The sequence below is a fragment of a genome, unplaced genomic scaffold, assembly GCF_019419815.1.
Source record: "Pyrus x bretschneideri cultivar Hongxiangsu unplaced genomic scaffold, Pyrus_bretschneideri_v1 Contig2, whole genome shotgun sequence".
In the NCBI taxonomy this organism is placed as follows: domain Eukaryota; kingdom Viridiplantae; phylum Streptophyta; class Magnoliopsida; order Rosales; family Rosaceae; genus Pyrus; species Pyrus x bretschneideri.
Genome location: NW_025999501.1, coordinates 2,784,965 through 2,857,053, shown reverse-complemented (window position 1 = coordinate 2,857,053; position 72,089 = coordinate 2,784,965). Strand labels below are relative to the sequence as shown.

General features: G+C 38.4%; 2 protein-coding genes and 1 long non-coding RNA gene across 4 annotated transcripts in view; 2 read left to right on the top strand and 1 right to left on the bottom strand.

Moving 5' to 3' along the window:
- Positions 1 to 2,100, bottom strand: part of LOC125476657 — a 4,863-nt gene extending 2,763 nt beyond the window's left edge. The window contains exons 1-4 of one of the 2 annotated variants that reach the window (XR_007257977.1): positions 1,357 to 2,099; positions 490 to 1,229; positions 300 to 343; positions 101 to 182 (exon numbers count right to left, since the gene is read on the bottom strand). This is a non-coding gene — a long non-coding RNA (uncharacterized LOC125476657). Of the gene's footprint in view, positions 1 to 100; positions 183 to 299; positions 344 to 489; positions 1,230 to 1,356 lie in introns of both variants that reach the window. The other variant, XR_007257978.1, reaches the window with a different exon arrangement.
- Positions 2,101 to 24,484: 22,384 nt separating this feature from the next.
- LOC103928984 (MDIS1-interacting receptor like kinase 2-like) lies at positions 24,485 to 27,819 on the top strand. The gene is made up of 2 exons (XM_048582989.1): positions 24,485 to 27,214; positions 27,308 to 27,819. Exons 1-2 carry the CDS (start codon positions 24,514 to 24,516, stop codon positions 27,655 to 27,657), a joined length of 3,051 nt encoding a protein of 1,016 aa, XP_048438946.1. The 5' UTR covers positions 24,485 to 24,513; the 3' UTR covers positions 27,658 to 27,819.
- A 22,662-nt stretch (positions 27,820 to 50,481) lies between these two features.
- On the top strand, positions 50,482 to 53,535 carry LOC103940878 (inosine-5'-monophosphate dehydrogenase 1-like). The gene is given in 6 exon segments (XM_048582955.1): positions 50,482 to 50,646; positions 50,649 to 50,980; positions 51,438 to 51,617; positions 52,484 to 52,551; positions 52,553 to 52,739; positions 53,167 to 53,535. Coding segments are annotated over 6 exon segments (939 nt in total). The 5' UTR covers positions 50,482 to 50,546; the 3' UTR covers positions 53,239 to 53,535.
- The last annotated feature ends 18,554 nt before the right edge of the window (positions 53,536 to 72,089 follow it).

Here is a 72,089-nt window from a genome sequence, read left to right as displayed (position 1 = left end):
CTTTTTGCATACACTAACATTTTAGTCAACCAATTTACATGATAAGAACTGTAAATTGGCATCGCGACAAAAGGGGATCGACTAAAATCTCGATAATTACCTGAAAATACCATTCTACTTCTTTTCAATTGTGAAGCATTCTGCATGTATTCACTATCAAATACTTATACACATGATCAAACCTGTCAAAACAACATCGTTTGAGAACCATCGTAAAAAATACACCCAAAATTAAAATTAGTAATAAGAAACTAAAATAAAAGCTAGAAAAATAAAAATTGAAAATTGATAGGACTTACAAATGCCCATCTTTTCTTACTTCCAGAAAACTACTCAAGAAACACTGAGATAAAGAGTTCCAAAAATAAGAAATATAAGCATTTTTCCAACTTACTGAGTCTCTTACCGAAAAAATGAAATATTGATGTTGCATAATAGAAGAGAAAACAACAGTAGATTTCTTTTATGCACTGTATTTTTCCAACTTACCCCAATATAATAGCATTCCACAACATTATATTGTTATCCTGGGGCACCTCGCTAATCCCTGTAGGTGGGTCCTGTTGCAGCCTCTTCCTTGCAAGTCTCATCGTTGCTAATTTGCTACCACCCATATATTCATGAACCCAATTTAATAAACCGTATTTTAAGATTAACTATGCATTGAGCGAAAACCAATTTCAATTTTTTTTCCAATGCCTGCCAAAACATCAAAACCCACATTTCTACACCACATTGCACACAAAAGATATTGGGACAACTCATTTGCGCAACATAAACACATAATTACCAATACAAATACATTAAAGTACGACGTAGATAGCTTCAACCGAGCTACATATAGACAAATTCAAAGTTCAAGACTTGAAATCGGGCTCAAAAACTGGAAATTTCACTTCCATTAAGCAGCTTTTCAAAAACTGTAGTATTGAGTTTTCTCAGACAGTAGCAGATTTTCCATAGCTGATTTCAGTAACCCCAAATCAATTTAAAAATAAAATAAATAGATTTAAATTCCAAATTGGGCATGAAATTACTTGCCTTGAGTAGGGAGGGTTTTACAAAACGCCGCCTTTGGAGACCCTGCCTTTGAGCGGCTGCGGCGCCTGGTATGGCAGTGCGAGACAGAAAGAGAGTTTGAGAAGCAGCGATTAATTTTTTGGATGAGAGAAACGGAATGAAGCAGAAGACTCGAGAAGAGACATCTTCACGCTCTACAAACAAAATCCCTAAAATCACAAAAAGGAAATTTGACACAAAATCCATTTGTAAATCCAAAATCACAAAAATGAAATTCAAACAAAACAAAAAGGAAATTAAGAGAGAAAGGGAGAATAGAGAGAGAGATCGAAGTACCGTTAGTTAAAGAGTGGACGACGTCGGTTCTCGGAGCACAGTAATCCCTGAAGATCTCTTCCGCCGTTGGCGGACTCGAGCCCATCTCCCTGCTCCTCTCCTTCATCTCACCAAAGCTCTCGAGTTACAGAAATGGAGTTCAGTTTGTGTGGTTTGGTTTTAGGAAGCAGGAGTCGATGCTATTCCAGAGATGGTGTTATGGCTGCTAGGGTTTGAGTAGGGGAGAGAGAGGAAGAATGAGAGATGAGAGGAGAGCGCACGCTTGTAACCCAGCAATCCGTGCCAATCCATACGGACAAAATTACCCTCCCAACCCAGCCCCATTTGGCTGGTATTGTTGTAAATAGCATGAAATCGAGTGGCTCCGTGCCAAACCATACGGACAAATCACCCTCAAAACTTTTGAGAATTACCCTCCCAATCCAGCCTAATTTGGCTGGTATTTTTGCACATGGAATGAATTCGAGTGGCATTTTCTTGACTGTGGCCATGAATAGGCGAATTCCCCTCCAACTTTAGAATAGATAATTGCTACGTCTATTGCACTTCTTCCCGCCAAAATCATCTCCATTTGCAGATGCGACCAACTGATGATCATCTTCCTTGCTGCACCTTCTACAATATCAAGAAGAATTGAAAATCGAAAATCAAAGCATATATTAAAAATACAACCAAAATAAAAAATAAAAAATAAAAACTTTCAGTATTTTGTTCTTGGGAACTGTTATTAACACTCCAAAATTTCATTCTACACTCCTAATAAGTGTATTTTTTTTTAATTATAAAAAGTTTGGAGTGCTAATAACAATTTTTTTTTTCTTTTGAAATTTAAAATAAAATAAAGATCAAAGGGCCAAAACAATAATTTAATGTGTACGAGAGAGAGAAGAGAGGGAGGGTTATTGTATATTGGATCTTCTGAAATATTGGCAACGAGTTAATTTTGATGATAACAATAGCAATACTAGGAAGGGAACCATTTCATTAGTAGAGATATAAAGTTTGGCTCCTTCATTCCCCTAGCTAAGCTAGTAAGCTACCCATATATATATTTGTTGATTTGCCTCATGAATTTGTATGGAACTGCTAATTCCCTTTGAACTTTAATTTTAATCGTTTACCCCTTTGAACTTTTTTAATTAACTAATTTTTCCCTTGAACTTTAATTTTAACCGATTATTTCACAAATGCAACCGCATTATTTCACAATAATTCCTAATGAAAAGTTGTTTAGTTTCGTTGATCATAAAACTTGTAAAAACATAACTCAGACAAATTTTAATTAGTCATATGTCCCACTTAAAGTGCAGAGTCAAACAAATGCAGGCAGATATAGAAGCTCTCATGGCAGCCAACAAAAGACCAGAGAACCGTTTGAGACCAAAACTTTCGCTCCTCAGCAAGACTCTTCCAAACCTGGTAGCGGTTTGGCAGGCTTAATCCTTGTTACTCATGCTAAATTGGCGATATTGGGTTGCAGAAAGGAACACGGAAGAGTTCTCAATTCCGGAGGAGGATTCTCTTTCCTCCTAATCTCTCTCCCCTTTCCTCTCCTCCTATTTGAACAGTTACGGTTTAGCTACGTCAACATTTTATATTGATTTTTTTTATAGAGATAATAAGACAAAAAATAATATGTGAGAGGAGGAGAGGGAAGGAGATGAGAATAAAAAGGGAAAGAATACTAATGAGTTAGTTGGGGGTTTGGAAGATTCAAAGGATGACATTAACGGGCTTCTAAATTCTGGTCCAATCTGCAGAATTTTGTTTGGTTTTATTCCATGCTTAACTCCATACATGGACATGTCGACATTGGAGACCTCAGCCATTATAACAAAAAGAAATTTCCACAATTTCATTAACACGTGATTTTGACTGTTGCTGCTAAAAAATGAATAGCAGATTTTGTTGCTGTCTATCACAGATGGATATGTGTCTCAGTAATTAATTTTTTAATCACAGATTAAACACATGTTTATCTGTGATTGGCTAGCAGTATCACAACAAGTTGCAGCAGCAAATGAAGGGGGAGTGGCGGGCCCGCTGGTCAAAGGAAACATAATAGAAAGATTCAATGCGGGCGGGCTCATAGCAAACCCAGTTTCTATGGCTGAGATGCGCGGGCCGTTGTCATTCATTGGTTGTCACACCTCCTTGATTATGATCTACTAATGAGCACTTGGCTGCATCTTTTTTTTAATCCAACAACTCAATCCAATTTAATCTAACGGTAATAAAAAAAATCAAACGGCTCAAATTTAAATCTAACAGTCAAAATAAAATTACCAATTAATCCAAATTAGATCCAACACCAAAACTTTGTAAATACCCTTTCATTTTTCACCTATTCATAAAAAAACTCAAAAATATAAACAATTTTTTACATCAAAATGTTCGCAAAAAAAAAAAAAAAAAAAAAAAAAAGAAACAAAGATTATACAAAAACTAATTCCAAAATTGCTAGCAAAAAAAAAATTGAAAGAAATATAAAAATTAACATATTGTAAAGTTGAGCATGGAAAACTCATAAAATGACAAGGGATAAAACTCTTGACTTGCCCAATTCTAGATCAATAACTAGTACCCAAAAAAAATTTAAAAGCGTTTAGACATCGCATTATTTAAATCACGGCGTGCTGTGCATGACTTACACATTTTAAATGTATTTATATGCGTAAATCGATAAAAAGAAAGTCAAATATTTGAAGTAAATGAATAATCTTAGATCATGCTAGAAGAAACACCTCATAAACTAATTAAAGCAGTTGAATTCACATAATAAAATTGGTCACTATAGAATTTACATTAAGAATAGATAAAATAATATTTAATAAGCAATTGATTGAATCACATTATTGCTAGCCCATTGTGAGGCTAAGCTCATTCCCTCCTCCTTAGTGTAGTTAATATCGTTTGTTAAAAAAAAACAATAATTTGATAACTAATTTAATCACATTATTATCCGCGTCCAAAAAACCTTTTTTATAACCGGCATTACAAGCTAGGGTTGGGCAAACGGTTCATGGATCCGTGGGGCAGGCCGATTCCTTGCGGTTCGGGGTGGGTAAGGCGGGTCCAAAAATTAAAAATACAAAACAGGGCGGGCTGGGCCGGTTTCTTATAAATGTGTTATTCGCAATTTCAATTGGCCCCACACGAGCAAGGATTTTGTACGACCCATAAAAACGGGGTGCCAATTTGGGGCAGTAAGTCATCACGACCACGGAGGTAGTGTCCACAACAACCATGGCAGGCATACTGTGAAGGCAGAATATCTCACGGATGAAGATGTCAGCAACCTTAGCAGCTGAATACAGGTGCTTGATTGGTATGAAAGGGCCATACTTGGAGAGATGATCCACAATAACCAAGATGGCATAATGGCCATGGGCGGAAAGGAGGTTTTCTATAAAGTCCATTGTAATGTCTAGATTTGAGTTGGGATAGGGAGTGGCTGCAGCAAGCCTGAAGGTGTTTGTGCGCTAACAAGTATCACAGCCACCACAAAAGACTTAACCTCATTTTTCAAGCGGGGCCAATTGAAATTGCGAATAACACATTTATATGTTCGAGGGAACCCGGAGTAGGTAGAAAATAAAGGTTGAGTATGATTTTGCTCGATAACATTCCTTCTGTATATTCATCCTTATATAGAGATTACAAAAGAGAGTTTGATGTAGAACAAACTCTTGTATAATAAACAGATAATACAAGTGATAATTACAAGTGATAAATGGATTAATCCAAAATACAAAAATCAGATAAGTTCACAACTAGGACTCATCAGCATCTTTTAAATATTCTTGCGTTTGTTGCGACTTCTGTTGGCCAAAGGAAATATTTGAATTTCCTCTTGGCGGGCTGGATGGTTTATCACGGCCCCGCAAGTTGAGCGGTCGACGACGAATGGGAAACTTGGACAGAAGAAAATTGAAACGTGCAGTTGACAAACCTTTGGTAAGGAAATCGGCAAGTTGGTCTTGTGTGGCAACAAACCCCAAAATAAGTTCGCGATGAGTTACCTTTTCACGGATGTAGTGATAGTCCACCTCCACATGACGAGTGCGAGTATGGAAAACAGGATTAGATGCCAAAGAGATCGCTGAAATATTGTCACACCAAATTTGAGGAGGTGATAATGGAATACGAAGATCATTAAACAACTTGCGAAACCAGGAAATGGTGGCGGCAGTATAAGCAAGTTGCCGATACTTAGATTCAGTGCTCGAACGAGAAACCCCGCGTTGCTTCTTTGAACTCCATGAGATAAGATTGTTGCCCAAAAAAATACAGTAACCCCTAGTAGACTTACGGTCATCAGGATCACCAGCATAGTCAGCATCAGCATAAGCCACAAGATTCAAAGAACTTGGCTTGTACACTAAACCATGGTCAGGAGTAGTCTTCAGATATCGTAAGATACGTTTAACCGCGATCCAATGAGTAGTAGTAGGATGATGCATGTACTGACATACCTGATTGACGGCAAAGGCGATATCTAATCGGGTGAAGGTGAGATACTGAAGAGCACTAACCACACTACGAAATTCAGTTACATTGGAAAATGGTTCACCATCATACAAGCTGAGACGATGACCACTAATGGCAGGAGTGGAGACAGGTTTGCAATCCAACATGTTGGTACGTTTAAGTAAGTTCATGACATATTTAGCTTGAGACATATGCATACCATTCGCAGAAGACACATGAGCATACTTAGGATCGGTTTATGAATACCAAGTTTTGCTTGAGTAACCATTGGATGCATTGAATTACTCATATTGGAAGAGGAAGATGTCAGTGGTTGAGACAAGGGAATGGACTGAGGTATATTGACTAAAGGGTGAAGCAGTGACTGAAGGTGTGCAGGACTAGTGGGGTGGTAAGGAATGAGCTGGATGGCAGTCTGTAAAGAAGAGTTGACGTGTTGTAGAGGGCAACAGTGACAGGTTGAATAGGTGTGGGTAGTGAGGCGGTGAGTGGTGGGGTAGGTATAGGATTGGGATGGGTGTAGTCACGGGTTTAACTAGGGATGGGGGGGTGGGATGGTCCTATTTCATGGATAGGGGAAGGAAGCATAGTCTTTCCAGAAACATTAGGAGAACATAAGGATGCATATGGAAATGAGGATTCATAAAAAATTACATGTTTTGAAAGAAAAACACGCCCAGTTTAAGGATCAAGACAACGATAGCCTAATTGATTTAATGAGTAGCCTAGAAAAATGCATTTGCAAGATCAAAATTGAAGTTTATTATTATTGTAAGGACGAAGACACGGAAAACACGCACAACCAAAAACTTTCAAAAATTCACATGTGGGATCTCGTTGAAACAATTTATTATATGGGGAAACAAGGTTGAGAACTTTAGTTGGAAGACGATTTATTAAATAATTTGTTGTATGAAAAGCCTCAGCCCAATATGTGGGAGGCATTTTAGCATGAGCTAGTAACGTTAAACCAGTTTCAACCAAATGACGATGCTTACGTTCAGCCATACCATTTTGCTCAGGATGATGGAATGTCAATGTGAAGTGCACGACAAGGATTTTCAGGATGGGTCTTTGTGTTGTGTAGTGTGTTGTTGTGGTTTTGTTGTTGGTTAAAGCTTGTGAAAGCATGATTAAAGATGCATGTGAATGAATTATACAATGGGAAAGTATGTGATTGACAATTAGGGTGAAGTGGCTGCAATGATGAAGTGTGATGGTTGAAAATGGCAAGGGAAGGCACGGCACAAGGATGTTTTGTGAATGATGGCAGGTTGTGTGATGGTGTTTTTGTTGATTAAAGCTTGTGAAAGCATGTGCAATGTGTGGTGGATGAATGAGATTGCATGTGGCTTTATGGTTGAATGATTAAAAGGTGCATATGGATGGATATGTGGCTGAAATGATGAATTGGACAACCTGGAAATGCAAAGGAAATGCACGGCATTAGACTTGTTGTTTGTGTGAAGTGTGTGTGAATGCATGTGAGTGGCTGATTTGTGTGTTGGGAAATCATGTGAATTAAAGGGATGAAAGTGGGTTATGCATGGCATGGGTAGGAGTGGAATGATAGCTAGGTTATGATGATGAATGCATGTGGAATTGCAAGGAGGAAAGGTGCAGAAAATGGAAGGGGATGCACGGCATGGGTAGTGTTGTTGGTGTGTGAATGCATGTGTTGAATTGGTGGTGCAATGATGAAAGAATAAGTGCATGTGTGTGTGAGTGGTGGTAGTGGGGTGAATTATAATGAATGCATGTGGAATAAAGATGGAGAAGGTGGTGTAATGATGCATGGTTGTAGTTTAGGGTGTTGAATATGGATTTGCATGGCTTTTGAAGTGATTGTGGGCTTTGGAATTGGAAGGAAATGCATGGCCTTGGGGTTGGTTTAAGAGAGAATGGGCTAGGCCCTTTGTTTTATGTCCAAAGTGAATACAAGGCCTTCAAATTCGTCCAACACTTTGGCTCCAATCATATGCTATCCATTCCAAGCCCAATTTTGCTCCAAAATGCTCCAAAATGCATCTTTTTGCTTCCTTAGCCATATGAACCTAAAAACACACGAAAATGGCTTAAACTACTAAAACAACTATGAATTAACAACATAGATGCACGAAAACAAGCTAAATAAGTCGCCTAAATATGCTCCTATCACTTAATTACATGATATAGCAGACATTGACAAAGTGATCACTTTGGACATTTTGTCATTGAAAACCTCATACATAATAACGAGAAGAAATTTCGTTTCGCATAATTTCATCAACACTTGATTTTGATTTATTATCTTGAAATTATGTGCAAGTCGTTTGGACATGAATTTGAGTGGGGCGTTTATGGAGGACTTAATGGGCATGCAAAAACCTCGACCTAGCACACAATACTCAGTTCTAAGAAATTACTTGAACAAAAAAAAAAGAAAAAAAAAACTTAAAATGTGTATGGAAATTAATGGTTTGTTGTTAGTCGCATTATACCTTATTGGGAAGAGAGGATACCCTCTCTAAATGAGACTCTTTACAGATTATTTACTATTTCATAATTTTAATGTTGATTCTTATGTCATCGTTATAAAACATGTGCCAAAAATATGAGATGATAGAGAGTTTTACTTTTGGTCTCCTTAGCATTTCTTGTAAGTTTATTCTTTCTTTTGGTCTCCATAGTATGTTTAATATATACTAAACTATTCTGTATAGTATTATAGTTCAACCAAATTGATATTGGATGGTGCGGAATTAGTGATCCCAAGTACTCTAATTAGGACCAGAGCCGAAAGTGATACATTTAGTAATGACTCGCGCTTGTGAAATAGGAATTGATCGAGATGGTAGACTCTTTTGATAGGGAGTTAATGCTTTGGAATGTAGGTGGGGCCTTTTTGAGAAACTTATTATCATTGAGGTATTTGTCTTATTTAAACTTTGTGAAATATGTGTTATACTTGATATGTTTATAACTGTTATAATTGCATGTTTGGAACTTGGTATATTATTGTTGTTGCGAATAATGTGAATATTATGGTAATGGTGATTATATGCATATATCATTGCATATTGGAGTGGATAGACTTTATTGGTATATTGGAGGCTGGATTGGAAATATTATTTTGTGGTTGAGTTCGACTCTTGTAGGTACCAGCAAGGGTGGAAAAAGTGAAATTATAGGAATTGTATGAAGTAGTGGAGACCCTGGCTACCGAGAGGAGAACAAGATAACTAATAAAAGAAGAATTGTGATGATTGAATTACGAGGGTTAGTTTGTAGAATAGAGCATTCAGACCACAGCTGTAATGGTAAAATGCATGGTGTGAGACATGCAGGCTGGTTTGTTCTATTTTGTGAGTTAACAAGAATAGACAAAGAGGTTTGTTCTATTTTATGAGTTAATAGGAATAGACAATGAACATTTCATTCTATTCACGCATTGTTATCAATAATGATTTGTTATTTGATTCTATGATTATATGACACTTAACTTAGTATTGTCAATTTACTATGGTAATGTTATGCCCTTACTAAGTTGTTGAAGCTCACCCCTCTATTGTTATCCAGGTTTATGAACTAGACAATCAAGAGGGTAGGCAGGATGAGATTGAATTAGATGTGAGGCTACAAGATTATTTATCTAATTTGGCATTGTAAACAATTCTTGAGTTTTATTTATAAAAGAAATTTTTTTCACCCCTTTTGTTTCAGTCATATTTGGAATAGCAATGTGATTGTGTAAATCCTAGTGTATCTTGAAGTATCTTTATATTCCCTTTAGTAGTCTAATTCCTATTAGAGTTGTAATCCTAAAAGGGTAAGGATTTAACCTATCCTACAACTATAAATAAAGGCACAATAGGGTGATACAACACACATGTCACGATTAAATCTCTCTATATTATCTCTTATTGTCGTCGACCTCCCCCTCTCTATTCCCCTAGAATAGTTCAGTTAAATAGGCCTACAACACTTTATCATCAGGCTCTTGTCAGAAGCTAAGGAACTGAAGGATCGTAGGAGAAGGCTTTCTTCTACAAAATTCAAAGGCTCTTATTTGTTTTCATGCTTAAAATAAAGGAAGATATTTGAAACGTCCATGAAGTATGAAAACATTCTTCATAATGCATGAACCCCTCTATGTTTATATTTTCCTTCCGATATATATATATATATATATATATATTGTATATGTTTCATATCATCCATTATGCAATTATATTGCTATGTGGAATTATGAGTCAAGGCATATAAATAAATTAGAAGTATATTAGGGTTTTTCAAATCCTAGAAAAGTTAGAAACAAAAAAAATCTAGGAAACTATGCAGCATGGTTGCAACACCATCATCGTCGCACAGCCGCTATCCTCCATGCTAGCCTGCAGCCCAGCTGTGTTGAGCACGCCACCAGGACGACGTCGTTCCGTCGTCAGGACTATGGCAGCAGCCTTTTGGGTTTTGCTGCACCTACACGGACACACCGGGCCTTCGGCCTAGCTGGCTTACCCGGGCCTGAAGCCCAGCCCATCTCCTCAAAAATCCTATAGCCTTTCTTGGACTTATCCATATGTTCACAGCCCAACCTGCCAGCAGCTTTTGCTACTGCGCTTTGTCCTGCATCATTGGCCTGCTTACTAGGCTTTGACCTCACCTAGGCCTGCTTGCTAGCAGCATTTACTGCTGGGCTTGGCTTGCCCCTACCTGAAACCAGCTTAGGCTTGGTTTCCAGGATCAACCTAAGGCCAGCTTTCACTGGGCTTGCACCTGTGTCCAATTTTCGGCCCAATGCTAATAACCTTGGTTGCTGGGCCTCCCAGACTACACGGCTTGAAGCCTGCAGCCTTCACCAAGGCCTAATCAACCTACATCCATACCTATAAGGCTCACTCTCGTGTTTTTTTTTTTCGATGCGATGTCAATTTTTGGCATCCTCGCGTTATAAATCCTGCCCAAAATATTTTTTGGGGCGTTTTGATTTACACTAATTAATTCTAATTTAGTTATCACTTGGTTTATCACCAACTAGAGCTAATATGTCTCGTTTGTCATTATTTTGCTTCCACGATCGATCCCGTTTGGTTCAATCTAATGAATTAATTAAAAGTGACTTGCAGTCCATTAATCTGATAACTAATCCAAAATTATTTACCTGAAGATCACTTTTGGACATTAACGATTCAATAATTTATTTTTATACTTTGAAACGTTGACATCCTTTCGTAGTCCCGAAGCTCACCTGAAGCAACTCAAATCCACTACACTTATATTAGCATATTGCATTCCCTGTTCTTGCAGGAACGTCTCCTTTATGAACTAATCATTCATAAAACTAAATTAAGCCTGTAGTTTCTTATTTAGTGCCTTTGAGAAACCTGAAGTTTTTCATTCAAAACTTACCAAATGAAACATGTAACTTTCATGCATAAATTAAACCAATACATGTCTGTAGAACTCGAATGTTCTACGATGTATGTCTATGAATTACCATATGACTAACCACGTTTTGTTGTACCCTCCGTTTTAGGGACATGATGAACTTGAACAAGCTTAATTTCACCACTTTGGAAGTATCTGGAAGAAACTACCTGAAGTGGGTTTAAGACGTGAAGCTCCATCTTACTGCAAATAGTCTTAAAGCCACCATTGAGGAACCAATCACCAATGAACCCATTGATGAAGTTTAGAAAGGTACTACAATGATCTTCATTCGATGGTTATAAGAAATTTCTTATGGTATAATCTGATGTATAGACGATTGGAAAACTTATAGAATCATAATGGACAAAACCCTTGACTTGGTCAGTTCTAGGTTTAATAACGACATGTACAAAAAAAAAAAAAAAGAATAATGTTAAGAAGATGAAATTTTTTAAACCAAATGATGTGTCACCAATAAAAAAAAAAGCACGTTAATTGACACTTAATTAATCATCCAATCATCTACAACCACATCATTTGATTTAAAAAATTTGGTCTCCCTAGCATTATCCAAAAATAAAAATAAAAGTAAAAGCGTTTAGACGTCGTATTATATATAAAGGAGTTATGGGAACAAAGCAGCCAAACTTGTATCTCGAACTGATACAATATGGTTCACAAGGCCAACGTTGTTTACATGATTTCCATCACTCAACTATTATTGTTCTCATCCAAATTAGTCTTTGTCAATGGTTCTAAAAATCCAAAGCACAGTTACTCTCTCTCTCAATAAATCGTTGTTTGATTAGCATCTGTATATGATTGGTAAGTTGGTAAGTAGTTAATAATGAAAGTTCATCATTTTCGTTACAGATATGTAGCAGAGAAGATCATCAGTAGGTGAGAAGTGTTGGTGAACACATTAAGGTTTTCGGTTTTTGCCTAGGGCCATGTAATCTAACTATGTTGGTCCGTCTTGAGGCTCATTGCTACCCAACCATTTTCGATTTTACAATTGATTATTGGGTACAAACCTGACGTTTTGCACTTAAGCATTTTGGATGTGCTTTCCATATGATAAGTTGTGCCGCCATAACGTACCAATATGGGTCGTTTTACACTAACTCTCTTAGAGCCCTTGCAAGCGATCTCTTTACCGGTCATTTTACAGATTGTCACTTCAATGAGATAGTCTTCCTGCCGTTAGGGCGAGATAAGAACATCAACATTCCTGTAGAACGGCGTGAATTTGCATGGACGTTGCCCACTATGTCTCATCTCGATCCTCATACCGCACAAGTGTGTTATAAAAATGCAATGTTTTCTACCTTTTAGAATGTTACTCTAGATGCATTCCTTTGATCTAGCTAAAGTGATGAGATCATATACCAGCTGCAAACATGCCTGAACTTAACGGATATCGAGTCAATATCCCTGAAGGGTGTACTGCCCATGTTGGATTATCTGGTACATTGGTGGATATCCAATCAATCCGTCTCGGGCTGAAGCACAACAGATCACTCGATTCATAAGGTTCACTTCCCTAAAAGAGGAAGATCATAACACAACATGAATCTATATTCGACTATTATCTCAATCATTTCCATCTTATGAGATTAAGTGGAAGATGCCTTTAACACTAATCCAGCGTCTGCGTGTTAGTGCATTACTGTGTCTTGCCAAAAGATTAACAGGGAATAAGATATCGGGTCTAGGGCAATTAACCAAGTACAATAAAGCACCTATCGCACTTAGATAAGGAACTTCAGGCTCCAAAATCTCTTCTTCATCCTCATTCGAACGGAAGAGATCTCGTTTTGCATCTAACGATCTAATAAACATATGAGTACTTGAAGTCTTCGTTTTATCCTCATTAAAATGGTGCAACATATTCTGGGTGTAGTTCGATTGATGTACTAGGATTTCATTCGAACAATGCTCTATCTCAAAACCAAGACAATATCAGGTTTTGCAACAGAGTTCTCAAGCTCTTCAGGAGTTCTGATGAGATTTATGTGGTCGATATAAACTGCAATAATCGTAAAAGACGCAGCTTGGACCTGGAGTTCTCAGAGCCGAAGATCATTCAATTCAAACTCCAATTATCTATGAAAGTGATTTCTTAATGAACATGCATGGGCATAGTTCGTTGTTCACATATTCCTGACTTGTCAAATACTCACTCAGATGGTTATACTACATCTGCCACGATTGCTTCAATCCGTAAAGTGAACCCTTCAGCCAAATGAAGAGCGTGTTCTATGGTCTAAAACTATTTGAACCAGTTAATGTAAGTCCTTTAAGAATTTTCATATAGATTTTCGTATCAAGATCCCCATAGAAATACACTGTTACTTAATTTTTCAAAAACTACCAAACTGATAAGGTAGCGAAAAGTAATCACATCCATAGCAGGTGAATAAGTTTCGTCATAGTCAATCCCGTGACAGTATGAGAAGCCTTGTGCAACAAGACAAGTTTTGTAACTCACTATTTTGTTCTTCGCACTACATTTCCTAACAAAAATCCACTTGTAGCCAGCGGGCTTTACATGTGGAGGAGTATAGGATACATGCCCAAACATCTTATGCTTTGCAAGCGAATCGAGTTCCACTTGGATAGCTTGTTTGTAGTTTCACCAATTAGTTCTACGTCGACATTCATCAACAGAACGAGGTTCAATGTCATTACTCAACATGATCTCAATAGCTATTGCATATGCTAATGCATCATCGATTATCATCTTATTTCTACACTAAACATCATCCAAGCTAGCATAACGGACTGAAATCTCTTGTTTTTTTAGAGGTGGATTCGTTTTTTCCGTGACGCTTCCATAATCTAGTATTTCCTCACGCATTGGATGGAATAAGTAGGTGATGGTCAAATTCACGGTAGGCTCAACAGTCTGTGCCATGACTTTCTTCTTTCAAGGTTGTGAATCCTTCGAACCAAGAAGTCTACCACGTTTTTGGGTAGGGAAAGAAGATTGGTTAGCAGCCAAAGTACGTGGATCAGCCAAATTGGCATCCTGGACCCCTAGGAGGAAAATTTGTCGTACATTGGTACATCCATCATTACAGACACATTCATAGCTGGTATATGTGATCTCATCACTGTCGCTAGATTAATGAAAGTATCAGGCATGCTCTAAGCTACACTCTGAAGATTTAATACATGTCCCACTTCAATTTAAGACTGAGCGGTCCGAGGATCTAAATGAGGCAAAATAAGAGTCTTCCACGATAATTTGAGTCATTCTTCAGGAATGGGGACTTTCTGATCTCCCCCTAACGATGGGAAAACTGTCTCATAGAAGTGACAATCTGCTAAACGGGCGGTAAAGACATTGTCTGTCAAAGGTTCTAAGTAACGAATAATAAAAAGAGAATCATAATCAACACATATTCTCATCTTTCTTTGAAGACCTACTTTTGTACATAAGGGTAGCACAATCAACACATAGACAACACAATAAAAAATGCACATATGCGAAATGTCGGGTTCGTATATGGTAATCAACTGAAAGGCGATATATAGTTGGGTTACAACAGGCCTCAGGCGGACCAACATGGCTACATGCAACATTGCACGACCCAAAGCAGTGATCAAAAGCTTGGTATGTATGACCAACGATCGAGCAATCATTTGTAAGCGCTTAATGAATTCCTTTGCCAGGTTGTTTTGGGTATGCACATAAGGTACAAGATGTTCATCTTCAATCTCAACCATCATGCAATAGTCATCAAAAATTTTCGATGTGAATTCTCTAGCATTATCCAATCGAATAGATTTGATCAATGGTGAGTCCTAAGCTTGATAACCAAAGCTAACAGTTTGGAGAAGGCAGCGTTCCTCGTGGATAACAAGCACACATGTAACCAACGTGTGAAGCGTCAACTAATACCACAAAGTATCTAAATGGTCCACAGGGAGGTTGAATCGGTCCACATATATCCCCCTGAATCCTTTGTAGAAAAGAAATATAAGGATTCGAATGAATCTTGTCATAAGAAGAATGCCTGTGTGAAGATTTGAGGATACGACACATCACTATTCATCCAAGTTATCCCAAACGATCATGCCAAAGTGTAATTTCGTGCGCAGTCCCTGAGGTAGGGTGATAGGAGCATATTTATGCGACTTAATTGGCTTGTTCTCGTGCATTTACGTTGTGTTTCTTTAGTTATTTTAGTCCTTTATGCCATTTTCGTGTGTTTCTAGGTTAATATGGCTAATGAGGCAAAAAGGTGCATGTCGGAGCATTTTGGAGCAAGATTGGACTTAGAATGGAAAGCTTATGCTTGGAGCTAAAGTGTTGGACGAATTTGAAGGCCTTGTATGCACTTTGGACATAAAACAAAGGGCCTAGCCCAATCAAACAATCCATCAAAGCCATGCAAAACCACCATTCACACACACATGCATCCTGAAATCCTTCTTTGCCGTGCCTTCCCCTTAGATTTTCAGCAACTTCTCTTCATCATTGCACCACAAATCAACCACATGCACTTTGCCTTTCATCATTGCACCACAAATCAGCCACATGCAATCCTATTCTCACTCAATGCCGTGGCTACCTATCCCATTTCCAATCTTCACATGCATTTCCAGCTCATCCACACTCAATGCCGTGCCTTTCACTCCCATTTCCAGCATTCACATGCTTTTCCCAACAATATAATTGAGCCAACACATGCACCCATCACCCAACAATCCCCTTAGCCGTGCATCACACTTCCATTTTCCATATTTTCCCCCATCTTGGCAGCTTTCACATGCACACACATGCAATTCCAACATCAAAAACTGCCAATGCCGTGGGTTCCTTATGCTTTCCAGCTTTCCACCAACTTTCCTAGCTGTTTTTCCACCACATTCCAGCCACATGCATGCTTAAACAAACAGCCATATACACCTCCATTCCTCCTATAAAAACCCTTGCATTCCCATTACCTAAACACACCTCATTTCATTCACAATTCCATCATTCCATTGTACATACCACAGCACAAACAACAACCTTGTTGCCGTGCCTTCCCTTATAATCCAAACACCACTCCTCTTCCATTTCCATCACTCCCCAACCCTCCAAAACACTATCCAACCATCCCTCCATACAAACACCAATCCAAAATCTATCCTTAGACCTTATGCTACAACAAAGAGGAGAAGTGTGCCTAAACGTTCATACAATTCAAGTTTGAGTTGTTGGAATGTTTAGGTGTTTCTTTTCCTCGATTACAATGTTTAATTTCAATTCTCTTTGTCTTGTACGTATGAGGAACTAAACCCCCCTTGGCTAGGGGGGGATTCGAAATATATGTTTATGCTTGCAATATGATTTGATTACTTCCAATTGCGTTTCATAAGTTGTGGATTCAATTTGTTTAACTATTTGATTGATAACCTATTTATGTATGTTTATTGAGAGTGCACGCTTAATTTTCATGCATGAATATGACGCTAGAATATAAGTGAGTTTCACCTAATAGTTATGAACTTATATTCACAAGTAGTAGAGGTTACTTATAAACAATCGCGTTAAATAAATTCTTGGCATAAGTTTCATGCAATCATAGTAACGAATGCCTCGTCAACACTTATAGTTTTCAAAGAACTTAATGATTCTTGCTTGTATCTCTATTATGCAATTCATGTAGGGAACTTGTGGGGAATGCTTTGGGTTGTCGTATGCAATCATCCAATTCATTAACTTAAGGAAAACTTGACAGTTAATTTAAGCGGACCTAATTAACCCGGGGTGTTGAGAATTCATGGTTTATTGAAAAGTAATTAGAAATCATTTTGTGTGCAAGTATAACATGTGTGGAGATGAACCCCTTAGCTAGCCATCCCATCCATTCAATTCCATCACATTCATCTTTACAATCTGTTTTGTTTCCAAGTTTCTTTTTTAATTTCAAATTCATCCAAAACCAATCCCCCTTTACTTTATTGTCCAAATTAGTTAGAAAGTGTCTTAGTTTGTGTTTATAAGTGTTTTGATTCAATTTGTTGCACAAATTCATCCAAATTCACCAAGGTGCTCAAAACTGCCCAGAAAGTGTTTTTAAGGCAGTTTTGAGTGTTTTGGGTGATGTTTGAGTCTTTTGGTTTGTTTTAGTGTTTTAAGCATTTAGTTTCGCATTCTTTGAGTCTAGTTTAGTGTTTTAAACTTTGTTTTTACGTTTTTGAGTCAAATCCAAGTGATTAACAATCCCTCCTAATCCCCGGTCCAGAACGATCCCTACTTACACACTTACTACAATTGATAAAAAAATGGTTTAATTTGAGTGCGTATAAATCTCGCATCATAGGGTCGGCCACATAGTGGCTCTCAATAAGGTGTATGGTTGTAGTATAAAGACTGTAATACCCTAATAAATTTAAATATATGAAAATGTAGAAAAATTTATCGATAAGTGGAAAATGCCCCTCGTTGATTAAATGTAATTTTACGAGGATGTATTTTATCCTTGTAAATTTTATCCATTTTCTTGACATATATGGATATAGTTCGATCCCATAAGAGCGTAGGCGAAAACCGTTCGTGAGTTACAATGAAGAAGTTATAAACGAGTAAAGTTAGGGGTGAAGTCGTTATTTGACCATAATATGGATTTCTCCAGATAATTCTAGTGAAGCCACGTGGAGGGCTGGGAGAGAAAGGAATAGGAACTGCCCAATTAGAAACCAAGGAAGGGAGGGAAATGAGAGAATGAGAAAAAAGAGGGGAAGGGAACTGGGTTTCCTCAACCCGCATGACCCGACCCAATATTCAAAATCCCGACGCCGATTCCGGCATCCTCCCAGCGAACTGGGCATCGCCACCACCACCAAACGACTCCACATCATCCCAGCTTCCATTTCCACCCAAGCTTGACAGCGGTGGGTCACCATTTCACAGCGAACCAATGCCGTCTTTTCTGGCTAATTCGAAGGCACCCATGGCGTTTTCTGAAGCCAACTCCGACCACCACCACTATCAATGGACTCCTTGTGAACCCAGGAACATGTCCCAAGCTTTTGGTTAGGACATTGGAGCTCAGAAATTGTCGAATAAAAAAGAACCCATTTCGAGGGTTTTCGATGATCCCTGCCGGATTTGAGGTGTTTCTCTGCCGAATTGGACTTCAGCACGGGTATGAAAATTACTCCCCTTGTTAAGATAATCATTTCTGTAAATTTTGAGAATTTTTAGAAATAGTTGAAATTTTCCAACAAGTCGGGACGACCGACCGCCAGGCACGGCGACGAGTGGACAGAGGACCGTTAATGCTATTTTTGGGCTAAATTAGATGTCTTGAATTCAATTTTGATATTCGTATGATGTAGGTTGATCGTTTGAACCTAAATTCACTACGATAGGTTGCTTGGTCAATATATGAATCGATGATCCAACCATTGGATCGTCATCAAACTTTGATACATTAAAATACATAATATTTTTAGGACTTAGGAATTTATAGATCGAGAATCTGACGTACAAATCTCCCTGAATTGGAATTGTAAGTTCGTAAAATAAAACGTCGACCGCCACTTGTTTTCGTAATTAGCAGTGATCCGACCGTTGGATCATAATGAAATTTTATTATGTTGTTCTAGAAGCGTAAGGTCAACTATGAATGGCTTGATCCCTTCATTTAGGGTACATAGGCAGTCTAATAAGGAGGTTAGATGCAGCCATAAACTAAACAAATTGATTATATGTATTTTTTAGTGTGGTTAGTTAGAATTATAATTAACCATTTTTTTTTTTGGTGGTGTACCTTAGTAGTTGGCTTCCAAGTTAAATTTTCGATATGTTACAAAGACCACTCGGCATACACTCCATGTTCCCTAGAATACTTTTCTAGCCATATTCGTACGAAGTGATGCACTTGTCACTTCGCGTCATTCTTCAGGAATGAGGACTTTTTTATCTCCCCCCAATGACGGGAAAACTGTCTCATAGAAGTGACAATCTGCTAAACGAGTGGTAAAGAGATCGTAACGAATAATAAAAAGAGAATCATAACTAACATAGATTCTCATCTTTCTATGATGAGCCATTGTTGTACATAAAGGCAGCACAATCGACATATAAACAGCATAATAAAAAAATGAACAAATGCGATATGTCGGGTTAGTATCTGGTAATCAACTAAAGGACGCTATACGGTTGGGTCACGACAGGCCTTAAGCGGACCAACATGGTTGCATGCAATATTGCACGGCCCTAAGAAATGATCAAGAGCTTGGTACATATGACCAACGATTGAGCAATCATTTGTAAGCGCTTAATGAATGCCTTTACTAGGCTGTTTTGGGTATGCACATAGGGTACTGGATGTTCAACTTCAATCCTAACATTCATGCCATAGAGTTTTCGATGTGAATTTTGCAGCATTAGCCAATTGAATAGATTTGATCGGTGGTGAGCCCTAAGCTTGATAACCTGAGCCAATAGTTTGGAGAAGGCAACATTTGTCGTGGACAACAAGCACACGTGTAACCAACGTGTGAAGCATCAACTAATACCATAAAGTATCTAAATGGTCCGCATGAAGGTTGAATCGGTCTAAATATATCCCTATGAATCCTTTGTAGGAATGAAATATAAGGATTCGAACGAATTTGTCATAAGAAGGCTTAATGATAAGTTTTCCTATGTAGCAGGTCTGGCATGCGATATCTTCCTAAATCAAACCTAAACTTCAGGTTAGAGGATGTCTGTGTGAAGATTTGAGGATACGGCGCATCACTATTCATCTAGGTTGTCCTAAACGATCATGCCAAAGTGCAATTTCATGCACAGTTCCTAAGGTACGGTCGGCCACTTAGTGGCTCTCAATAGGGCGTATGGTTGTAGTAAACAAACCCCTCGACATATGCTCCATGTTCTCTAGAATACATTTCTGGCCATATTCGTAGGAAGTGATGCGTAGAAATTTAACTATGTTTTCTACATAGGTTTTAGCGTGATAATTATTGTCTTGAACGTCTTTAAAGCTCAACAATGTTCTTCCGGAACGTGGAGAATAAAGTGCCTCTTGAATGGTCAAAATAGTGTCATTGGACAACATTACACAGGCCGTACCATATCATTCGACTAGATTGAATGGACCTGAGAAGGTTGTTGGAGGTGCATTTTAGGTACAAAGTTAGTGAAATAGATGTGTTCATGCAAAAGGGTGTGCGTGGTTGTACCATCTGCGAGATAAATAACTTTCCCACTAGTCATACCTAGAAATAAAATTAATTTGAATTGGTCACATGCATAAAAGTTCTAAAAACATATATCCATTCAAAATAATTTAAGTATTCGAGGATGGAAATTCATAAACTTAATATCCAAAATTAAAACAAAACACCAACAAATAATCCAAACATAAAGGAAAATTGTTCAAAACTTAAACAAAAAAAAAAAACAAAACAAAAAGGGGATGAAGGGTGGATTTGACCACATTAGTGGAAATCGGCCCCAAGGTTTAAAATTCAACTAAAAGTGGTCTATGTCTAAGATTCTAATCTTCCATAGGGGTAACGGCCTTCTGAAAATCAGAAACCTCCATCTTTGTATCCTCTGGTTTATCCACTTGTATAAAGTTTGATTCAAACTTCTTACGACGAGAATGATATTCAACTACATCCTTCAAGGGAGCACGGCAAACATGGGACCAATGGTCATTCAAACCACAACTATATCGCATATCCACATCCATGGTGTTAAGTGCTTTGTCCTTATTCTTAAAATTCGAGGTCTTGGGAGCAAGTTTAGAATGCTTCTGGGCTTGGTTTCCTCCTTGGATGGGCCTTGGCTCTATTGACCGTGACAGGGTGGCTTCTGGCCACCCCTACCACACCTCAGATAGCCTTTCGGACGTCAATTCTCACTATGATATGCTTCAAGCACAATAGTCGTACATGTAGGTCAAGCTTAGTAATCTTTCATCAACAACAAATTCTTCTTTTTAGCAATAAGTAAAACATATATCAAATCCGAAAACTTTGTGAATTTCTGAGCCCTATATTGTTACTACAGGACAATATTGATCGCAGAGAATGTCGAATGGGTCTTCTTTAAGAGATCATTTTTGGTCAAGTCCTCGTTACAAGACTTGAGAAGTGATCAGATTTGACAAACTTCGGGTTTTCAACGAGGCATAATTTGAAAACTTCGAGTTTCGAAAGAATCATGAACTTCAGGTTCATAAGTTCCTGCAAGCAAACACAAATGTATACAGAAATATGAAACAAATACATGCAGATAGGTCTCCGAGGCGTATAATTATAAGTGAATTAAATATTTAGACTTCAGGCCAAAAGTAAAGTTTGGGATAAAAATTTTAAACCCAAATATGCCTAAAAAATAGGCAATTAAAGCTAGGTGGCCCAAAAATTGGACCAAAGCCCATAGGTGGGTTGAGAAAATTTGTGTCGTGAAGCCCAAGCCCAAAAATTGGGCTAAAAACAAGCTGGGCTGGTGTGTAGGCCCAATTGCACATAAAGGTGGGTTGCAAGCCCAAAAGATCAGAGGCCCAGATGGGCATGGATCCTATGCAGCACGGTACGGTGCACCAGGTTGGGATTGCGTGCGGGTGGAGCACAAATGCACCAACCTGAGCTGGGATCCAATGTATCACAGGCATAGGGACACCAAGGCCCCAAGAGCTAGTGTTACTTGGGCTTAGGGTGAAAGGTAGTTGGCCTAGATTTTCAGGCCAAAAATAAAAAAATAAAAAAACCCCCTTATTTAGCAAAGTTATTCATCATGAGGAGTCTCGACAATATGATGTGTTGCAATAAGCACATTGTGCTCTTTTCCCTTCGACCGGTTTTTATCCTGCAGGATTTTCCTGTCAAGGTTTTCACGAGGCAGCATTCCCCATATCAATATTTCGTAATCGTGGTGCTCGATTTTTCTCCTTGACTTGGTTTTTTCCCACTAGGTTTTCCAAGCAAGATTTTACTGAGGCAATACCACCACTGATTAGTGAAAATCCAAGGAGTAGTGTTATAAATAATATTTATTATGTGGCTGTACACATTCTGGATCAATATGTATTATGTAAATAGTTGAGACCATTTCTATGTAAATCTTAAGCCTATAAGTAGGCACTGTAATAAGAAGCAAAGAGACCTTGATTTCTCCTCCACTTTCTCTCTTGTGTCTCTCCAAGGTTCTAAAAAACGTTAGGTGCTAATTGGGAGGTAGACTGGGGCCTAAGCGGCCTAGCTGTTTTTAAGTAATTTATTGTATATCTTTATTATATAAATAAGTTGGACTTAAAAAAAATAAAATAAAAAATAAAACATTGTTCAAAAACTAATAATTTATAAATATAAAAGTCAAGTCTTGGTTTATCATTAAAAAAATAAAGATGAAATTGTATTCTCTAGAAAACATAACCTGACTGTAACTCTCAAAAGAGAATGGGTGGGTTCTCCTGCTTTTATGTATAAAAAATATATAACCTGCCAAATTACTCTTTGTTTTATCAATTCTTTTAATATATTATTTATTTTTCTACTCTTTCTCTATGCCTTGGTCTTGGTTTTATCACTTCCTTGGTATCAAATTACTCTTTGTTTTATCAATTCTTTTAATATATTATTTATTTTTCTACTCTTTCTCTATGCCTTGGTCTTGGTTTTATCACTTGGTATTTTATTAATTTTTCTACTCTTTCTTCTTACCATTTTTTCCTCTCTCATTCAAACCTCCACTTTATCGGTCTCTCACTCTCTCTCGCCTCTCCCGTTTCACTTTCTTTTTTTAGAAATCAAGTCGTCTTTCACACCAGTCCGAGAGCACATCGACAAAATTGCAACCTCTTTGTTTGCTTCGCAAATCCACCGTTCTCATCGATCCACCACATCACCGTTCTCTATCTTTTCCACCCTCCCTCTTCTCATCAAATTGGCAGCGAGCGAAGACGAGAGACGACGGCGACCAAACATAACAGTATGAAATAAAAATAAATAAATAAATAAATAAAATATATATATATATATATATATATATATATACATATAACCGTCTGGAAGGCCGCTGGATCACCGTCTAGAGAGCATCTAGGTGGGCGCCTAACAACAACCCAATTTTGTTGGACGATTTGGCCTAAATCGCGAAGATACTCCATTGCCTAGCGCTTAGGCGCCGCCTAGACTGATTTTTAGAACACTGTATTGTGGTCCTTGGGGTAGTGTTTTTGGTTAAGTTTTGTATTTGGTGGTGTGCTTAGGTCACAAGTACACCACCAAATACAACAACTTAACCAAAAGCACTACCCCAAGGACCACAATCTAACACCATAATGGGGTTCTCGATGCATGGGTGCATGTTCTCAGAAGGTCCAAAAGGTTTAGGTTTAGGGTTTAGGTTCAGTTTATCTATTCTCTATTTTCTCTATTTTATTTCCAATTTCTTCTTTTTCGTCATTGAGACCAAATACTTTTAATTAATGAGGGTGTCATAAATAAACCATTGATACCTCCATTATCAATTTGGAAAATTCTAAATACACCTTACCAATTGCTTTCAATACCTGGCTATACTTCAAGTTTGTTTGACTATGAATAATACTGCAAGCTTTCCAATTTCAATTTTGAAGATAAGAGACAAAGACTTCAACACAAAGTGTAAGAAATTTCAAAGTCTTCACAAACAAAGTACCATCTCATATATTAATTGACGGAGAAACCTTAAATGGAAACACCACATTCATGTGTGGACTATTTTGGTTTGGGATACTCTTTCATACTTGTATCATATAGTATGTGGACTTAGTGGCCTATGGTTTCTAGATTCTTATCCTCAGTCATATAGTATGTGGACTTAGTGGCCTATGGTTTCTATGGTTTCTAGATTCTTATCCTCAGTCATATAGTATGTGGACTTAGTGGCCTATGGTTTCTAGATTCTTATCCTCAGTCATATAGTATGTGGACTTAGTGGCCTATGGTTTCTATGGTTTCTAGATTCTTATCCTCAGTCATATAGTATGTGGACTTAGTGGCCTATGGTTTCTAGATTCTTATCCTCAATGGCCTACGGTTTCTAGAGGATTGCAAATTAATAAGAGTAATGCTACACTTATAACCAATTTGTACCTTCTCTCTAATAGATGTAGGGTCCGCCAACGCTTTTGGGATCTATCTTATTAGAGAGATAGTACAAATAAGTGGTAAAAGTAGCATTTTGAATTTCGTAAATCATCTCACTATAAGTAAAGCCCTGAATTGCTCCAAAAAAACTCGTAAACAAAAACAATGACTAGAGTTCCATCTTATGATCAACTATGCTTTCTAGCCTGCCTTATCTTGTATCTTCAGCTCGCTTCATCACAAAAAAGTGCTTTTGCTTCTCCCAATTCCACTGAAGCAGAAGTTCTTCTCAAATGGAAAGCTAGCTTTCGAAACCAAACCCAAAACAACCTGACCTCATGGATAAATGCAAATGAGGCCCCATGCAATACTTGGATTGGTGTTTCATGCAACTCAGATGGAAGTGTCAACAGATTAAACCTCACCAATTCTGGTATACAAGGTACTCTACTTGAATTTCCATTCATGTCCTTGCCTAATCTTGCATATGTTGACCTCAGCTACAATGAACTTTTTGATCAAATCCCACCTGAGATCAGTTCACTCACCAAACTCATCTATTTCGATACATCCTACAATCAAATGTCTGGAAAAATCCCACCTGAAATTGGTCTTTTAACAAATCTCCAGGTCCTTCACCTAAATACTAATAAGTTCAACGGCTCAATTCCTCAAGAAATTGGCCGACTTAAATTTGTCTATGAGCTATCTCTTTACTCGAACAATTTAGAGGGTTCAATTCCAGCTTCTGTGGGTAATTTGAGCCAATTGACTTCTTTGCTTCTCTTTAGAAACCAACTTTCGGGCCCTATCCCTCCCGAAATAGGAAACCTTTCGAAGTTGTTTAAACTTTCCTTGTATGATAACTATTTATCAGGCCCAATCCCTCTATGTTTCGGAAACTTGAAAAATCTAACCAGGATGATCTTGTACAACAATACCCTTTCTGGTTCTATCCCAACTTCTTTGGGCAATTTGACAAACCTTGTTTATCTCTCTCTCTACCTTAATAAACTTTCCGGCACTATTCCTAAAGAGATTGGAAGCTTGAAATTTGTTGTGTTTCTAGAGCTGACCGACAATCAGCTTAAAGGAACCGTTCCCTCTTCGTTTGGCAACTTGAGCAGCCTAGAAAACCTATACCTCCGCGGTAATCAATTATCTGGATCAATCCCCCAAGAGCTGGAGAATCTAATAAAGTTGACAGTACTTGACTTGGCTACTAACCGATTTTCTGGTTATTTGCCTCGAGATATATGCAGAGGTGGATTGCTACAAAGGTTTGATGCAGAAAACAACGAATTTTCAGGTCCAATCCCGAAAAGCTTGAAAGGTTGCAAGAGCTTGGTCAGAGTCCATCTTGAAGGGAACCAATTTACAAGCAATATATCTGAAGACTTTGGTGTCTATCCGAATCTTCAGTTTGTAGACCTAAGCCACAACAACTTATATGGTGAAATCTCAGACATCTGGGGACAGTGTCCAAACTTAACAACCCTACGGATTGCAGGGAACAACCTTACTGGGAGCATACCATCTGAGATTGTCAATGCAATTAAAATTCAAGAACTCGATTTTTCTTCAAATCATCTGGTTGGGGTGGTTCCCAAGGATTTGGGGAGATTGACTTCTTTGGTGAATCTAAAGTTGAATCGCAATCAACTTTTTGGTTCTATACCATCAGAATTTGGAGCATTCACTGAACTCGAATATCTTGACGTGTCCAACAACAAGTTGAATGGCTCAATTCCAAGCATTTTTGATGAATTGGTCCATTTATACTACTTGAATTTGAGCAACAACAATTTTAGTCAAGAAATTCCACTTCAGTTAGGCAAGTTATTTCACCTGTCAGAGTTAGATTTGAGTCATAACTCACTTGACGGCAAGATACCATCAGAAATTAGCAAAATGCAGAGCTTGGAGCAGCTGAATCTTTCCCACAATAATCTTTCCGGTCTCATTCCAGCAACGTTTGATGGAATGCGCAGCTTGTTGTACATAGATGTATCTTACAATCACTTGCAGGGTCCGATCCCCAACAACAAAGCATTTCTAGATGCTCACAGCTTTGAAGGGAATGTAGGACTCTGCGGAAATGTTGTAGGACTACAATCCTGCAATAAGCACGTCTCAAAAAGAAAAAACAACAGAAAACTCGTGTTTGCAATCATTTTCCCTATCTTGGGAGTAGTTTTACTTGCTCTCCTTGCAATTGTCTTCATCAAAACAAGAAGAAATAAAGAGCCGGGAACAGAAAAGAGTGAAATCCATGATGAAATTTTTTCAATCTCTCTTTTTGATGGAAAAAAATTGTATTCGGAGATCATAAGAGCAACCAATGGTTTTGACTCCATATTTTGCATTGGGAAGGGAGGATCTGGAAGTGTCTACAAGGCAAAACTACCATCAGGCAACATAGTTGCAGTGAAAAAACTCCATCAAAAACTTGACGGCGAGGAGACATCGCAGAAGGAGTTCCACAATGAAATAAGTGCACTAATTAATATCCGACATCGAAACATTGTGAAATTCTGTGGCTTTTGTTCAAATTCACAACACTCCTTTCTGGTCTATGAATATCTAGAAAAGGGTAGTCTGGCTTCAATCTTGAGGAAAGAAGACGAAGCAAAAGAACTGGATTGGAGTAGGAGGGTGAGAATTGTAAAAGGCGTAGCTCATGCACTGTCTTACCTGCATCATGATTGTGTGCCGCCAATTGTACACCGAGACATATCAAGCAACAACATTTTGCTAGATTACGACTACGAGCCTTGTGTTTCAGACTTCGGCACTGCTAAGCTTTTGAATCCAGACTCATCGAATTGGAGCTGCCTTGCAGGCACATACGGATATGTAGCACCAGGTAAAGTAAAACAGTTAAAATATATATTGTTGAATCTAGTGATATAAAGTTAAACATATGCTAATGGCTTGCTTTCCCTTAATTTTTATCCAGAGTTGGCCTACACAAGGAAGGTAACTGAGAAATGTGACGTTTATAGCTTCGGAGTGCTGGCACTGGAAGTCATCATGGGAAAGCGACTAAGCGATTTAATCTCGTCCATTTCGTCTCCATCTGATTGTGAAAACAAATTGCTAAAGGATGTATTGGACAAACGGCTTTCACCTCCCACACCTGAAGTTGAAGATGAACTAACAACCATTGCAAGGGTGGCAATTGCATGCAAGTACTCGCAACCGCAATCGAGGCCAACAATGCACATGGTTTCTAAGTCGTTATCTTTTCAAACTACAGCTTTCACTGGAGGACCAGACATCACGCTTGAACAACTCATTAAGATTTAAATTGCATTTGACATTGTTCGAGTTGGCACGAAAGTCAGATCTTCTTGTTTAAATATATCATATATGTAATATGTTATATTTGCAGGTAAATTGAGAATAAGAAAGGAGTGCTTGCTGGACTCGCTGAACAGTGAGTTGCAGGATTAAACATTGTATGAAAGATTATGTTGAAAGATATAAAAAAAATTATTATTGAAAAAGCTATTTTTACATACAAAAGATTTGATCGATATAGTCTACATTTGCATTAATAAAAGATGACAAAAGTTGTTCTCTGGAACACCAAAAATTTCTCATTGCCAAGAAAACAGCCTAGGCAAGGGGAAAAAAATTATTAAAATACCTGCAATGAATTTTGACATGAACAGATTTATATTGTATAAAAATGTAAGGATACAGTATGGTTACTTCGTGTTTTTTTTGGTGGAAAGGAATCTTGTTTTCTATCAATAATCCTACTAAATAATTGAGCAACAACTAATCTCATTCGTGACATAAACCCAAAGACTAATTCGTAGCATAATTAGAATTCCTATTTTTAAAACCAAATTATGCGCAGGCAAACCAGTAAAGTCAACTTTGTTTAAAAAATTAGTAGGATACACTGTTTCAAGATTTTCATTTGAAGAATACAAAAAATCATATCATAAAAGCTACCTCTCAACCCATGCCAAAATGTTCCCAATGTAGATTATTCACAATTTTCACAACAACGCTTGATAGGAGCATATTCATGCGACTTAATTAGCTTGTTCTCGTGCATTTATGTTGTGTTTACTTAGTTGTTTTAGTGTTTAAGGCCACTTTTGTGTATTTTCAGATTATAAGGCCAAAGTGTGCAAGAAGATGCAAATTGGAGTCTTTTGGAGCGAAAGAGGAACGAATGAATTGAAGACTTGAAGAAACGACGAAATCCTACTCCAACGATGAATTCTTACCAAAACGAGGAATCCTACTCAAACAAGGTTTCCTATTTTAGGAAAGTTAACCCTAAGTTTCCCGTTTTGGTAACCTTTCCTAATCTAAACGTCTGTATTTTCTAGCCACTTTGAAGACCTTGTAGGTACTTTAGGACACAAAACGAAGACCCTAGGCTCCTTATCCATCCTTGCCGTGCCCTTTTATTTTCTTCCCTTCCCTTGCCGTGCAAGGGAGGGCAATTTTGTCCTAGGGTTGCACTTAAAACACATGCTTTTAAACCCTAGCCGCACCTTTATATTTCTGTTTTAATTTCCTATTTTCGTAAGCCTTTGATTTAATTTTAAATAAGCTAGGGTTAGTTTTCTGAAATCATACATTTTCCTAACCCTAGCCGCACCCTTCCACAATCTCCCTTGAATCTGTGGCCTTTGATTCATCCAAAATCCATCTCAGCCATTCACTCAAATAAACCCTAAACTACAACCTTGAAACCGTAGCCACCATCACATCCTAATTCCTTACTAAGCCGTGGCTCCCATTTTTATCATTAACCCTAATAAACCAAAAATAAATCAAGGCCGTCACTTTTCATTCTCCCATATCAGCCACACCATATCCCATTCATGCCATTTTTTATTCAGCCACCATATCCCATTTTTTATTATCACCTTACCATATCCCATTCATTCCATTCTTTATTCACCTTTTTCTCCATTCCATCCGCAAATCCCATTTTCTTTGTCCTTTAGCCACAGCTACCCTTCCATATTTCTCCAAAACCCTATATTGATTTACACAAGCCGCAGCCACCATTTTATATTTTTCTCCCATTCTCTCCATAATCCGTGGACTCCCCCTTTGATTCCAGCCGCAACACCATCCCATATTCTCCCAACAGCCGCAGCCTTCCTCCACCCTTCCAGCCACCATACCAACCTTCCTCCATCACTCCACCACCTTGCCGCACCACCACACTACCCTAAACCCATTCCCAAACCAGAAAATCAACCAAAAACACCATTTAACCTCACTGTCGCAGCAAGGAGAAGAGGAAAGAGGAGCTTCGACGCGCAGAAATTCAAGTTGATTCGTTGGGCATTCTAGGTGTAATCAATCCTTTGTGCTTTATGTTTAAATTCAATTGTATTTCTCTTTTTGTGAACATGAGAGGCTAAATCCCCCTAGTTAGCTAGGGGGTGATTCGAAACCATGTTTATGCTTGCAATATAAATGGATTACTTTTGGTTGGAATTTCATGAATGTTGGATTCAATTCGTTTAAATGTTTGATTGATAACTTGTTTGTGTATGATTATTGAGAGTGCACGCTTAATGTTCATGCATGAATTTGACGCTAGAATATAAGTGAGTTTCACCTAATAGTTATGAACTTATATTCACAAGTAGTGGAGGTTGCTTATAAACAATCGCGTTAAATGAATTCTTGGCATTAGTTTCATGCTCATCATAGTAACGAATGCCTCGTCAATACTTATAGTTTTCATGTTGCTTAATGATCTTTGATTGTATCTTTATTGTGCTTTTCACGTAAAGGACTTTTGGAGAATGTTTTGAATTGCGTTGCGCTAACCCATCCAATTCATTAACTTAAGGAAAACTTGACGGTTAATTTAAGCGGACCTAATTAACCCGGAGTGTTGAGTTTCATAATTCATTGAAAGACCAATTGAAAATCAAAGTGTATGCAAGTGTGACATGTGTGGAGAAAAACCCCTTAGCTATTCCATCATCCATATTTTCATCAAATTCATATTTAAATTCTGCCTTTAAATTACAATTTGTGCATTTAATTTATTTTTGTCAAAACCTCAATCCCCCTTTACTTTAGTGTCCAATTTAGTTAGAAAGTATCTTAGTTTGTGTTTTTAAGCATTTTGATTCATTCTATTACCCAATTTCGTCCAAAGTTACCAAAGTGCTCAAAATTGCCCAGAAAGTGATTTTCAGGCAGTTTTGAGTGTTTTGGGGCTGTTTTGAGTCTTTTGATTTGTTTTAGTGTGTTTATTGTGTAGTTTTGCATTCTTTGAGTCTAGTTTAGTGTTTCAAACTTTATTTTACGTTTTTGAGTCAGTTCCAAGTGATTTTGCAATCCCTCCTAATCCCCGGTTAAGAACGATCCCTACTTATTCGTATACTACAATTGTCACAAGAGGGTTTTAATTTGTGTGCTTACTTAGTTCGCATCAAATTTTTGGCGCCGTTGCCGGGGATTAGCAACTTTGCTAATCCCTTGGATTGTTTAATTTCTGTTTATTTATTTATTTTGTTGAAGTTTCTGATTTTGTTTTGTTTTCCTTGTTTTAGGTACTAGTGCATGACTCGGAGTTCTTAACCGATTCGTGAGCATATCTCAGACTTTGACAGCGATTTTGAGAGAACTTTGAGACGAAGGAAGAAGCACCACGAGTCGAATCCACCAAGCCCAGAACCTGAGCTTGACGAACAAGGCCTAGAAGAGGAAGAAGAGGCCACGGCTGGGATCTTTGAGGAACCCACGACAAGGGCATTTGAAGAGCCACAAGTTATGGCCGTAGACAACCGGACACTTAAGGAGCTTTCCGCTTCGGGATTGGCTAATGCAGCACCCTTGTGCATCCAATATCCCCCACCGGCCGAAGGGAAGACTGAGGAGTTTGAGTTGAAGTCAAGCTTGCTCCATCATATTCCGAAGTACCATGGGTTGTCTATGGTGTGCTCAAGCATGACTCCCGTCAACGTTGACGGAAGTATATTGAAGATGAAGGCTTTTCCATTTTCTTTGATGGACAAAGCCAAGGATTGGTTGTACGATTTAGCTTCCGGAACCGTCACATCGTGGGAGAGCATGAAGAGGGCCTTTCTGGAGAAGTTTTTCCCAACTTCTCGAATCATCCTTTTACGAAAAAGGATAAGTGGTATACAGCAAGAAGATGGTGAGTCATTTCCTACGTATTACGAACGTTTTAAATCTCTTGTTGCTTCTTGTCCACAGCACCAGATGAAGGAGGAGTTGCTTCTGCAATACTTCTACGAGGGGCTCCTGCCAATTGAACGACAAATGCTTGACGCATCGGCGGGTGGAGCATTGGTGGACAAGACACCCATGGCGGCCAAGGTCTTGATCGCGAACCGAGCGTTGAACGCTCAACAATATGAGGGAGTAGGCCAAAGAGGACCCCCACGGCAGCAAGTGCATGAGGTAAGTTCCACCCCCGATATTCATTCCCAGTTAGCTAATCTTACTTCCATTATGTCTCAGATGGCCGAAGACATGAGGATGCAAGGACCGATTGTATGCGGGGTGTGTTCAATCCAAGGACATGCTTCTGAGAAGTGCCCGCAACTCATAGAAAATGGTGGATGGGAAAGCGCCAACGCGATTGGATTTCAGGGTCAAAACCAACCGAGGAACGACCCATATTCTAACACTTATAATCTAGGTTGGAGAGACCACCCAAACTTCAAATGGAGAGAGCCCCAACAACCACCACAACAAGGGGGATTTAGGCAACAACCTCCGGGCTTCTTCACCAAGCCATTCGTCCCCACACAAGCACCTCCACAACCTGCCCAAACAAGTTCAGGTAACACGTTAGATAATGATACACTTCTTAAGTTACTAACGAATTTGTCTCAGGGGCAAGAAAATCAAGCCAAAGCGATGCAGAATCAAGAAAAGAGGGTGGACCAATTGGAGAAGCAAATTGGCCAAATTGCGGAGTTTGTAGGGCAATTCCGAGACCAAGGCAAGCTCCCTAGCTCAACCATTCCAAATCCGAAGGGAGGCTTTGAGACCGCCAACGCAATTACCTTGAGAAGTGGCAAGGAAGTTGGAACCACCCCACAACCACCAAAATCAAGCGAAGAAGAGGATGAAAAGCTGCAACATGAAGAGGAGGAAGCAAGCAAGCCCACGGCAAGGGTACAAACACCTTTGCCGCAACTACCAAGGGACATTAATGGACCCAACTCATCTCATTCGGCCACCAAAGGTAAGTTGGGGTCAAAATTGATTAATTCTAACTTTGTTCCACCCAATGTTCCTTTTCCTAGCAGATTTTTGCAATCCACGAAAGAAGATGAGGAAAAAGATGTTCTAGAGACATTTAGAAAAGTTCAAGTCAACATACCCCTTTTGGATGCAATCAAGCAAATCCCGAAGTATGCGAAGTTCTTGAAAAAGCTTTGTACAACAAGGAAACGGATTCAAGAGAAAGAGGTGGTTCATGTAAGTGAGAATGTCTCTGCCATCTTGCAACGCAAACTACCACCCAAATGCAAAGATCCAGGTAATTTCACTATCCCTTGTGTAATTGGAAATACAAAGTTCGAACATGCTATGCTAGATTTAGGTGCATCAATTAATGTCATGCCATACTCTATTTATGCATCTATGAATCTAGGAGAGCTTAAAAATGATGGTGTTGTTATACAATTAGCTGATCGATCTAATGCATACCCGAGAGGAGTCTTGGAAGATGTTTTGGTGCAAGTAGAACACTTGATTTTTCCTGCAGATTTCTATGTGCTTGACATGGAGGATTCAACCCACTCTCCACCATCGCCACTCTTACTTGGACGACCTTTCATGAAAACAGCCCACACCAAGATTGATGTGGCCAAGGGAGCCTTAACTATGGAGTTTGGTGGTGCTATGATTAACTTTAAAGTTTCTGAATCCATTAAGAGTACTAATGATGTTCATTCTTGTTGTGTTATAGATGTGCATAAGGACATAGGGCTGAAAGGATCCGCACCAATCAAGAAGGATGCATCTAGAATCACCATCGAGGAAGGAATTGGATTGGAGCACAACAAGCACGCCACTACCATAAAAACATCCAATATGGGCGTGCCTTGTGTTAAAATTGGCGAGATGGTGGCTGCCCTAGGGACATTGCCACAACATCCTAGTAAGTCTCCAATCCCGATTCCGATTCCCATTTCAAGTAATAGGTTGTTACCTTCTGTGGTGCAGGTGAACAACCAATTTAAAGGTGGTGGGAGCATGTACATGGAGTGTCGGAACCGAAACACCACCATTAAGGAGGATCACTATCCCCTCCCATTCATTGAGCCATACTACGAGAAATTTCAAGGAGTATACCGTGGAGGACATAACCCTCCATTCCGTGAGCCAGAGTGAAGAGTAAAAGAAGGTTTCGTCCAGCTGGAAGACGTTAAAGCAAGCGCTTCGTGGGAGGCAACCCATGCAATCAACAAAGGAAGAACTTGGGAATCGCTCCACACTCAGATTTGCGTCCCTAAACCCTTCCCTTTGTTGCTTACTTTATGCTTTGTGTAATGTTTTTAATTGTGTCTAAAACATTGAGGACAATGTTTAGTTTAAGTGTGGGGGGGGGGGGGGGTAACATTCTGTTTTGATATATTTTTGCATGAAATTCGTAGGGTATTACCACCTAACATGTCTAAACTTGTTTCCCACTGTTTTTATGTGTTTTTAAGCTATTTTAGAGTGTTTTAGAGTTTGTTGTCTTAAAAATCCGAAAATCCCATAAAAAATTTAAAAAAATTGTTTTGAAAAACCCAAAAAGAGTTGTTTTTGTGTGTTTGGTTGTGTCGTAGGTCACCTTCCAACGCAATGATGAGGATTTGGTTTTTAATTGCATGATGGTTAAAGAAAGTTACAAACATGGATGGACGTTGGATATACTCTTTGTTTATGCTTGGTTGTAGTTATAGTTTACGAATTCACATGTAATCACAAAAGAAAAAATCAGTTTTTGTAACATGCTTGAAGGAAGGAACTTAAACAAATGCTACATCCCTGTGAGACTTGAGCCTAAACGTTATTTGGAGAGTTAAAATCTGTGCATTAATGTTTTCTAAGTCATTGCATGATCTCATTATTCTTTGCTTGGTTACTACTTAGAAGGCGTTTTATCACTTAGTTCCAAATGCTAGAACTCATGCCCATTTCATTCAAAGCATGTTATTGATTTGCATACCACATATTCAAGATGAAGTTGTGTAGTAACCACCATCAAAGCCAAACAGCCATGTGCCCTTCACTCATTTTGTGTTTAAGTTTAACCCCATTGAGCCATGTTAGCCCATGTTCTTTGTTAACCCACATTATCCTCACCTAGCCTAGAATAGGACCATCCGTATCCTTGTTCTTGAAGCATAGTAAGCATGAATGAATTCCCTTTTGATTAATGTGTTGCAGAAAATAAGTGTGGGGGAAGGATTATTGATATGAGTTTATGTGCCATAGGCACGACTAGAAAAGAAAAAACAAAAAGAAAAGAAGAAAAAAAAAAAGAAAAGAAAAGAAAAAAATGAAAAAAAAGAGTTGAAAATAGTTGAAAAGTATTGGTTGTTGAAGAAAGGGCCCAAAACAATGAATTAGGCCCTAAAAGTTGTTTAAATCTCCCCTGTTTGTCTAAAAGTTGATTTCTGCATTCTAAGGGAATTCTAGGTCTTAATTTCATTACTTTACTTACTATTGCTTAAAGAACTTTTGTGTATCCCTACCTTTCCTTGTGAGCCAACACCCCAAGCCCGTTACAACCCTTGACTTCTATCTTGAGTGTTGTGCATTTCAATTGTGGAGTTTGAATTTGGTATGAGCATATGGTGTCACTGGTTCTCGCATCTAAGTAGTAGCATTCCATTCATGAGATCATATCTAAACACGTTTAATTACTCCAGAAATTGCGTTCTTTGTTATAACCTATGCGAGTACTAGTCTTTCATGTTTACATCAATCTTCTCACATATAACTAGTGTAGGGTGTGTAGTCAGAAAATCTGAGTGAAAATTGAGTGCATAACTAGTGAGGAATTGAGGGAATTCTCTAAGGCATGTTACTACATTCAAAATGTGTTTTAATTGATTAAATGCGAGCTAGTGAATGGTGACTATGATTAAGTATGTGCTTGAGGGGAAGGAAGACTAAAAGCTATGTGAGTAATGATCTTTGACATGTCATGTTTCATTGGAAATCCCTGAGGCAAACGTTGGAAGGTTTAGGTTATGTTTTGTTTGTTTTGTTGCGTTTTGTTTACTTTAGTTGTTTTGTTTTGCTCAAGGACTAGCAAAAGTTAAGTGTGGGGGAATTTGATAGGAGCATATTCATGCGACTTAATTAGCTTGTTCTCGTGCATTTATGTTGTGTTTACTTAATTGTTTTAGTGTTTAAGGCCACTTTTGTGTATTTTCAGATTATAAGGCCAAAGTGTGCAAGAAGATGCAAATTGGAGTCTTTTGGAGCGAAAGAGGAACGAATGAATTGAAGACTTGAAGAAACGACGAAATCCTACTCCAACGATGAATTCTTACCAAAACGAGGAATCCTACTCAAACAAGGTTTCCTATTTTAGGAAAGTTAACCCTAAGTTTCCCGTTTTGGTAACCTTTCCTAATCTAAACGTCTGTATTTTCTAGCCACTTTGAAGACCTTGTAGGTACTTTAGGACACAAAACGAAGACCCTAGGCTCCTTATCCATCCTTGCCGTGCCCTTTTATTTTCTTCCCTTCCCTTGCCGTGCAAGGGAGGGCAATTTTGTCCTAGGGTTGCACTTAAAACACATGCTTTTAAACCCTAGCCGCACCTTTATATTTCTGTTTTAATTTCCTATTTTCGTAAGCCTTTGATTTAATTTTAAATAAGCTAGGGTTAGTTTTCTGAAATCATACATTTTCCTAACCCTAGCCGCACCCTTCCACAATCTCCCTTGAATCTGTGGCCTTTGATTCATCCAAAATCCATCTCAGCCATTCACTCAAATAAACCCTAAACTACAACCTTGAAACCGTAGCCACCATCACATCCTAATTCCTTACTAAGCCGTGGCTTCCATTTTTATCATTAACCCTAATAAACCAAAAATAAATCAAGGCCGTCACTTTTCATTCTCCCATATCAGCCACACCATATCCCATTCATGCCATTTTTTATTCAGCCACCATATCCCATTTTTTATTATCACCTTACCATATCCCATTCATTCCATTCTTTATTCACCTTTTTCTCCATTCCATCCGCAAATCCCATTTTCTTTGTCCTTTAGCCGCAGCTACCCTTCCATATTTCTCCAAAACCCTATATTGATTTACACAAGCCGCAGCCACCATTTTATATTTTTCTCCCATTCTCTCCATAATCCGTGGACTCCCCCTTTGATTCCAGCCGCAACACCATCCCATATTCTCCCAACAGCCGCAGCCTTCCTCCACCCTTCCAGCCACCATACCAACCTTCCTCCATCACTCCACCACCTTGCCGCACCACCACACTACCCTAAACCCATTCCCAAACCAGAAAATCAACCAAAAACACCATTTAACCTCACTGTCGCAGCAAGGAGAAGAGGAAAGAGGAGCTTCGACGCGCAGAAATTCAAGTGGATTCGTTGGGCGTTCTAGGTGTAATCAATCCTTTGTGCTTTATGTTTAAATTCAATTGTATTTCTCTTTTTGTGAACATGAGAGGCTAAATCCCCCTAGTTAGCTAGGGGGTGATTCGAAACCATGTTTATGCTTGCAATATAAATGGATTACTTTTGGTTGGAATTTCATGAATGTTGGATTCAATTCGTTTAAATGTTTGATTGATAACTTGTTTGTGTATGATTATTGAGAGTGCACGCTTAATGTTCATGCATGAATTTGACGCTAGAATATAAGTGAGTTTCACCTAATAGTTATGAACTTATATTCACAAGTAGTGGAGGTTGCTTATAAACAATCGCGTTAAATGAATTCTTGGCATTAGTTTCATGCTCATCATAGTAACGAATGCCTCGTCAATACTTATAGTTTTCATGTTGCTTAATGATCTTTGATTGTATCTTTATTGTGCTTTTCACGTAAAGGACTTTTGGAGAATGTTTTGAATTGCGTTGCGCTAACCCATCCAATTCATTAACTTAAGGAAAACTTGACGGTTAATTTAAGCGGACCTAATTAACCCGGAGTGTTGAGTTTCATAATTCATTGAAAGACCAATTGAAAATCAAAGTGTATGCAAGTGTGACATGTGTGGAGAAAAACCCCTTAGCTATTCCATCATCCATATTTTCATCAAATTCATATTTAAATTCTGCCTTTAAATTACAATTTGTGCATTTAATTTATTTTTGTCAAAACCTCAATCCCCCTTTACTTTAGTGTCCAATTTAGTTAGAAAGTATCTTAGTTTGTGTTTTTAAGCATTTTGATTCATTCTATTACCCAATTTCGTCCAAAGTTACCAAAGTGCTCAAAATTGCCCAGAAAGTGATTTTCAGGCAGTTTTGAGTGTTTTGGGGCTGTTTTGAGTCTTTTGATTTGTTTTAGTGTGTTTATTGTGTAGTTTTGCATTCTTTGAGTCTAGTTTAGTGTTTCAAACTTTATTTTACGTTTTTGAGTCAGTTCCAAGTGATTTTGCAATCCCTCCTAATCCCCGGTTAAGAACGATCCCTACTTATTCGTATACTACAATTGTCACAAGAGGGTTTTAATTTGTGTGCTTACTTAGTTCGCATCAACGCTCTGATCAAAGCTTATAAGAAGGAACATAGCTAATAAGATGTAATAACTATCAAACTCATAGATGTAATAACTATCAAAATCATAGATGCAATAACTATCAAACTCATAGAAATATAAACACACATTCCATTACATTTCCAGTAAACTAAATACTCAAAAGTTCTTTTTGACATTGCATTGTAATCCCTTTGTAAGCCAAAAAAGCAATAACCATATTTCCAAAAAAAATACTTTAGACACACAAATAGATAATCAGGTAAAAATACTATCCATCGGTTTAACAAATGTTTTCCACACCGCTGAGACTATGAATTATGGCTATTGTCCATTTCATGCAAAATCAAAGAAATAAGATCTGTTATTATAGAAAATCAATTATGTGGACGGACAATTAAAGACTGATTGACCCGAAGGCTGTTCTAGTGTTTACAGCCACTTCTAGTATAATTTAGTTTGACAGTGATATTCAAAATTTTCATCCAATAAATTGGCAAGCGGTGCTGAATATTAAATTACGAAAACAATTTTATGTACCGGGCAACTGTGCCTTGAAGCTCAGAAATACAAAATACACATAGCCAAAAGCTCTAAAAAGCAAGGAACCGATAACTCATTAAGAAAAAACAACAAAGAAAGCCATTGGGTTACCGTAGTCGAGTGGTCTCATTTGCCTTGAAATGGGGGTACTGCCCAAGCTTGAGTTTTCATGCCTTGAAAATTCGAAAAAGGACATGTTTCGATCCAAGATAGATGCATTCTATTTAAGAAAAATACACGGAAATATAATGAAGTTCAGAAATCCAACCATGTCGGTTAAATTCCTTGTGCCAGGTTGCTCAAGGATGACCTCCTAGTACTTACACTTCTAAGTGAGGGTTGACTTGGTTTCACAATTCCGACTCGTGCCATGTTTCCAATTGCCACATCTCTTTGTTTTATTAATTTTTCTTTTATAATCAAACATAAATTACAGATACTTCAAAACCAAAAAGAGAAAGAGAAATTAGAAAATCATATTGAAAACCCCTACCAAAGCACATTAATAATCTAACTAATGAATGCGGTTCGAGAAACAAACCCTGTTCGAGTGTGACCGATCGGATCCCGCCCTTGCATTGCTGTTTCCACACGGCACTCTGTACACAAAATCCCCAAAAAAATAAATACATAGTCCACACACAAATCAACCAACAAATAAAAATTAAAAAAATCATCGTTTTCAATGACTTTCTTAAATGGGGAACAACCTGCTAATACCCTTCATGGCCAAAGCACAAAGAATAATTCATATCTGTTTTTCAATTTTCAAATCACAAAGTGGAATACAAATCTTAAAACTTTTAAGCCAAAAACAAATGCACTATTTTTCCACAGACTTCAAAAAAAAGAAAAAGAAAAGAAAGCAAGTGCAAGCACAAATCTTGTGAAATAATTATGAATATTCTATAAATAATCATATGCAAATCATTACCCGATTAATCACCAAAAATATCACAACATAAATCCATAGCCAGAATTTGAAAGACATATCATATTATCAGTTCAAGATTAAGAAAACACAAAATTCATAACAAAGCAAGCCAATAAACAAAACCCACTAAGAAAATCCCAAAATTCCAAAACCTCTCAAGGATTATGAAAATAAAGATAAACCCAGAATTAAGAGCTCAGTGGAAGCTCCGTTTACACAAAAGCTATAACCAAAATCACAAACTAAAATTTGTCTCACCCAAAAAATTTTACATTGTTGCTTTCGTTTTTAACAATGTTTCGGTTGCAAGTATATGGACGGTGGTCAAAATCTTGGCTTCAAATTTTGAATTTGTATGGATTGCTGTCATTACATACACAAATGCAAAACTTGGATGCTCCAGTGGAAGATCAGGCTACAAATTCAAAATTCAAAATAGAAAAATCCAAATTAAACACAATTCAAAAGCGATTTAGTAATTACCAACGACAAATCACCATGCATGTAATAAAAAATAGAAATTTAACAAAAAAAATACAGAAAAAGAAAAGGGTACCACATATTTTCATGTCGCTGCTGCTCTTGAGAACCCACAAAATTCGAGCCGAAAGATGGTGGTGGTGGTGGTTCCGTGAGAGAGAGTTCAAGACGCAGGCTCTGAAATGTCGACTAGTGTTGCAGCGCGATTCTTGAGAGAGGAGTCGAGAGTGGGTGATGATTTGGATGAACTGTCTAGCAATTGGAAGTGTCCTGATGATCTGGATGAACCGTCTAGCAAAGTGTCGAGAAGAATGTGATGCGAGAAATACTTGACACTCAAATTAAACCCTCGTTTGACAATTGTAGTAGAATAGATAAGTGAGGGATCGTTCTAGACCGGGGATTAGGAGGGCTTGCTAAAACCTTCTAAATTGACTTAAAAACATAAAAACACAATATAAAACACTATTTAATGCTCGAAGAAAGCAAAACTAAAAATAAGAAAGATTAAGACTAAGACTTCAACGAAATAGGGGGGAATTGGATTTGGACGAATTTAAACTAAAACGTAAAAACAATATAAAACGTTAGACTAGACTCAAAGAATGTGAAACTAAACGTTAAAACACTAAGACAAACCAAAAGAATCAAAATGCTTTAAAAACACAAACTAAATTGATTTCTAACTATATTGCACATTAAAGCAAAAGGGGGATTGAGGTTTGATGAAAATTGAAATAACGAAACAAGAATGTAATTGATGAAATAAGATGGTTGGTGAATTAGCTAGAGGTTATTTCTCCACACATGATATTTATGCATATGAATCAATTTCCAGTTATTCCTTCATTGAATTATGAACGACAATGCCCCAAATTAACCGTGACATCACTAGTTAATCCTCAGATTTTCCTTATATTATTGGATTGGATGGCATCATTCGACAACCCAAAACATTCTCAAAAGTTCCCTACATGTCATCATAATAGAGATACAATCGAAGATCATTAAGAATAATGAAAACCATAAGCATTGACAAAGCACTTGCAACTATGACATCATGTTACTCATGCTAAGAATTAAACTTAACGCGATCGTGACAAGCGACCTTCACTACTTTCAAGTATAAGTTAGTAACGATTATGTGAAACCTTCTTAAACTTTAGCCACATATTCATGCATGCTAATTAAGTGCCGACCCTCAATCAACAAACACAAATAAGTTAATCATCAAATAGTTAAGCCAATTGCATTCACGAATCAAGAGTTCATAACCGGAATTCATCAATTCATATTACATAAATAATCATGGTATTGAAATCACCCCTAGCTAAAAAGGGTTTAGTTCCTCATAACTTTGAAATCAAAGAAACACCTAAACATTCCAACAACTCAAACGTGAATTGTATGAACGTTTATGCCCTCTTATCTTCCATTCCTCATATTACAAAACAAAGAGAATTGAATTTAAACTTTGAAATCAAAGAAACGCGTAAACATTCCAACAACTCAAACGTGAATTGTATGAACGTTTAGGCCCTCTTATCTTCCTCTTTATTGTGGCACAAGGACTAAGGGATGTTGTTGGTGTGTTGAATGGATTGGGGGATTATGGAAATGGATGGGGATAGATGGAAGATAGAAAGAAAACCCACGGCTAGGAGAGGGAATGGAAGTGTTTGTGGTGTGGTGTTGTGTATGAAATGAGATGATTTTTGAATGAATGAATGCAAGGGTATTTATAGGAGGAGTGGATATGTATATGGCTATTTGTTTAAGGTGTTTGTGGCTGCAATGATGAAGAATTGCATGTGGAAATAAAAGGGAAAATGTGGTGAAATGATGAAGTAGGAAGGTGGAAATGCATGTGAGATGTTGGAAAGGAAATGGGAATATGAGTAGGCCATGGCATGGGAGTTGTTTTGTTGGTGTAAATGTGCCATGGTTGCAATGATGAAGAATAAAGGGTGCATGTGGGGTGGAATTGAATGAATGCAAAGTGAATGAATAATGAAATGAGTTAAAGAGGGAGAATGTGGTGAAATGATGAAGTAGGAAGGTGGAAATGCATGTGACTTGTTTGTGGAATAAAGAATGAATGGTGGAATGATGAAGAGTTGCATAAAGAATGCATGTAGGGTTAGCTAGGTTGGCTTTGTTTGGGTGCATGTGTGTTAATGGTGGTTTTGCATGTGAATTGATGGATTGTTTTTGATGGAATGGATGGTTCTTTGCATGGCTTTTGAAGTGATTGTGGGCTTTGGAATTGGAAGGAAATGCATGGCCTTGGGGTTGGTTTAAGAGAGAATGGGCTAGGCCCTTTGTTTTATGTCCAAAATGAATACAAGGCCTTCAAATTCGTCCAACACTTTGGCTCCAATCATATGCTATCCATTCCAAGCCCAATTTTGCTCCAAAATGCATCTTTTTGCTTCCTTAGCCATATGAACCTAAAAACACACGAAAATGGCTTAAACTACTAAAACAACTATGAATTAACAACATAGATGCACGAAAACAAGCTAAGTAAGTCGCCTAAATATGCTCCTATCAAACTCCCCCACACTTATCTTTTGCTAGTCCTCGAGCAAAACAGAATAAAAACAAATAAACAAGACGACACTAAACACGTAAAACACAACCTACACCTTCCAACAATCGTTTCAGGGATTTCCAATGCACATGACAAGTTAAAAATTATTATTCCCACAGAATTTAGCCATCTTTACCCTTAAGTACATTCTTAATCATAGTCACCACATACTAGTTCACAATTAAGCATTTAAAACCATGTTTTGAATGTAGTAACATGCCTTAGAGAATTTGCTCAATTCCTTACAAGATATGCACTCAATTTTCACTCAGATTTTCTAACTACACACCCTAATCTAGTCATATGTGAGAAAATTGATGTAAACATGAAAACGAACACTCACATATATGTATCACAAAGAACGCAATTTCTGGAGTTAATAATCAAGTTTAGATATGATCTCATGAATGGAATGCTACTACTTAGACGCGAGAACCAGTGACACCATATGCTCATACCAAGTTCAAACTCCACAAATTGAAACACATAACACTCAAGATTGAAGTCACGGGTTGTAATGGGGCTTGGGGTGTGTGGATAACAAAGAAGGGATATGGAAAACAAAGGTTCTTAAAGAAATAGTGAGCAAGGCAATTGATTCAATTTAGAATTCACTTTTGAATGAAAACTCAACTTTGGAACAAAAAGGGAGACAATTTAGGGCCAGAATTGGTGTTTTGAGCCCTTTCTTCAATCACTCATTCTTTCATTTTTCAAGCTCTTTTTTTTTCTTTCTTTCTTTTCTGTTTTTCTTTTCTGTTGAAACTCAAAACATACTTAAGAACAAGCATTCCTTCCCCCACACTCATTTTCTTGCATAATGTAACTCAAAAGGAATTCATTTAAGTTATGCTCACTATCTTTTAAGAACAAGGGTGTGGATTGTCCTAAACTAGGCTAGGTGAGGATAATGTGGGTTGACAAAGAATAAAGGCTAAACAAAGCTCAACGGGGGTAAAACTTACAACATATACGAAATATGGGAAGTGAGGCTATTTGGCTATGGTGGCAACTACACAACTTCATCTTGATATATGTTATGCAAATCAATAACATGCTTTGAATGAAATGGGCATGAGTTCTAGCATTTGGAACTATATGATGAAACGCCTTCTAAGTAGTAACCAAGCAAAGAATAATGAGATCATGCAACGACTTTAGAAAACAAGAAATCACAGATTATACTCTCCAAAGAACGTTATAGGCTCAAGTCTTTCAGGGTTGTAGCGTTTGTTTGAGTTCCTTCCTTCAAGCATGTTACAAAAACGAATTTTTCTTTTATGATTGCATGTGAAGTCATACATTATAACCATAACCAAGCATATACCAAGAGTAAATCAAACTTTTCTCCATGTTTATAACTCTTTTTAACAGTCATGCAATTAGAAACCAAATCCTTATCATTGTGTTGAAAGGTACCCTAAGACACAAACACGACTCAAAACACTCTTTTTAGGCTTTTTAAAACATGTTTTTCAAATTTTTATGTGATTTTCGGAGTTATAAAAACAAAACATACTAAAACACTTTAAAACAACTTAAAAGCACTTTAAAACAGCAAGGAACAACATTTGAAGTTATGGGTGATAAAATCCCACGAATTTGCATAAATATACTTAGTTACCCCCCCCCCCCCCCCACACTTAAATCAAACATTGTCCTCAATGTTTTAAGCATAGATTCACACAAAACATAAGTAAACACACAAAAAACAACTAAACATACTAAACATGGCAGAATGTAATTAACAAAGAGAAGAGTTTAGAGACGCAAATCTGGTTATAGAGTGTAAGTTCCATCTTCTCCTTGGTAATTGCATTGAGGCTTGGATCTTTGTGATTCCACAGGCTTACTCTTGAACTGCGCTGCTCCCATCGTTGATTTTCCTTTGTGCTACTCTTGAACTGGGCAGCAGGCTTCCTTTGGTCTCCCACGAAGGTCTGAGCTTCCTCCTTTTATCTGTTTCTTTGTTCAATCTCTCCAATTCGTATTGAAGAGGGTTAGAGGATAGCTCAGCATATGCAGTTGCAGCTTGTCTCCCCATGCTTCAATGTATCATTTTCACTTGCCTTACTTGCTCCCCTTTGCAGAAGTGGTCCCTTCTCTGGTAGTGTATCAACCGTTGAAGATGACTACTCGAGAGCAACGCTAGGTAAGCAATCAGGGAAGGGTTCCAGGCAGTTGGTTCCAGATCGGAAGACTGACTCCAAGTGCCGGCTGATTGCTTCTTTCACTTTGTCATGCGAGTAAGAACAAGGACAAAGAAAATGACAGGGAAAGAGCATGATATGAGATACTTTTGCTTTTGACCTTGATGATATGAGATACCTTTGCTTTTGAAGAAGCGGTGAATGAATCAGCACATGTATTTGTGGTGCTGTTTCCTCCTGGGTCATCTGTACTCCAGGCATCTGGTATCATCTTTGGGGAAGAAGAAAGAATGGAGTATTTCGAAAGGCTTTGTTAGGAGTGTGCCCTCAGAGGTGAGGAAGAGTTGGGCATTTTCTTCAGTTCTGTCTTGCCATAAAAAATGAAGGTCAACATATATAGGGAATTCAATAGCAAGTGATGGTACTGTTCTTTTACCGTTGTCGACAAACGTTTTGATCCCGCAAATCCGGCTTTTTGAAATAGTGACGACTCTTCGATCTTTGAATGCGCCTCTTCGATTTCTGAGCAGTCGCCCCTTCGATTTCTGAGCGATGCCCTTCGCTTTTTGAACGACACGTAGTAGTGCGGATGCGGCTCTATCTGAGATCTTTTGACAAGTGGCACGCGTTTTCTGCAAAGCCGGGAGCTTTCGACAAATATGCACACGCTTTCTGGAAAGCCGGGAGCTTTCGGCTTTGTCTCCCACTTTTGTCGGCTAAAGTGTGCAGCTGATTTCTCGCCTTCCACGCGTCTTCTGAAAAGCTGGGATTGCGTCTGACGAGCTGGCGATCTTTACGCCGGAAATTCCGGTTTTGAAAAGTGGTGTCTCTTCATTCTGAATCGGTGAACGCCTCTCCTTTAATAGAGGTGATCGATCACCTCTTAGCATGCACACTTGAAAATTGCCCAGAAATCGTCTCCGGCCCGTCGAGATTTCACTCCATCCAACCCTTCTCTTTTAACTTCGTGAACAATGGCTAGCTCATCCAACCCATCGAACCTTTGCTTAGATTTGAGTCTAAGCAGTGATCCGGTCGCGCCTCGTCAGGGTAAGGTATGGTGCCCGTCTTTCTTATCTTCCCATGGCCCTCTTACAGATGAGGACTTTGTGATGACGGATCCCACAACGGCTACGATAGTGGCTCGGAACCTCCTCACTCCCAAAGACAGTCAACTGCTTTCAGGACGGTCCGATGAGTTGGCCGTTCAAGAATCCCTGGCTCTGAGTGTTCAGTGCGCTGGCTCTGTGTCCAACATGGGCCAACGCCTTCTTGCTCGCTCCCGTCAGGTTGAATCCTTGATGGCGGAGGTGGAGAGTCTTAAGCAGGAGATCAAACAGCTTAAGTACGAGAACTGAAGTTTGCACGTGCTTGCCAACAATTATTCGACAGGCATGAAGAGGAAACTGGATGAGCTTGATGACCGTCAAAGGCTTGCAGCTTTCTTCCAGAGGCACCTCTTTCCTGGTTCATCCAGCGTTCCACCAAGGTTTGGGGCCTTGAATGATCTATCTTCGGTGCCTCCCGCTCCGATGCCTTCTGCTCCGATGCCTCTTTCTCCAATGCCTTCTGTTCCGAGACCTCCTGTTCCGATGCCTCCTGCTCCGAGAGTGTTGCCACGTAGTGGGGCCTCACGTACACAACCTTTGTAAAGGCTCCATCTTTCTGCCATGTTTAGATACAATTGTAATTTATAGAAAAAATTAATGAACAAGCAAAAGTTTTATTTACTGTATTGGGTTGCCTCCCAAGTAGCGCTTTCTTTTACGTCTTGCAGCCGGACGAAACCTTCTTAGGCTCATTTAGGACCCATGACATGGAATTTATCTCTGAATGGGGGGTGATACTTGAGATGATCCGGTAATGGTTCAAATTCTAAAGTGGGTGCCTGGATCATTAACAACATATTAGTATAAAAGAAAATTGAAATTCGGGGAGGCGGCTTACCTGTGTGCTCTGACATAAACTCAAGAATAAACACCACTCCCTTTAAAGTTTCAGGGATATTGGACTTGGCCAGATTGCATGTGAGAATTGGTCCTTGTCTAATGTCCTCTTTGATGCCTTCTACATCTTCTCCAGCCACAACCTTCTCTTGAATCATTCTTCTTGGTGTACAAAGTCCTTTGAAGAATTCAACACCATCTAAAACTTGCTGTGTTGCACCAAGAGTTAGAATAACATTTTGAACCTTTGGGAAGGCTTCCACGATGTCCTTTTTACTCTCTTCTTGGTTGGGAATCAAAAACCTGCTAGGAAAAGGGACATTGGGTGAAATAACATCAGAATAACATGGAATTGGGACGTCCTTACTTGTGGTGGGTGGTTTAGAGGGCTTAGGGGGCTGCAGCAAAGGTTGTTCTTCCCTTGCCGTGTGCATGTCTTCTTCCTCCTCCTCAATTAGCAGCTCCTCATCCACTTCTTGCTCTTGAATTTGTTCCATGAACTCCATAATCTGCCCAATTTGCTCCTCCATATCCATCATCTCCTTCTCGTTATTTGCTATCCGGTTGTTTTGATTTTGCAACCCCTGCGAAATAGAGGTTAGTAATTGCATAGCTTGATCACTTTCCATGGACATACTTGAACTTGATTGGAATTGTGGTGGGGGAAGTTGTGGTGGCTGCATAGGTGTTGTATAGAACTCCTCGTAAGGTTGCCAATATGCTTCTTGTTGAGCCTCCTTGGCTTGATTTTGTGACCCCTGCACCAAAGAATTTAATTCATTAAGAATTTGATTATAATCTATTGACGAACTTGAATTTAATTGAGCATATTGCATAGGAGGTTGTGGTGGCTGCATAGGTCTTGAATAGAACTCCTCATATGGCTGCCAATATGCTTCACTTTGAACTTGTTGAGCTTCCCACCACATAGAGTTTGAATGATCCCTCCAATCTCTTTGTGGACATTGATTGGCTTGAAATCCTTGCCTATATGAAGCACCAAATGTAGGGACACTATGCATTGTGGTCCTTTCAGCATACGGCGACAATTGAGAAGTAAGATTTGCCAATTGAGCTTGAATACTAGCAAAATCCATATCTTACTTCTCTAGTACCTCAAATCAAAGAAAGAGAACTAGATCAAATATCAAAAGTAACAACAAACAAAGAAAACAACACTGAGTTAGAAACTAAAACGAAAACAACTAAACCAAAAAGAAAAGAACCAAGGGATTAGCAAAGTTGCTAATCCCCGGCAACGGCGCCAAAATTTGATGCGAGAATTACTTGACACTCAAAATAAACCCTCGTTTGACAATTGTAGTAGAATGGATAAGTGAGGGATCGTTCTAGACCGGGGATTAGGAGGGATTGCTAAAACCTTCTAAATTGACTTAAAAACATAAAAACACAATATAAAATACTATTTAATGCTCGAAGAAAGCAAAACTAAAAATAAGAAAGATTAAGACTAAGACTTCAACGAAATAGGGGGGAATTGGATTTGGACGAATTTAAACTAAAACGTAAAAACAATATAAAACGTTAGACTAGACTCAAAGAATGTGAAACTAAACGTTAAAACACTAAGACAAACCAAAAGAATCAAAATGCTTTAAAAACACAAACTAAATTGATTTCTAACTATATTGCACATTAAAGCAAAAGGGGGATTGAGGTTTGATGAAAATTGAAATAACGAAACAAGAATGTAATTGATGAAATAAGATGGTTGGTGAATTAGCTAGAGGTTATTTCTCCACACATGATATTTATGCATATGAATCAATTTCCAGTTATTCCTTCATTGAATTATGAACGACAATGCCCCAAATTAACCGTGACATCACTAGTTAATCCTCAGATTTTCCTTATATTATTGGATTGGATGGCATCATTCGACAACCCAAAACATTCTCAAAAGTTCCCTACATGTCATCATAATAGAGATACAATCGAAGATCATTAAGAATAATGAAAACCATAAGCATTGACAAAGCACTTGCAACTATGACATCATGTTACTCATGCTAAGAATTAAACTTAACGCGATCGTGACAAGCGACCTTCACTACTTTCAAGTATAAGTTAGTAACGATTATGTGAAACCTTCTTAAACTTTAGCCACATATTCATGCATGCTAATTAAGTGCCGACCCTCAATCAACAAACACAAATAAGTTAATCATCAAATAGTTAAGCCAATTGCATTCACGAATCAAGAGTTCATAACCGGAATTCATCAATTCATATTACATAAATAATCATGGTATTGAAATCACCCCTAGCTAAAAAGGGTTTAGTTCCTCATAACTTTGAAATCAAAGAAACACCTAAACATTCCAACAACTCAAACGTGAATTGTATGAACGTTTAGGCCCTCTTATCTTCCATTCCTCATATTACAAAACAAAGAGAATTGAATTTAAACTTTGAAATCAAAGAAACGCGTAAACATTCCAACAACTCAAACGTGAATTGTATGAACGTTTAGGCCCTCTTATCTTCCTCTTTATTGTGGCACAAGGACTAAGGGATGTTGTTAGTGTGTTGAATGGATTGGGGGATTATGGAAATGGAGGAGGATAGATGGAAGATAGAAAGAAAACCCACGGCTAGGAGAGGGAATGGAAGTGTTTGTGGTGTGGTGTTGTGTATGAAATGAGATGATTTTTGAATGAATGAATGCAAGGGTATTTATAGGAGGAGTGGATATGTATATGGCTATTTGTTTAAGGTGTTTGTGGCTGCAATGATGAAGAATTGCATGTGGAAATAAAAGGGAAAATGTGGTGAAATGATGAAGTAGGAAGGTGGAAATGCATGTGAGATGTTGGAAAGGAAATGGGAATATGAGTAGGCCATGGCATGGGAGTTGTTTTGTTGGTGTAAATGTGCCATGGTTGCAATGATGAAGAATAAAGGGTGCATGTGGGGTGGAATTGAATGAATGCAAAGTGAATGAATAATGAAATGAGTTAAAGAGGGAGAATGTGGTGAAATGATGAAGTAGGAAGGTGGAAATGCATGTGACTTGTTTGTGGAATAAAGAATGAATGGTGGAATGATGAAGAGTTGCATAAAGAATGCATGTAGGGTTAGCTAGGTTGGCTTTGTTTGGGTGCATGTGTGTTAATGGTGGTTTTGCATGTGAATTGATGGATTGTTTTTGATGGAATGGATGGTTCTTTGCATGGCTTTTGAAGTGATTGTGGGCTTTGGAATTGGAAGGAAATGCATGGCCTTGGGGTTGGTTTAAGAGAGAATGGGCTAGGCCCTTTGTTTTATGTCCAAAATGAATACAAGGCCTTCAAATTCGTCCAACACTTTGGCTCCAATCATATGCTATCCATTCCAAGCCCAATTTTGCTCCAAAATGCATCTTTTTGCTTCCTTAGCCATATGAACCTAAAAACACACGAAAATGGCTTAAACTACTAAAACAACTATGAATTAACAACATAGATGCACGAAAACAAGCTAAGTAAGTCGCCTAAATATGCTCCTATCAGAATGCTGCTGCATTTGACAGCAAGGCAAACAGAGGAAATATTTGAAAGGGTAAATTATATAAAACAACCTTGATTATCAATCAAACCAGAGTCTCATATTTTAAATATTATAATATTATATATTAATTTATAAATTTGTTATAATGTCAAACATTCGTTAAATTTTCTATTAACTTGACTCTTAAATAATAACATGACACGAGCGACACTCACTCCTTAACCAATTAGAATAACCAATTAGAATAAAAAATTGAATAAATTACATAAAATTACCTCACGGCGCGGTGGAGTTACGATTTGGGGGCGATTGGGGAGTACATGGAGGAGAAAAAGCGAGATGTGGTGGCGACTGTGAGGGACAATGAGGTTGTGGATGTGGTGGCGAAGGAGGAAGTGGAGAGGATCAAAGGGTACCCCAAGTTGAGGTTGGGACGGTGGGTCCGGACGGGACATGGCGGGTCGCGGCGGCGATCGGCACAAGGGAGTCGGATAAGGAGAGATTGGAGGAGTTGGTGAAGGCAGGGGTGGATGTAGTGGTGTTGGATAGCTCTCAGGGGAACTCCATTTATCAGATTGAGATGATAAAGTATGTGAAGAAAATGTACTCGAGTTTGGATGTAGTTGGCGGGAATGTGGTGACGGTGAGTCAGGCGCAGAATTTGATTCAGGCTAGTGTTGACGGGTTGAGGGTTGGAATGGGGTCTGGCTCAATTTGTACCACTCAAGAGGTTTGCGCCGTCAGTCGCGGGCAGGTATGAAGATGACTTCTTTTTGTTAGTTGTTGCTTTTATGATTGATGCTTTAGTTTTTGTTCTCATTGTTGGCGGCTAATTTAAGGATTTGTAGAATCTGGAGGTGTTGAAAGTTATGATATTTGTAGTGATCGATTTAATTTCTTGAATTCTTTGTGGATGAAAAATATTTGATTAAGGATTTGTTAATCAATGACATTGTGCCTAACAATCGTTGTTTTGACGGGTGTTTTACTATTTAGTTATTAGTCCGAACGTAGAAAACAAAGGTTCGACTTTAGCTTCTGGCAGTGGCAACCCTTTGATGGACTAAAACAGTGTAGTTTGTGGCATGAAAAAAAATATAATTACATTTTGGAACTTTTTGAAGACTTTGTTTGACGTTTTGTTCTACAGGTTGCTGAATGCTTTACCATTTTATGACCAAAGTTGTGTTGGTTTTGGTGATATGTTTCAGGCAACTGCTGTTTACAAGGTTGCGTCTATTGCTTCACAAAGTGGTGTGCCTGTGATTGCTGATGGTGGAATTTCCAATTCTGGACACATTGTCAAGGCTTTGGTCCTTGGGGCTTCTACTGTCATGATGGGAAGCTTCTTAGCTGGAGGCACTGAGGCTCCCGGGGTTTTTGTGTATCAGGTATGTCTTGGACTTACTCTTGTTTTTATTGCTGGAACAGGTATACCGCTGATACCATCAGATATTAAATCCACTTGAACATATCTTCTCGTTTGTATGAGTGTTTACTACATATGTCTTTTCTAGTTCTTTGACAACTTTTTGAGTGGTTTAAGTAGTTTATTAGGCAGATTTATGAATACTGAATTGCAGATGTGATTGGTAAAGAAACTTACCTAGAAGATATGTGTTTCTAAGTTTGTTATACATCCCGAGTTATTTCCCATCCTTTTTGGACTGCATCAATATCGTTCGACGGATCAGTCATTGATGTGTTATGGTTTGCCATCAAAATCTAATGCTTTTACATCATTAGGAGTGCCATTGGTATGTTTGCATGGACTCTCTGTCTGACGGCCTGAACTTAGTAAGTTTGAAGCCCACATACAGTAAGGGGTTAACCCAAGTGGTGAGAGTAAGTGGCAAAATGGGTTAGGATTAGGCTAAATAAGGGTCCAGTTCCCTGAAATTTTGATTGGGTTTTTCATGGATGCATGTCAAAACTAAACTTATGTGGAACTTTATTGGACATAGTATTTCATTTCTGTGTCTTTCCCTTTTTTTATTTTTTATGGGAATTAGCTTATTAAGCAATTTGAACAGAGGGTCTTTGCTAATCTAACCTACGACCCAAATGATGTATCTTGCTTTATTTCTGAACCAAAAGCAAAAGTTGTCTATATAAATTGCACTAGATTTTCAGTGTACTTGTCTTTTATAAGCAACATGCTGTTTGTTATTTCTTTGTCATTGTTAATTAGATTTCTGCGTGCTTAACCTCATTTAAGGAAACAGTTTGATATAAGTGATTTCATGTTTTCTATTAGAATGGTCGCCGCATCAAAAAATTTCGAGGCGTGGGATCTCTTGAAGCAATGACAAAAGGGAGTGATCCTGTACTTGGGCGATACCGCTAAGCTGAAAATTGCACAGGGGGTAGTTGGGGCGGTTGCAGACAAAGGTTCTGTTTTGAAGTTCATACCATACACAATGCAAGCTGGGAAACAAGGTTTCCAAGATCTTGGTGCTTCTTCATTGCATTCCGCTCATGACCCCATAAAATCAAGCGTTTTAAGGCTAGAGGTAAGTAGACCATTTTGCAGACGTTGTTGTGGTACTCTTGACACCGCTATTAAGGATGTCATTTTAGTTTTATGCGTTAAATGAGAATTGATATTGTAGCCAATGTTTCTTTCGATAACTTACTTCTTACTCTTTGTAGTCTGTTCCATACCATTTGTATTCTTGTTCAACAATCTTAGGTTAAACTACCGAAAGGAGTGGGGAAGAAACCATTCAGACACTCATTTACTTACAGAAAAGAACCCTGTAACCTCTCAGGGTTTTCTGACCTCGCTTACTTAGATAGTTTTCCATCCCCGTATATTACCTCAAGGAAAAGCGCACTCCGATTACCTTGTTATTGCTCAAGGAATCTGAGATGTAATGATGGTCGTACCAAGAACTAATATGGTTTCTCAATCAGTTGACAATGTATTTTACTATGCAGGTAAGAACAGGAGCAGCACAAGTAGAAGGTGGCGTTCATGGTCTGGTTTCTTACAAGAAGAAATCGTTTTGATGGTTATATCTTTTCAGCTTTCTCATTCCTGCTGGTACTGCTGTCCGGGGGAATTGGGAACTCTTCCATGTTCCATTCTGCATCTGATATCGCCAATTTAGGATGAGTAACAAGGGCGAGCCTGTCAAACTGCTACAGGGTCTTTCTAAGCAGCGAAAGCTTTGGTCTCAAACGGTTCTCTGGCATTTTGTTGGTTGCCATGAGAGCTCCCATCTGCCTGCAATTGTTTGACTCTGCATTAAAATGTGACATATGACCATTTAGAATTTATCTAGTTATGTTTGTTACTAGTTTTCATTAGGAATTACTAGCATTTGCCTACACACTTTGTGTTTATGAACACATTTTTTTAGAAAATGAAAAGAAAAGAGGAGGGAAGAGAGAGAGAGAAAGAGAGAACATGAGGGGAGTGGCAGTTTTTTATTTTTTTTGGTTTTTTATTTTTTATTTTTTAAATTTTAAATATTATAAATATTTTAACATCATCTATAGGTGAGGTTTCAATAAAAAACAGTAAAATTTAGACATGTGAAATTACATTATTGCACATCATTTTTTTGTGTGATAGAAGATTAAGTTGTCTTGCACCCTCATTTGGTTGACAAAAAAAGGTTTCATTAATTAATAGAGATTATTAAATAATACGGTTTCATGTGCTTACCACAGGGTGGGTTTTTTTTTTTTTTTTAACATAAGTTTGTAGGCACATGACCAAAAAGAAAAGGGAGAGAGAAGCAGAGACAGCTGTTGAATAAAAACCAACCTTTTTCTCGTCCTCATCTCACTTAGATCATTCTCTCTCGACTCTTCCTCCCAACTTTGAACCTTGACTCCCCGAGCTCTCCTCCTCCCCTAACTCTGTGGCCTGATTTCCCACTTCAGCCACCCACGCCACATCCCAATGACCTCCACAACTATCTCTCTTTTGAAACTCCTTTCTTTGTCTCTTGGTCCGTTTCTCTCTCTCTCTCTCCCTCTCTCTCTCTCTCTCTCTCTCTCTCTTCTCTTCAGATTGTCTTCTCTTCTTCCTTAACCCAGTAACCCAACTTTTGTCTCTTTCGACTCGGCCACTCGAGCCCAAACCACCTGATCTCGACTCTGGCCCCACCCACCCTTTCTCTTGACCTCTCTCTATGTTTCACCTTCGTCGACTCTGTCTTGGTCGATCCCAACTTCAACACATCACACCCACAACACCACACGTCTCTCTCTCAACTCCCCTCCGACTTTCTCTCTCTCTCGATCAAGTCTCGCTCATTGTAAGAAATTTTCCCTTTAATTCATCATATTTAAATTAGGATTTAGATTTGGGATTTTGAAATGGGGATTAGAGTTCCGATTTGGGTTTCGAATTTTGATTTGAGATTAGAATATTGTTGAGGTCAAACCTTTCGTGAAATGGTTGAGGGGATTGTTGAGGCCTGTACTGTAATGGCGTACTAATGCGATTGCAGCAATTTGTTTCCTTTCTATAGGAATTTTTAAATTGATGTGATCGTAGTAAGATACAAACTTTTTCATTAAATTGATGTAATTGTTGTAAACTTTCCTAGTTTAAGTGTGATTGTGTAAATCCTAGATTAGATTTGATTCTAGTTATCCTTTCCTATTACAACTTGTATTTCTTGGGGATGAAGGAATATCTTCTCTCCTTATACTACTATAAATAAGGGCACTATGTAGGAGAGATAACACACACATTCTCCTACAATTCTACAAACACATCTCTCTCAATCTCTCTTCTCCTTGCCATCGGCCATATTCCCTTTGTCAGATAAAATAGGCTACAACATGTTATCAACACACTCCTACCGCTGTGCTTAGGAATCTGACGTGAAAATTATTCGTTTTCAATCAGGAGAGTAATACGTTTCAATTATTTTTAATTGATTAAATTTTGATTTTATTGATCCATATACTTTTATTGATTCAATTTAAATTTTTTGTGTTGAACGTGATACAAGCTTTAGAGATGGAAAGCCGAAATTGAAGAAAAAATTTATGCATCAAACTAGTTCATCCATATCATTACGCAATCAGGTTCTTTCAAAACAACGGTTTTTATCTCGATATTTTTGCAGGCCTGATAGCATAAACATTCACCATAATGCATGACCCAACTTTAATTTTTCGAATTTTATATTCTACATAAATTGTGTATGCATTATATTCATAATTGTTGAATTATATGAATTTGATATTTGCCATGAATTGCACCAAATATATGTACATGCATTATACTATTGAATTGAATATGCTTTGAATTGAATTATATATGAATCAATTTTTTATTTTTTATTTTTATTTTTTTTGTGATTGGGAAAACTAGGGTTCTTCGAACCCTCGACCTCACCCATGTCGTTGGGCTCCCCACGCCAAGCCAAGAACCATCACCCCACGGAGCCAAAAGCTCCAAGCTTCACAACCCAGAAAATCGACACCTTTGATGGTGTCCGTGTCCACATCGACCACAGGCATGGCCTGCAGCCATTGCCTTGAACCTTTGGTTCCTATCGTTGACGACCAGAAGTCGTCCTTCACCGGAAATTGGACTGAGATTCGATTGAATCTCATCAGAATTTTTTCAAAAATCCAATTTAAATTTTCTAGGGCTTGGTTGTTATAACGTTGAGATTACATCATCTCTGTTCACCACCATGGTCGTCAACGACAACCATGACTCAACCCGAGTCCTAACAAACCCTAGACTGCCACCAGGAACGACAAGTCTGGCGTTCTTCTCCGACAAAACTCACCCATCACATGCTAGGGTGTTTGGTTCCAAAACCCGAGCCTTTCTTAGGATTGGCCCGTTCTCAGTGACAGCTCCAGCCCGTTGGGCTTTGGAGTTCCCCTCAGCCCAACTATTTTCCCTGGCCTGCCAAGAAAAGAAAACAAAAAGGAAAACAAAAGCAAAAACAAAAATTTTTTTGGGCTTGCCTGAAGAAGCCGTATGAATTTTTGTATTTTTTTTTTTAAGTTTTGTTTTGGGCTTGCCTACAACAGCCTATTTCCTTGGCTGTATAGATTTCTTTTGGGGGTTCGCCTGATGCGGCCTGTTTTGTTCCTCTCCTCCCCATAGGCTTGAAGCCTGCACCCAAGAAACCCTAGCCCAATTTTTGGACTTGGGTCACACAAACCAAATTTGTTCAGCCCACACGTGGTATTTGGTCTATATTTTTGGGCCCTGAGTTTCGATTGTTTATTATGTTTAGAAAATTTGGGTTTTATATTTTTTCACCCACACTTTAAATTTGGCCTAAAGTCCAAATAATTAATTCAATTATAATTGAAGACCTAAAGTTCTATTTTTGCATATTCTTGTTGCATATTTCTATGTATATATTTGTGTTTGCCTGCAAGAACATATGAACCTAAAGTTCATAATTATTTTGAAACCTGAAGTTTCTTACAAACATGCCTTATTTGAAAACCTGAAGTTTTCATTTAAAACATCACCCATGAAAACCCGAAGTTTTTCATGCAAAATTAAACCAATACATGTCTATTAGAGCCTGTATGTTCTTGTTTAGACTCGATTTTACACTATCTACCCGAGTAATCGAGTGTCGTTGAATGACAGGGTGGTTGAAATGATTTTCAATTATTATTGAGAAATAATATTGTGATTTTAATCATGACATTATCTCTTAATAATATATTAAATTATTTAAACCTGATATTTATCTATATCCCGATTGATTTGAACGTTCGAAATATTGGGATATACAACAGCAAATAAATATGGTGCCAAATGGTATATGCTTTTGGATGTGGCCACGTGAATGTGCTTGTTGGGATTTCATCCCATGTAACTTTGCATGCATAAGTGCCACCTAGATCAACATGGTGGAAATAAAGAAGGAAAACATTGATGTGAGGGCACGGTGCCCTTATGTACAAAAATGGGGCCTCAGTGAAGGATGGGAATCTATATCTGATATGATTATCCTTCGATTATTTGTTACTTAGAACCTTTGATAGGCGATCTGTTTACCGCTCGTTTCGCGGATTATCATTTCTATGAGTCAATCTTCCTGTTGTTAGGGGAAGATAAGAACGTCAACGTTCCTGAAGAATGACACGAATTATCTTGGACGACCCCCACTTTGTCTCCTCAGTCTGAAACTGAAGTGCAGCGCATATTAGATCTCCAGAGCATAGCTCAGAGCATGCCAGATGGCTTCACCTATCTAGCGCACGTGACAAGTTCACATATTCCAGTTGCGAATCCGCTTGCAAAGATGGATGTACCAAATGTACGATGGACTTCCCTCCTGGAAGCCTGGGGCGCCAATCTTGGTGATCCACGTACATTAGTGGCTAGCCAATCATTTGCCTTTACATAAAAGCATGGCAGACCCCTTGGTTCAAAGGATTCACACCCCCGGAAGAGGAAACCCACGACACAAGGTCCCGAAGAGCCTACTGTGATTCCAACTATCTGATAGGAGCATATTTATACGACTTAGTTAGCTTGTTTTCTTGCATTTAATTAGCTAAACTATGTTAATTATAGTGTTTAAAGTTATTTTCGTGCAATTTCAGGTTTTAGTGTCAAAGTATGCAAAAAGAAGCAATTTGGAGCATTCTAGAGCATTTTTGGGCCAAGATTGGATAGTGCAAGCATGGTGGCATGAGGATGGACGAATTTGAAAGGCTTGAATTCAGTTAGGGAGTTGCAAGGGGGCCTAAAAACCTGATTTCTAGAAGGCTACATTTCAGCCACATGCACTCCCATCCTTTAATCCATTGCAGCCACATGCACTTCCATCCTTTCATCATTGCATCACAAATCAGCCACATGCACTCCCATCCTTTAATCCATTGCAGCCACATGCACTTCCATCCTTTCATCATTGCACCACAAATCAGCCACATGCACTTTGCCTTTTCATCATTGCACCACAAATCAGCCACATGCACTCCCATACTCTCCCATTAATTAATTCAAGTCCATATCTGATTTCCCTAGGGTTCTAAGTGCCTATATATACTCATATTAACCCCTAGATCAGATTACCACCTCTCATACACAACCATTCACGCCAGAAATTCATCCCCTCTCTATAACACATCCATACTTCACCATTCTTCATATTTTCTGCCCAAAAAGAAGCCTTGAGGTCCCCTACATCCATCCTTATCCTAAACACATCATTCTACACCATCCATAACTCCCCATCCCTCCAAACCTATCCTTAGACCTTGTGCTACAACGAAGAGGAAGAGAAGAGGGCCTAAACGTTCATACAATTCAAGTTTGAGTTGTTGGAATGTTTAGGCGTTTCTTTGATTTCAATGTTTAATTTCAATTCTCTTTGTTTTGTACGTATGAGGAACTAAACCCCCCTTGGCTAGGGGGGGATTCGAAATATATGTTTATGCTTGCATTTTGATTTGATTACTTCTAATTGCGTTTCATAAGTTGTGAATTCAATTTGTTTAACTGTTTGATTGATAACTTATTTATGTATGTTTATTGAGAGTATACGCTTAATTTTCATGCATGAATATGACGCTAGAATATAAGTGAGTTTCACGTAATAGTTATGAACTTATATTCACAAGTAGTGGAGGTTGCTTATAAACAATCGCGTTAAACAAATTCTTGGCATAAGTTTCATGCAATCATAGTAACGAATGCCTCGTCAACACTTATAGTTTTCATGATGCTTAATGATTCTTGCTTGTATCTCTATTATGCAATTCATGTAGGGAACTTGTGAGGAATGCTTTGGGTTGTCGTATGCAATCATCCAATTCATTAACTTAAGGAAAACTTGACGGTTAATTTAAGCGGACCTAATTAACCCGGGGCGTTGAGAATTCATGGTTTATTGAAATGCATTTGGAAATCTTTTTATTATGCAAGTGTAACATATGTGGAGATGAACCCCTTAGCTAGCTTTTCATCTCATCCATTCTATTCCATCAATTTCATACTTACATTCTGTTTTTAATTAGAATCTGTGCATTTAGTTTAATTTCGTCCAAAACTCAATCCCCCCTTACTTTAATGTCCAAATTAGTTAGAAATCAATTTAGTTTGTGTTTTTAAGAGTCTTGAGTCAAGTTACAACTTAATTTCGTCCAAATTTGGGTTTAAGGTCAGAAACTGCCTATTTAGTGTTTTTAGGCAGTTTTGAGTCTGTTGAACTTGTTTTGAGCCCTTTGAGTCTTTGTATTGTTCAAATTAGTTAGAAAGTGTTTTGGTTTGTGTTTATAAGTGTTTTGAGTCAATTTGTTACCCAAATTCGTCCAAAGTACTCAAAGTGCTCAAAACTGCCCAGAAAGTGTTTTTAAGGCAATTTTGAGTGTTTTGGGTGCTGTATGAGTCTTTTGGTTTGTTTTAGTGTTTTAAAGTTTAGTTTTGCATTCTTTGAGTCTAGTATAGTGTTTTATATTGTGTTTTTACGTTTTTGAGTGAAATCCAAGTGATTAACAATCCCTCCTAATCCCCGGTCCTGAACGATCCCTACTTACATATCTATACTACAATTGTCAAAAAGAGGGTTTAATTTGTGTACGTATAATTCACGCATCACTATCGCTTACTCATTCTATCCAACTCATGAGGAAATTCTAGATTATGAAAGTGTCCTTGAAGAGACGAATCTTCCTCCGTGAATCGTGAGATTTTGGTCTATTATGCTAGCTTAGATGATGTGTGGCGTAGAAATGAGATGATTATCGACAATGCACTAACATATGTAGTAGCTACTGAAATCATGTTGACCAATGACATGGAACCACCTTCTGTTGATGAATGTTGATGTAGAACTGATTTGTCAAACTAGAAACAAGCAATCTAAGTCGAACTCGATTCGCTTGTGAAACGTAAGGTGTTCGTACTTGTAGCTCATACTCCTCCACATGTGAAGCCCGTTGGCTACAAGTGGGTTTTCTTTCGGAAGCGTAATGAGAAGAACAAAATTGTGCGTTACAAAGCTCGTCTTGTTGCACAAGGTTTCTCACAAAGCCCTGAGATTAACTATGACGAAACTTACTCACCCGTTATGGATGTGATTACTTTTTGCTACCTTATCAGTTTGGTAGTTTTCGAAAAACTGAGTATGCAACTGTTGGACATAGTAATCGCATATCGTTATGGGGATCTTGATACGGAAATTTACATGAAAGTTCTCGAAGGACTTACATTGGCTAGTTCAAATATTTCCAAATCCTGAAACACGCTCTCAATTCGGCTGAGGCGTTCACTCTACAGTTTGAAACAATCCGGAAAAATGTGGTATAACCGTCTGAGTGAGTATTTGACTAGTCAGGGATATGTGAACAACAAACTATGCCCTTGTCTGTTCATTAAGAAGTCACATTCCAGATTTGCGATAGTTGCAGTATATGTCGATGACATGAACCTTATCAGAAATCCTGAATAACTCGTGAGAACTGCCACGCACCTAAAATCGGAATTTGAGATGAAAGATCTAGGTAAGACTCGATACTGTCTCGGTCTCGAGATAGAGCATTGTTCAGATGGAATCCTAGTACATCAATCAAACTATACCCAGAAGGTGTTGCGCCGCTTTAATAAGGATAAAGCGAAGCCTTCGAGTACTCTTATGGTTGTTTGATCGCTAGATGCAAAACGAGATACCTTCCGTCTGAAGGAGGATGATGAAGAGATTTTGGAACCTAAAGTTCCTTATCTAAGTGTGATATGCACTTTATTGTACTTAGCTCAGTGCATTAGACCCGACATCTCATTCACTATTAATCTTTTGGTAAGATACAGTAATGCACCTACACGCAGACACTGGACTGGCATGAAAGACATCTTCCATTACCTTAAGGGTGCTACGGATTTAGGCTTGCTCTATATCTACGGATCCTCGAGTGATGCCACACCCACTGCTTCTCGAGTCGATTCTCACCGCGTTCTTAAACGGGTTATATCTTTACCGTTTGAGGCACCGCAATCTCTTGGAGGTCAACTAAACAGACCTTAGTTGCCACTTTGTCTAACCATGCTGAAATTCTCGCCTTACATGAAGCAACTGGGGAATGTTTTTGGTGAGAGCAATAGTGGGCCATATTCGAAGCTCTTGCGATCTCTATCCTGTCGTTGATGGCCCGATGACGATCGTTGAAGACAACGCAGCATGCATCCAACAACTCAAGAAGGGTTACATCAAATGAGACAAAACCAAGCACATTGCGTCGGAGTTCTTCTTTTCACATCAAACAGCTCAGAAGATTGAAGTCATGCAAATCCGTTCACAAGACAATCTGGCCAACCTCTTCACCAAATCACTGTTGAAGACAATGTTTTAGAAGCTTGTTCATGGAATTGGTATGCGTAAACTTTCTGAGTTGTAACATTGTTATTTCTCTTTGGAATTATGTCAAGCTCAAGGGGAGTATCCTAAAGAATACTTGCTTGATCTTAATGTACTCTTTTTCCCTACAATTAGGAGCATTTTTCCCACTGGGTTTTTGCTACCGAACTAAGTTTTAATGAGGCACCCACCTTGGGCTAGTCATATCCCTGATGACATCCCGTAGACGTTTCTTTTGACTTTGCATTTCTCACACATTTTTCCTTAGACTATGGATTTTGTCCCTACTCAAGTTTTTGCCATAACCTTAGGGTTTTTTAGTGAGACTTACTTACTTATGAAAGTTCCTACCTTATTGAGAATAAGCGTTGTTCCTTAGAATCAATGCTGACGAGTCGACTTTGTCAACTTCTGCATGATGCTAAATCTACCTTGAGTATTTACACACTTAAGGAGGAGTGTTGTAAACTTTCCTAGTTTAAGTGTGATTGTGTAAATCCTAGATTAAATTTGATTATAGTTATCATTTCCTTTTACAACTTGTATTCCTTGGGGATGAAGGAATATCTTCTCTCCTTTTACGACTATAAATAAAGACACTATGTAGGAGGGATAACACACACATTCTCCTACAATTCTACAAACAGATCTCTTTCAATCTCTCTTCTCCTTACCGCCGGCCCTATTCCCTTTGTCAAATAAAATAGGTTACAACAGTAATTCTAATAATCACAATTATTTTTGCTCAAGAAATGGAGAGGAATAGAGGACATAAGCATAAGCCCATAGCTTAACATTTGGGGCTGAAAAAGTTTGGGCAAAATTAGGTTTTGTTGGTCTTGAAATCAAAAGCCCAAAAAATTTGACCTGAAGGCCCATTCTTAAGCCTGAATCAAAAAGCTAAAACTATTTTGATATTACCGAATTTCGAGAAAACCGAAATATTGGTTTGGTTTCAGTTTTTCGCCCTCTTTTTATGAACAATTTCGGTTTAGTTTTTGAACCGACAATTTCGGTTCGCTATCCTAAACCAAACCACCCCTAATTACGAGTAGTATATATTCGCACTGCCGTTTTCTCTTTGTCGATTTGATTTATAACCATGTCTTACTTATGGAGTAGTGAAGTAAGATGAGTCTTGGAACGATTCAAAGATTTCCCAACTAAGGTCATATCGTGGACCTCCAAGATATTGCAATATCCCTTAACGGTAAAGACATAACCATTAGGGGATGTGCCTTGTGTAGGTCTGATAAGTAACCAGCGTTAGCATAACAAACAAGGCTAGCATCATTCTGATGATCAGGGAGATTGGATCCACTCAAAATACGTTGGGATTTACCTTCGTAGTACCTTCAGAGTAGCGAAAAAATTGTCTTTAACACCAATTTAGTGGTTACGTGTAGGCATGGTACTGCATCTTTACCAACAGATCAACAGCAAATGGGATGTCCTATCTAATACAATGAGCTAAGTACAACGAAGCGCAAAGTTATATGAAATTTCAGATTCTGTAACCTCTTCAAGGGTCTCATTTGCATACAACGTATGGACTATCACAGGTATACTTAAAGGTAACACCTTCAGGGTGTAATTCGACTGGTAGATCAAAGTAATGTCAGAACAATGCTTCAACTTCAGACCAAGGCATAAACGAGTTTTCCCAAGATCCTTCATATTAAATTCCATCTTCAAGTGCGAGGTAGTTTTCTGAAGCCTTCCTAGAGTCTTAGTGAGATTCATGTCAACGACATAAAATATAACTCTAGCAATTCGAAATAAGACTTCATAATTTAACACGCAAGGGTATTCATTCATATCCCTAACTGGTCAAATAATAACTTAGATGGGTATACCACATCCGTCAGATTGTTTCAATCCGTAAGTGAACGCTTCAAGCGAGTTGAGAAGGTATTCTGTAGTTTGGAACTATTTGAACCAATCCATGTAATTGTTCGGGAACTCACATGTAAATCTCCATATCTATATCCCTATGAAGAAACATTAACCATATTTCATAATGATGTAATCAATCGCAAGGCGTTTGAGAGAAACCTTGCAACATAAGGCGTGCATCATATCGTATTGTTTCATTCATCTTATTATGCTTCCTTTTCCATATGTAACATAGCGAGGTTACCTTAGGCAGTGTAGGAATGATAGGTCCAAAACACTCTTTGGTAAGGAATTTTAACCTGGATTGTAATTTCGATTGTACAATCAGTTCTACGTTGTCACTTAATCAATGGAACATGGTTTGATATCATCACTTTTCATTTATGTCAATAGCTACCATAGAAGTGAAAACATCATCGATGGTAATCTCATTTCAATTCCATTAACTCATCCAAAGTAGTATACTGAACCAAGAACTTTAAGTCTCGGGAGTAATCCAAATTAATCTCATGAGATGAAAATGATTTGAGACAGTGATCGAGTATAGATTCATTTTGTGCCTTATTTTCCTCCTCTTGGGAAGTAAATCCTATGAAACAATGATCTATTGTGCTCCAGGCTAAGACAAATTGATTGGATATCCACCGATATACCAGATGGTCTAACAGGGGCATCCAAACCGTCTAGTAGGGGCGGCACACCCTTCGGGGATGTTAACTCAAAGTCCGTTAAGTATGTCTATCCTAACAGGCATGTTTACAGCTAGTATATAATCTCGTCATTTGGAGCAACATTATGAAAGCTAGAATTCATCGCACTTGCTTATGACACTTGTGCGGTACGGGGATCGAGATAAGACATAATAGGCAACATCCACGTAAATTCGTGTAGTTCTACAGGAACGTTGACGTTCTTATCTCCCCCTAATGGCAGGAAGACTATCTCATTGAAGTGACAATCCGTAAATAAACGGTAAATATATCGCATGCAAGGGCTCTAAGAGAGCTAGTGTGAAGGAGAATCATAATGGTATACTGCGACGGCGCAACTTGGCGTATTGAATGCACACCCAAAATGCGTAAATACAAAGCGTCAGGTTCATACCTAGTAACCGACTATAACATCATATAGGTTGGGTGGCAATAGGCCTCAAGGCAGACCAACATAGCTACATACAAAATTGTATAGCCCTAGGCAGAAACCGAAAACTTGGTGCATTAACCAAAGTCCGAGCAATCATTTAAATTGCGCTTTATGATCACTATGTGAGGCTATTTGGTGTGAACATGGGAATTCAATGTTCAATTATAAACCCAAAAAACGTGCAATACTTTATTGAAAATCAGCCAGGAGGTTTAGCAACAATTATAAACTCTCCAGCATTATGCAGCCTTCAAACTTTAAGTGATAAGTAGGTTGGTGAACCCTTAAAATCAGCCAGGAGGTTTAGCAACAATGTGTGTGGACAAACATGTCACTAGTTTGTCTATTCAACAACCAAAGCCATAAGTATTTATATGGTCCACATTTTGGTTGGATCAGTCCACATGTATCCCCTGGAATCCACCGTGAAAATATGGTTGTTTCGTATCTTTGCTAGGGATGATTTAGAAAATCGATTCCCCAACGAGCAGGCTGAAGGAAGATTTGTGAAAAACATGTTCATTTAAGCAACATCAATAGCATGCAATTAACAATTAAAGGCGGAATCATGCTTGTATGCACTTAAAACAAAACATTTACCCATGAAATTCAAAGCCTAGTAGATAGGTGAACCAAGACTCAACTCAAAACAAAGTGAGTTGAGAAATCAATACCTTTGTAGATTCCTCTTTGCATAAGCAAAGGCTAATCACCCAAAGAGAGGGCCTTCATTCCTTGCATCTTAGATCCATGGATTTGGATGGATAAAAAGGTTTCTCCAAGTTCCCAAAATTGAGAACCTCTAATGATTCATCACCAAGGCACAATGAAGAAGAAATGAGTGACCTTGGAGGAGTTTGATTGCTAGATGATCCCTCCAAGGTGGCCTAAATTTTAGAGAGAAAGGAGAGCTTGTGTTCTCATCCTTTCCCCAAAAATTACCATATGTAAATTTTAGGCTATAAAGTCCTTTATATAGTCCCTTCAAATAAGTGACCTAATGGACCAAAAGCCCTATTCTTCTAACATGGCAAGCCTATAGGGTTTATTGGGCTTTCAAGCCCTTTGTTTATTCAAGTTGTCATACAACTTGAGTTAATGGGCTTGACATTCAAATCCCATTGGGCCTTGCGGCCCAAAACTAACCCGAGGTCTTTAACGAACTTATTTGTTTGATTAATTAACATACTAATTAATCCTAGCCTTAGATAAACAATTAAACCATTTAATTATTCTTACTCATCTCCGTTGTTTCTTCAAACTCTACCTTACTCGGTGAACGATCCATTAGGTTCCTTTTAGCGAGGCAGTGGGCGATTAAAACTCTTTCTAATCGATTGTGAATTGAAACTTACTTTCAATTCTCCCGTTAGTGATAATACACTTTTAGGGCTTCCACAAACCATGGTTGACGCCTAGCAGCATGTCATGGTTACCCAAGCTAATCAGAAGAGGTGGAGAACCTATTCAGTTTTAGGATTACAAATGCAATACGGTCTTTCTCTAATACAATACTCTTGACCACATTGTTTGGTTTGATAGTTTATTCATGTCTACTATACAATGTGAGTCTTGTGCTTATATGATTACCTTGAATGTGATTTGGAACACATTCCTAAATCTCATTCATACTTTGGCCAAAGATTCTTAATCATATCATAGAGTATTCTCCCTCAAACAGTTTGAAGGTTAGAGATCCCTTGTTGCGCATTCACTTGCCTCCATGGCTAAGTGGCTTAACCCCAACGATGCCATGGACACCCTCCTGATGGAGTGACTTTGACATAATCAAAGATTAAGGACCTAACCACAAGACAACTGTGATGCCTCAGGTCAAAAGACTAATTTGCATTATCCCAACCATGAGTTCTCATGTGACATGAATATGAGAACTCTTCGTTGATCGTGTTCAGTGAACTCATTCTCTATTGAGCACCTACGTACTTGTCTTGATGTCACACACACCAATGACTCGAGACTAGTCACTCTCCCTGAGAGAAGACATAGCACGTACTGATCTTAACGGACTGTCAATGCCCAATTGACAATCCTATGATCAGGAACGTTTAGGATGTGTCAACGAAAGAATGGTCTCATGAATCTAACTTCTTTAGATCGCATTCTTCCAATCACATATTCCTTGGACTTATCGTTTAAGCATATAACATTTATATGAGACGGCTCAAACAATAATGTTTGCCCTTAATATTAAACTAGATTAGTTTAACATGTGAAATGTCCATAAAGTATCATCATATGATTGGTTTTAGGGCACATTTCCAACACAGGCTTGGCAAAGTGTGCTTGCAGGCATAAGATCCTTACTTCGGGTAAAGAGATGCGTTGTAGCATCATTGTTCGACCTAAGTGTCCCAAAAGGTTGGGCTAAGGCAAGTAAACCGCTCGAATCACCAGGCTCCAGACAACTAACCTTCCCACATTCGTACCTAATCATGTGTTTAATTGAATTTGGTCACATGTATACAAGAAACATGATTCAATTAACTCGTATTCAAGGACAATATCAATAAGATTATCCATCACTAAAACAAACACCAAACGTGAATCCAAGAACATGGAAAAATGTTCACGAAGTAAACCAAAGTTACTAAGGGGATTCGGCCAACAAGGTCATCCATGTCAAAATTTTGCTCTTCCAACAAAGTTCGATGGAGCAAAATTAGTGGTAAACTTCCACTTTCTACACTGCTGCTTCAGGACCGAGTTAGAAACATGGAAGGACAAGAAAAGTATTTTCTTAATCAAAATTTGATCGGATTTATAAACTTCATAAATCGGGTTTAAAAACAAAGTTGGTAGGTGTGACAACCTTCCCTAATTTTACGAATTTATTAGTTTTAAAAGAATGAATTAACGAAAATGCCCTAGAGGCAAGGTTGTTAACTTTCGTTGACCACCTCTTTGTGATGCATACGAGCCATTATTTTACCTTATTCTTGAAGTACTTGATGATACGAACGCGTAGACGCAAACAGAATCGAATTTGGAGCTACAATAAAGATTTTACAAAACTATGAAACTTGAGGATGTTTTATGAAATTTGAATTTTGGGTATTTTATTATTTTAATATTTTCTGACAAGATATTTTCAATATTTTATTAAATTTTCTGGCCATGGGGCCCACATTTCACCAAGCTCTCCTCTCATCCCTCGATGCGTGTCTATCTCCCGTATCTCTCTCTTTCCTCTCTCTGTTACTCCCTCTCTCACTCATTTTCCTTCTTCGGCAACCACAAGCCACCACCACCACACCGTTGTTACTCCGGCAAGCATGACCGCACCACCGCATGACCCTACGTCGTGAACCCTAAGCCCTGAAACGTGATATCTCTCCTTCTCTCTCTCTTAGCAATGGCATCATCATTGTTCAATAGTTTTCTTCAGCGAGTTCTTGTCGTTTGCTGCGAAGGTGAGCCTCGAAACCAACCTAAACCTTCTTGGATCACGTTTTAGTGGACGATTAGAGTAGTTTTGAAAGTTTATTGTGATGGTTGGGTGCAGAATCAACTCGGGGAAAACTTCCTAGATTTTCCAGTGGACCCGAAGCCTTTGTAGATATTTTTCCTGCCACGGATTTGAGCTAAAATGGTATAAATCGAATCTCCATCCTCCTAACTTTATTTTAACACTTAAATGGTGAAGTTTAATTAAGAATGGAGCTCGATCGGAGCTCTGGAGAACAAGCCCAATTCCGGGTTTCTCCTTGCTGGGTCTGACGGGTGCATCCTGCTAGTCCAATGGATTAACCCGACCTGTTTCAAAAAAATAAAGGTCCAAGCCCAAACCCAGATCCGAACCAGTCGACCCGGACCCATTTAGGGATTTGAAGGGAATATTCCATTAATTGTTGACAGTCTGTTGACTATTGTTTGGAAATTTTCTCGGAAACCCTCCTAGGCTAATTTCGACGCTCTGAGTTCATTTTTGGCATCCATTTAGTGAAATTCTGAAGATTTAACGCAGTTAACCGGCTAGGTGTCTTGGTTGACCGTTGACTTTTTACAAAATTTGCCAAGGACCTTCCTTAGCGTATTTCAACACCCTGATTCCAAACCCGCACTCATTTTTCCCAAATTTAATTTTCTTAGCTGAGTTTTACTAATGGGTCCCAATATTATGCTTAAGTGTGATTACTATCGGAAAATCCGGTCATCCTAGTTCGAACGGCTGCGACCTCGTAAGTATCTGTGAGTGGGTCTTTGCTTTTAAACATCATATATTTATATAATTTCCATTTATACATTTGAAAAAGAAATTCCTACGTATGCCTAGATTAGACTAATGTTTATAAGAATTAGCAAAATAACGAAAATTAAGAAGTTATCCTAAATCTTGCGAGATGCACAGGTATACATACTTATCTAGGATTTTAATTACAGTCATGATTAATGATTTATTTATTACTATTATGTCGATGTGAATTATCGATTTACTGTTGTGTGATCGTATTTACATTATCTACTCATCATTGCTGCACCGTGTTAGTACTGTTGACTTTGTATTTTAGGTAGGATTCCTAATTGATATCAATTTCGTGTAATCTCGTGTAATTAGTTTTCTTCTTATTACTTCTTACCGTAGGGATGTACACCTTGTATAAATACCTCTCGTTGAGAAGAATAAAATCATCATTCAAAGCATTCTCTTCTTGACATCAGAGCCTAAGTTAAGAAAAAATTAGAAGGATCGCTTCGTTGTGCGCAGAACTCAGCGCTAAAACCACTAGCCACGCAGCCAGGTGCAGTGCATTGTCTGATCAACAACCGCACGACCAGTTGTCTTAATGATACAGGTAATGATGGTAAGGCTTTAAAAGTTTCTGCATCTATTATAATTGATTCTAGTACTACTGAACATATGATTTGTGATTCTAGACAGATACAAACCCTAAAACCATCCCCCAAAACTGTCGTGAGTGTCGCCAACGGTAATGCTACCCCCATTATTAGAAAAGGCAATGTCTCACTTTCTGATAGCCTGAATCTTGATTCTGTACTCATTGTTCCTTCTCTTGACTATAATTTATTATCTGTTGCTCAAATAACTGTCGCCCTACATTGTCTTGTGATTTTTTGGCCTTCTTTTTGTGTTTTTGAGGACATTTGGACTCACAAGACGATTGGTTATGGTATTAGGAAGGGGAAGCTCTACTACCTGGAGCTGACATCGAACAGTTCTCTCATGTTGACTCAAGCTCTTGCAATGGAAGGATATCAGGGGGATAGAAGGAGCATACATAAATTGACTTACCATACTTACTGCGTAAGCAATATCTGGCCTTGTGGGTGATAAATAAATCAACCGCCCTACCAACCTTTGATACCTCTTCCTATCCATTAGGACTTGATCTTGATAGATCACTAGAAGATGATTTTGCACAATAGGTGTATCCACCAGTTCACACCCTAGCAAACCAATTTCATATAGAATATCCAACACATACTTTTGCTGAGATAAGTATATTCCTTCCTAAGATCTAGCCATTTTAGTGACCAAGAAGTACTTAAAGTCCCCCAAGATCTTTCATCTCAAACTCAGAGGATAGGTACCCCTGCAGTCATTTGATTTCCATCCATTGTATCATCTCATGTGATAATCATATCATATACATATATAATAAGCAAGGTTACCTTGCCATCCTTACATTTAATGAACAAAGTATGGCATAAGTTACCTAGGGTAGACTAGCCAAACCACACTCTGGTGACTATTTAAGGCCATACTTTTCCACTGAAGTTCACAACGTCATATCTTGGTGGAATATCCATGTAGAAAAGCATTTTTTACATCAAACTATCTCCGAGGCTAGTCAAGGTTACCATCAAGAGACAATAAAACTGTAATGGCATTCAATTTTGCAACAAGAGAAAACGTATCCTGATAATCAACCCCAAAGGTCTGGGTAAACCCTTTGGCCACTAACCTCGCCTTGCACCTATCAATTGTTCCATTTGCCTTATGTTTGATAGTGAACACCCACTTGCATCACACTGATTTCGGTCCTTTAGGAAGTGCAACCACATTCCATGTATTATTCTTTTGGTGAGAGTCGCTTATTCGAAACGTAGTTCACAATGAGGTACCACATCTTTCCTTCTGGAGAGTACATGCCTGATGGTTTTCCTTGATTTTGTTGAGGAGGTAACACATAAGATGGTTTATTAATATTTGAGTAATCACTTACCTCAAAAATATTCGTTGGATCATGGATGTGTACTTGAGTAGTATGGAGGGTAGAGGGCGTTGTCACATTCTTCTTCACTGAAGCTATTATGTTGTTCAAACAACTCTGTAAGCCCACTCGGGCTTACATTACAAAACACAATACTGGACCCACTCGAGCCAGCGTCAACCTCGGCTGAATTAAGCCCATTTAGGCTGGTAACATGGTTTGGATCGTTAAGCCCACTTAAGTGGGCTGACTATAGTGAAATGATTTTGTTGCCTACTTGGGCAATTGACACATGCAGATTTTTGGAGCAACACCAGCACACGGTTCTGTTTCTGTTGGAGTAGCCCATGACCCAATGTGACTAGCACACTTTGGGCTCGCACAATCATGGTCTAGACGCCCACTCGGGCTGTGTATGTCTGCAGGTAGTGCATTAAATAAATCAAACTTGCCATAATCACCAATTTAGGTTGTCTCCCCCTGAGGATTGTGGCTAGGAGGAAAAAAGAATTTGTCTTCGGAGAAGGTAACACCCATAGTGACGTACGTATGTTGAGCGAATAGATGATAACATCTATATCCCTTTTGCTAAGGACTAAAGCCAACAGATCAAGCTTGCTTCTTTGATTTTTGTGAAGATGGACATATGTCACACAACCAAAAACCCGAGATTCAAGATGAAGAATGGAAGGGAGGAAAACATGATCAGCAGGCACAGTTAAGGCTGTTCTAAAAGAGAGAACAAGCAATGACATTCGGCTCATGAATAAATAGCATAGGTGACTGCATCACCTCAGTATGTCATGGGTGCACAGCTACCAACAAGAAGAGCACAGGTAATCTCAAAGATGTGCCAATTTTTTCGTTTGGCAACTCTACCACACTGAGTAGTAACCCAAGATGGCCCCTACACATCAAAATAAATTAAATCAAATAGAATTGTTCTTTTATTCACACTTGGAGAATAAAAAGCTCAATGACTTTTAGCTAATGTGCAAACAATACACTTTAACGAAGAATCTGAAATATTATTAAATAATGACGGAAGTAATTTTCACAAATAAACAAATGAGGCATGACCTAGCCGACGATGCTACAACTGAATAGCCTTCATTTTTCCATTGTCACGACCTTGAACTTGATGAACACGACCCTGTGCAACATCATCAACATAGTACAACCCCCTCGTCTTAGCACCACACCCAACGATCACCTAAGTCCAAATATCTTAAAGTAAACAGAGAGATGAAAACATTAGCACAACACAATTTAATTGTTCGGTGACCAAGCCCGTAGACTAGAAAGTGTGGGAATAAGT

Excerpts from the sequence above, each read along its gene's own strand:
- LOC103928984 (XM_048582989.1), top strand. The coding sequence starts at position 24,514 with ATGACTAGAGTTCCATCTTATGATCAACTATGCTTTCTAGCCTGCCTT. Across the intron at positions 27,215-27,307 it reads ATACGGATATGTAGCACCAG|AGTTGGCCTACACAAGGAAG; the intron begins GTAAAGTAAAAC and ends ATTTTTATCCAG.